Below are 72,089 nucleotides of genomic sequence, written 5' to 3'. Positions count from 1 at the left end.
CATCAAAGGAATACTATCAGCAAGGTGAAGACAGCCTCAGAATGGAGAAATTAATAGCAAACTGAAGCAAAATGACACAAACAACTAACTCAAATATAGAAGCAACTCCTACAGCTCAACTCCAGAAAAATAAACTGACCCAATCAAAAAACTGACAAAGAACTACAGTAGACTTTCTCCAAGAAGACATACAAGTGGCAAACAACACATGAAAAGATGCTCAACAATCACTCTTACAGAGAATGCAAATCAAGACCACTTATGAGGTCCATTTCACACCAGTCAGAATGGATAGTCATCCCAAAATTCTACCCGAATATAAATGCTGGAGAGGGTGGGAGAAAAGGGAACCCTCTATCACTGTGGTTGGTGGATGCAAACTAGTACAGCCACTATGGAGAACAGTGTGGGATTCCTTAAAAAACTGGAAACAAACTTGCCTTATGATCAGAATCCCACTGCTGGCAACACACTGAGAAACCAGAAGGGAAAGAACACGTGACCCCAATGTTCATCGCAGCAACTGTTTATAATAGCCAGACATGAAGCAACCTAGAGTCCATCAGCAGATGAATGGATAAGAAAGCAGTGGACATATACACAATGAGTATTACTCAGCCCATTAAACAGAAGACATATGGAATCAGTTCTAATGAGGGGGATGAACTGAGCTTATTATACAGAGTGAAGTAGCCAGAAGGAAAACACACCAATACACTATCTAAAATATATATGCGAATACAAAAGATGCTAACAATAAACCCTGTGTACGGGACAGCAAAGAACACTGATGTATAGAAACAGTCTATGAGACTTTGTGGGAGAGGAGAGGGTGGGAAGACTTTGGAATGAATGGCATTGAACATGTAAAATATATGTATGAAACAAGTTGTCCGTCCAGTTCGTGCACAATACTGGATGCTTGGGCTAGTGCACGGGACGACCGTAGGGCTGATCGGTATGGGAGGGGAGGGGGGAGGAGGGTCAGGATGCGAACATGTATACCTGTGCATGGATCCATTTTTCATATTTGGCAAACTAATACAATATGTAAAGTTTTAAAAATAAATTAAAAACAAATGGTAAGGAAAAAAAAGGAGGGAAAAAGAAGGAAAAATGGTGGGTTATTCCTACACTTAATTTCACCAATTAAAAGGCATTGGACGCAGGGAGCAAGCATGATGACAGTGATCAGAGATTTTGGTGGCCTCACTAAGCGTTTTTTTATTCATGTTGTAGAAAATGGGCTTTCCCAGGTTGGTGCTAGTGGTAAAAAACCATGGCCTGCCAATGGGGCAGGAGATGCAAGAGATGCAGGTTCAATGCCTGGCAGGAAAGATCCCCTGGAGAAGGGACATGGAACACCACTCTTATATTCTTGCCTGAAGAATTCGCATGGAAGAGGAAGTTGCTGGGTACAGTCAATGGGATCACAGAGAGATGGCTGTTAGGACGGCTACTAACACACAACAGACACACACACACACACCCACACACACAGAAACAGAAACACACACACTAAACACGTGAGTTTACCATAGTGAGTCAAACATCTGTCCTGCATCCTGATAAGTTGCTTCAGCCGTGTCCAATGTCTGTGCACCTCCATGGGACTATAGCGCTGCCAGACTCCACTGTCCATGGTTCCAGGACGTAACTGGATCGTATGCAGTCCTGTTCCAGGGGATCCTTGGAACCCAGGGATGGACCCAGGATCTTCCTCATTGTGAAGCGGATTCTTTTACAGTATCTGGCCACCTGGGAAGTTACTTCTGTTAACTGTTTCCAAAAGGCTCATATGATTTATTTTTGGAATGCCCATTAGGAAGGTGATTGAGAAAAGTCAATCCAAAGCAGAAGCTTGTTTTGGTTCAATGCGTCAAGGTTTAAATACTTGTTATCCTTTGCATGGATGTGTTCAGGAGTCAAGATGTTGCCAATGAAAAGGAAAATATCATAATTATGGGGCTTATAACATTTGCGTACCTTCCTTCAGTCTTTGGCTTTGTGAAGTGTTTCATTCACTTTCAGCTCCTATCTCTTTCTTATGCCTATTAGGGTTTCTTGCGGCATCGTAATGAAGATCAGTCATTATTTACCTTCAGATTTACCGTGCGTGGATAATCGGTCAAACTTCTACCTTTAAGCGGAGGCAGATAACAAGAATTGGTCCTCTTCAAGTACTGTGTCTCCACAGTTTTAGTTTTCTTTTAGGCTCTGCATGATTTTATATGGGGTGATTTCCGAGCATGCCCTTCGGGAATGGCCCTTTTTGATGACTAAAGATAATAAAGGCATATGCCTTAGGGAAGGAAAGAAAAGAAAACTGTGGGTATCTCATGCTAGAAGCCCAGAGCACAAGCTTGCTCCGTTTTGACAGAGCTGTGGATATGAGGACAGTTCAGAACAGCACCGAAGTCAATTTGAAATTTTTTTCCTTCAGTTGTCTCTAAAAATATTTTCGACCCAAACAATTGGATTCTGACATCAACACTGAACCTGTAAACATTCGGTAATCAGATTTTCTGTTTCAGTGAATTTACTGTGTTAAACGTCTTCTGCTTTGAGGCTATTTGTCAGATTCACCGCTCTCTCCTTCACTGTCCTTTCGCTTTATGCTATTATAGATGCTCTCCCTAGTTCGCGAAAATCTTTTGCCATATTCATGCTCATTGCTTTCTTCCCCTCCAGGGGACTGTCCACCCATTCAGTCCGTTTCCTGTACTATCCCTGGCCCTCAAAAATCAGGCTCAATACGCCTCTCCTCCTTCTCCAGATGACATTCCTGTTCATCAGGCTTTCTAGTTCTTTTCCTTATTTCAGTCCTTGCTGTACTGCAGAGTTAGAGAGGATAACCAGATTATTGGAGCAGGTGTTCAAGGAATGGTGGGATCGTCTTGCAACTGAAAATTTAGATACATTGCAACTTGACACCTGTGGGATAGAATATGCAGATATCAGCTTCCTAAGTGGAAGCCTGAAAACTTTATCCTGATGACCAAGTCTTAATATCATAGAATGGGGCCTATAAAAAGAGATGAGGTTGTAAACTGTTGTGCAAACTTGCCTTGCCAGTTTCAAAGGCACAACTTGCTTCTACTGGTCTTAATATACAGCCTGCTACTGCTACTGCTAAGTCGTGTCAGTTGTGTCCGACTCTGTGTGACCCCACAGACGACAGCCCACCAGGCTTCCCCTTCCCTGGGATTCTTCAAGCAAGAACACTGGACTGGGTTGCCATTTCCTTCTCCAATGCATGAAAGTGAAAGTGAAAGTGAAGTCGCTCAGTCGTGTCCAACTCTAGCGACCACATGGACTACAGCCTACTAGGGCTCCTCTCTCCATGGGATTTTCCAGGCAAAAGTACTGGAGAGGGATGCCATTGCCTTCTCCGAATATACAGCCTGACTTCTCTTACTAGTATCTTCTATAGGCAGTGTTTCTAAGGTAACTATCATGATTGTAATCCTGTTAGTGTTCGCTTGTTTCAGTACTTATTGGAGCTGCCTGTTTGGCGTCAGGCACTCTCTTGAGTACTGGAGGAATAAGGAGTATGAAGGTAATGTACAAAAGTCTCAGTCCTCTCATACTTTTTCTTGGAATTGGTATACAGTACCCAATGCTGTCATCAGGGTTTCACTATGCTTCTTATGGCAGTGTCGCGCGCAGTACATTTGGAAGGAGGAAACACTCCATTTCAGTTTCAGCCATTCAGTCCTGTCCTACTCTTTGTGACCCCAATGGACTGCACACCAGGCTTTCCTGTCCATCACCAACACCTGGGTCTTGTTAAAAATTCATGTCCCTGGAGTTGGTGATGCCATTCAACCATGTCATCTGCCTTTGGCTTCTGGGAGTCTGGGAGTGTGCAGCAGGGCCTTTGCCTTGTGTACCAAACTACCATGCACTTGGAGTGTGTCTCCTTCTCTCTCCTGAACCCTGTGCTGTAGAATCGATTGGTGAGACTGAGTATGGTTAAGCCAGGACATGACTCATGCAGAATATGCCATGGTATTTGCTATTGGACCACTGTTTATACACAGTTTAATGACAAACTCAATGTGGTTCTGACTATATATTCATTTCTGATTTACACCAACTCCATGGTTGCTTTGACATATGGTATTCTCAAGGCCAAAGTTGCAAGGTTTGATTCCCCACCAAGATCAATCAACTTTAGGAAGAGAAAACTTTGGGACTGTCAAAGACCTGTACCCATAAGTAGCCACCCACTTACTAGTCTGTGCTTATAGCATGGAAACAGGCAAGAGCCTAGTAACACTTGCTCAAAAGTGAAATCAGTTCCAAGTGTGCACCTTTTAGAGGGTAGCACTCTACTTGCTGTTTGCATATCTAGTGTGTATTATTATGGGTCAAGTGTCAAGGGGTCAACTCTAAATCATACCTGCACTGTTGGTATTACCATACAATCAAACATTAATAGGGGACAAGGAAACACCATATGTTATTTGATTTCTAAGATAATTTTAATAACCTGTCTGTAGTTATTACTACATCAATATATTTTGTTCATAGCTGCTAACAAGTACCAAGATGGACTGATTAATTTTTTCTTTCTGTTGTATTATCGCCCTGGTAGAAATTTAACTACACACTGGTGATTTAGCTGTATCATTTCAAACTCAGTCTATTTTTTGTATAAACCTATTGAATTTTGCAAAATTCCAAACAGATTTTGATTGTTGCACTCCCTTTAAAAATAAGATTTATAAGATTAGGCATGTAGTAAAACTGGTTACCATGTAACTGTAACCTTGGGTGGTGGGTTAAACTTACAAATGTTAACAAAGCCCATTAAAGATGGTAAGGGAGATAAAAGGAGGAAAAAGAAGGAACAAATGGTGGCATCATCCCTACACTAATTTTCAAGTAAAAGGCATTGAGACACAGGGGAAGCAAGGATGATGAAGTGATCAGAGATTTTGGTGGCCTCACTAAGGGTTTTTTGATTCATTATAAGACAAATGGGCTTCCCAGGTGGTGCTAGTGGTAAAAAACCTGCCTGCCAATGCAGGAGATGCAAGAGATGCAGGTTCGATCCCTGGCAGGAAGATCCCTGGAGAAGGGCATGGCAAACCACTCTAGTATTCTTGCCTGGAAGATTCCATGGACAGAGGAGTCTGCTGGGCTACAGTCAATGGGATCACAGAGAGTCGGCTGCGACTAGGCGACTAACACACACAGACACACACACACACACTAAACACACGAGTTTACCATAGTGAGTAAACATCTGTCCTGCATCCATGTTAAGTTGCTTCAGCCGTGTCCAATTCTGTGCCACCTCATGGACTATAGCCTGCCAGACTCCACTGTCCATGGGATTCTCCAGGCAACCATACTGGAGTCGTATGCCAGTCCCTGTTCCAGGGGATCCTGGCAACCCAGGGATGGAACCCAGGTTTCCTGCATTGAAGGCGGATTCTTTACTGTCTGAGCCACCTGGGAAGTTACTTCTGTTAACTGTTTCCAAAAGCTTCATATGAATTTTATTTTGGAAATGTGGCCTTCATTAGGAAGGTGATGAGGAAGTCATCCAAAGCAGGAAGCTTGTTTTGGTAAACACTCAATGTGTAAGTGGGTATTTTGACATATCTTGTTATTCCTTTGCATGGAGTGTTCAGGAGTCAAGATGTGCAATGAAAAAGGAAAATATCTAATGTATGGGGCTTATAACATCTGCGGTACCTTCCTTCAGTTTTGGCTTTGTGAAGTGTTTTTCACTTTTCAGCTCCTTCCTCTCTTATGCCTATTAGGTTTCTTGGGCATTCATAATGAAGGATCAGTCATATACCTTCAGATTTACCGTGCGTGGATAATGGTCAAACTTTCCTTACCTTTAAGACGGAGGCAATAACAAGAATTGGTTCCTCATTCAAGTTCACTGTGTCTCCACAGTTTAGTTTCTTCTTTAGGGCTCTGCATGATTTTATACTGGGTGATTTTCTGAAGATGCCTTCTGTGAACGGCCCTTTTTGATTGATAAAGTAAAGCATATCCTATAGGGAAGGAAAGAAAAGAAAACTGTGGGACATTTCATGTCTAGAAGCCCAGAGCACAAGCTTGCTCCTGTTTTGACAGACCTGTGGTATATGAGGGTACAGTTAAAGAACAGCACCGAAGTCAATTTGAAATTTTTTCTTCAGTGTCTCTAAATATATTTTCGACCCAACAATCGATTTGACATTCATACACTGAAACATTGTAGACACTTGTGTAATCAGATTTTCCGTTTCAGTGAATTTACTGTGTTAAACGCCTCTGCTTTGAGGCCTTTGTAGATTTCACACTCTCTTCGTTCACCGCTCCTTTCTCTTTATTCACTATTATACATGGTCTTCCCTAAGTGTGGAAATCTTTTTGCCATATTCATGCTCCATGTGTTTCTTCCCCTTCCAGGGACTGTCCACCCCATTCAGTCCTGTTTCCTGTATTCCCTCCCCTCAAAATCAGGCTCAATACGCCTCTCCTCCTTCTCCGATGACATTCCTGTCTCATCAGCCTTTCTAGTTCCTTTTCCTGTATTTTCATGTCCTCTGCTGTCTGCAGATTTAGAGACATAAGAGATATTGGAGCCAGGTTTTCCAAGGAATGTGGAATCTGTTATGCCAGTCATCCACTGTGTGACTTTGGGCATAGCACATACTTGGGTGAGGCTCTTTTGTTTATCATTTATGAAGTGGGGGTGATGATAGTCATGGCTACCTCCTAAATTTTCTGTGAAAGATGCAAGGTCTGGGGTAGTAGCTAGCACGTAGCTAGTATGATAAATTCCTTCATATATACCATAAAATTCCCTGCATCTAGTGTAGTGCTTGGAGAGATAGTGGACAGTGAACAAGAGTTAATGCTTACAGTTCAGTACACTAATTTGATATAGCACAGTCCGAACTCTGTGACTCTCTTTTGACACCTTCTGTCAGGAGCAAATGATTCATCTTTGCCAGAGGATGCGTACTTTCTGCTTAAACACTTGAGTTCCCTATCAAATCCGTGTGAGACATTTTGCATCATAAGGGGGAGAAGACTCAGCTGAAGGAGACTTGAGGAGACGAGGAGACATATGAGGATGAGGTGGACTCGCAGAGATTCTTACACACAGAGTCTGAAGGAAAGCTACGCGGTCAAAATAGCCTGGAGTTAAAACTCGCCTCCAGGACCTCCCCACCATTCTATGCAAAACAAGCACTCTGTCACCCGAAGGAAAAAATGGACATTGGGTTGATTTTGCCCAGCTCCCAGCCTGTCCCAGCCTCTGGCTGATCTCCACAATTCCTTGCCGCAGCTGTTTAAGAGATAACTACTCTGAACAACCTTGCAGAAGAACAGGCCCCCTTAAGACAGGAGCTTTCCACATACGTGCCTCTATATACTTCCTCTTTTCTTGGGTAAGGGCAGCAGCTCACTAATCTGACTGATGCCCCTTCTTGCCTCATAAAGGTGATCTGTAAAAGACTGCTCTCATTCTTTTCTCAACCTCGCCTTCTCTAACTGCCTTAACTTACAGAGTCCATGTTAACTGGTCTGAGCTGGTATAGATGGGTCTTTGTTGAAATCAGCGGAATGGATGAGAGTATCTTTTCATCTTGTACTTGCCTTCTGACTCTGCAGTACCTAAATCAGATCTTATTCTTTGAAGTAATGTTATGAATCTTATCGGACAAAGCCAGACTTCTTCATTTGGGAGTAGATTTGGAAGAGAACACTTGGTCTCTCAGCACTCCCCTTCTCAGGAAGGTTACAGAAACCAAAATAAGACCTACCAGAATTGGGGTGGGCAGGGTGTCATTATCACATACATCCTCAAGAGGAGCTCCAAAGAGCTGTTTTGGCTTTGTGGGTGGTAGACATGGGTGTTGGTTCTCCTTGCAGGTCCTGGAGATACAGCCAAAGGCCCAGTTTTTGAGAGAACTCTTCCTAACTGTCTTCTTGTCTGAAACTAATGTAGAAGAGAGATTTTCACTAGTAGTAGTTTAGCTTATTTAGCCTGATTTCCACCACTTACATTCAGCAGCATGTTCATGGCAGAGGCTGAAAGAGAGAAACCAAACCATTTGTTACATAGCATTCCCCTCATTCTGAAGCAGGCTAATTGCATCCTTGTGGTGTTACCATGTTCTTCTTGCCCATATTCTGCAAACCAGTAGTTAAACCTAGAGGCGTGGTCAGACTCAGGGTAGATTCTCCCTGTGACAGTATTCCCCAGACAGTGCTCTCTATTCCCTTTGCCCTGTGTCATGAGGCACTTAACCTATAGTTATACAGGTTTCCTAATGTTGAGTATTATCAGTGGATTCTGGTTTCAGATCTCATTTTAAAGGCCAAAATTCTTTAATATTCAAATCAAGCAGCATTTGTAGGAAGTTTCCTTCCTCTGTTCAGTTACCTGTTTGGTTTTCTGAGTACCCAGTCATGCACAATTTTCTCCCTTGAAAAGAATCGCCTTTCACGAGACATCCTACCTGACAGTGCTTGTCAGCCTCTGGACCTCTCCTCTGGGAGGCCACACACCTCAGTCAGCTCCAAGAACGACTTCCTGCCCTCAGGGTCCTTGAGAAGTAGTCATTAATTGCAGACCATATGGTAGGATTACAGGGGGCCATTTTTTGTGTGTGTGACACTTTACTCAGCTAACCCAAAGATGAATTTTAACTACCAACAGCCCCTGTCAAAGGAATATTTTTCAAAAAAGAGTGATCAGCAGTGAAGAATTGAGTTCAAAGTGTCTCGTGCCCAGCTATGAATGTTTTCCTGATATTTCCTCAATAAACCTGCTTAATATTTCCTTAAATAACCAGCTAAAGAAGTCAATTAGAGGAGCCCAGTTGTAGAAAAATAAACAGAAGAATTTAACCAAATCTTTTAAAATGCCCATTCACTTGTCTTTCGGAGACATAGTGAGTGCGTCACCATGTCCATTCAAATGAGTGAACCACTTGTGCTGGGTGAGAGAACCAGAAGGCTCCTATTCTGCCTCTTAATTGGATGAGTTACCTAAAACTCTTTGAGCCTCAGTTTGCTCAAATGTAACATAAATGAGGCTACTTACACCTGACTGGACTACATAACATAATGTACTACCCAGCACAAGACATGGCACATAGCAGCCTTAGTAAAGGTAATTTCCCTCCTTCAGAAGGCCTAAGGCAGCCTAGACATCAGTCGCCTCCCCCTAAGCAGACCGCACCCCCATTCTCCATTTGACTGTGTAGCCTCCAGAAGGTGTGCATTCCTGAAGGAATGCCATCACTTTGCCTTAGGCTCTTCCTGCCCTGACAGTCACACTACCATCATTTTAAAAGGAGATAATGAAGAAAGCAAATGCATTCTTAAATTCAGGAACAGATTCTCCTAATTAATATGTACAAACGTGAAAAGATACATGTTTATATGGGTTGAGTTGCTTTATGCACCCTGGTTTCCCTACTCTTAACCTGATTCTTTTATTTCTAAACTACCCACAGGTATTCATGTATTTTAAATGTATTCATTCATTGTTCAGCTTTAATAAAAATACTCTTAGGAAGAAAGCTCTATCAGTTGGTACAAAGCTATATGGCCAGCTAGCCTATAAGCATAGATGGAAAGCAAAATAGACATTAAGGCCTACGCTTTTATTTTCGGGCCTAGATTGGCCTTTCATAATGTACATTGGTTGGTGTTAGAGTTCTTGTGGGCTCTGTGACCAATAAAACTGTATACTATATCCACGAAAAGTATGGTGCTCAATTATTCAGTCGTGCCCACCTCTTGAGACCCCATGGACTATAGCCTGTCAGGCTCCTGTCCGTTGGTCTTCCTGGATATTAATACTGGAGTGGGTTGCCAGGGACTGTGAAACAGGTTAACTTTACAACCTCATCTTTCTTAAACAATCCTGGCAAGATTTAGGTTAGTGTTTTTCCTCATGCTCAAATTAGGGTTTGAATGTTAAAAACTGAAATTGTGTAGCTTTGTGGGTATAGAATAACTATTATAGGAATACAAATACATTAAGTAGAAATTCTATTCTGGCCCCCGTACTTGCTAAATTAGTAAGACATTTTCTTCAGAGAAAGAAATGTCAATGGGACAATACTGGAATGGTAGTAGGGATAATTGCAAGAGGAAAGACTTAAAAACAAACAGACATATAAACATTCAGTCCAGTTCCATTTGCAACCTAGGTCTGAAGCAGAATGGAAAGAGAGCTTGCTGTGGAGGTAGAATCCAGAGTTCACGTCTCAGAGGCAGTCCTAAGGTGGTGGAGGAATAGAACAGAAAGACGACTTTCTCCTCACAAATTCATCAAAAGAACATTGAATGCTGAGCAAATTCCACAAAACAATTTCTGAATGCTGCCAGAGCACATCAGGCACCCAGAAAGGCAGCCCATTGTCTTTAAAAGGCGGTGGGACAAAATATAAAAGAGAAAAAGAGAGACAAATGAGGTAGGGACAGAGATCTGTCCTGGGACGGTAGTCTTAAAAGAGGAGAAGTTTCCCAACACTAGGAAACACTCTCATTGGCAGGTCAGTGGGGAGTTTTGGAATCTCAGAGGGTAACATAACGGGGAGGAAAAAGAAAGAAAGAAAGAAACCCCACAGATTGCATGCCTAACATCAACTTCCAGCAGGGAACTAGTCCAGACACTCACAGTTGCCACCAGCAAACTGGGGGCCTGAACATGGAGGTGCGGGCTGCATTGCTTAGGGTAAGGGCCAGGCCTGAGTGCCCTGAGGGCAATCTGAGGGAGCTAATGTGAGATAGCAACCCAAATTGTGGGATAGCCAGCGAGAGAGAAAAAAAAAAAAACTGTCCTGTGAAAAGCCCTAATCTAAGGCACTTCCTGGCCCACTCACAGAGCAGAGGACTGAGAGAATACCAGAGCAGAGCTAGCTGGCTGTGCACTGACTCATCTCCCACCAGAGACAGGGAGGCAGGCGGGGGCAGCCAGAGCCTGAAAGGGGCAATCTCAGCCCCAGAGAGGCATCCTCTACAAAACTGCAAGCAGGCTCCCATTTGCTAACCAAGACTTGTTGGGATTCTGGGCGGTTGACATCTGCTGGGACGGTCGCAGCCAGAGATCAGCTCCCCAGAAGAGACACACGGCCCACCTGAGACAGGCAGGCCTGCTGCCACCCAGCAAATCAAGCGGCTGGGATGGGGGAGGTGATAAGACACAACACACCTGGGGGTCGCTAAGCACCTGGTCGCCTGAGCTGCTCGGACATGGGAAGGGCACAAAACGCAGGTCCGACTGAGTCTGTGCCTTTGTGGAGTACCTGAGAACCTGAACCTGAACCTGAACGGCTTAGACCTGGGAAGTGCACGCAACCCAGGGCCTGCCTCAGACAGTTGCAGGCAGAGCAACCTGGAGCCTGAGCAGTGTAGACTGGGAAAGGATACACACCGTGAGCGGGGGCAAACCCAGTGCGGCCAGGACACTGTGAGCACATGCCAGGGATATTTGTTTGCAGTGCTCCTCCGTCCCCACAGCACCAATGAATAAGGGAGCCTAAATAAGTGACCACCTTCACCCCCATGAGTCAGGGCGGAAATTAGACACCAGCAAATAGAAGAAGTTAAAATAAACAGAGGGAACCGCTCTGGATAAGACAGGTGCAACAGATTAAAACCTTGTAGTTAGCACTGACTACATTGGAAGGAGCCTATAGATCTTGAGAACTATAAGCTGGATCACGGAACTATCTGAAACTGAACTAACCCCACACTGCCCACAACAACCAAAGAGAAATTCCTAGATATATTTTTAGTATTATCATTAAAAAAATATTTTTTTAATTTTTAAGTCCTCTATTACTTCTTTAATTTTAATTTTTATAACCTACTATTACCTGCAAACTTCATATATATGTTTTGTTATTTTTTGTGACTTTGTTTTGTTTTTCTAATACTGTATTTGGGAGACTCTAACCTTTACTGTACACTTTTAATATTTGCTTTTTGGTATTTGTTGTCAATTTTGTACGTTTAAGAACCCAATCTTCACTACCCATTTTTACTTGGGAGTTTGATCACTGCCTTGATTGTGCTCTCCCCCTTTTGACTCTCCTTTTTCTCCACCAGGTCGCCTCTATCTCCTCCCTCACCCTTTTCTTCCCTACCCACTCTGTGAATCTCTTTGTGTATTCCGGGCTATGGAGAACATTTTGGGAACTGATTACTGGCTGGATCTGTCTCTCTCCTTTTGATTCCCTCTTTTCTTATCCTGATCACCTCTCTCTGCTTCTTCCTTCTCTTCTCTGGGTAAGTGCATGAGCCTCTCTGAGGGGCCCAGACTGTGGAGAGCACATAGCGAATTGATTACTGGCTAGCTTGCTCTCTCCCCTTTTAATTCCCCCTCTTCTTCTCCTGGTCAACTCTATCTCCCTCCTCCTTATTCTCTTCAACATCTAACTTGGTGAAACTCTCAGGGTGTCCCTCACAGTGGAGAAGCTTTTCATCATTAACCTAGATGTTTTATCATCGGTGCTGTACAGATAGAGAAGTCTTGAGGCTACTCTAAGAATAAGACTGAAAACCAGAGACAGGAGGCTTAAGTTCAAAACCTGAGAACACCAGAGAACTCCTGCCTCCAGGGAACATTAATGGACAAGACCTCATCCAAAAGCCTCCATACCTACACTGAAACCAAGCACCACCCAAGAGCCAACAAGTTCCAGAGCACGACTTACAACACAAATTCTCCAACAACGCAGGAACATAGCCCTGAGCTTCAATATACAGGCTGCCCAAATTCACAGCAAACCCATAGACATCTCAAAACTCACTACTGGACACTTCATTGCACTCTGGAGAGAAGTCCAGCTCCACCCACCAGAACAGGGACGCAGGCTTCCCTAAGCAGGAAACCTTGACAAGCCACTCATACAATCCCACACAGAGTGAGGAATCTCCACAATAAAAAAGAACCACAAGCTGCCAGAATACAGAAAGGCCACCCCAAACACAGCAATCTAACTGATGCTGAAGCTAAAACTCCAATGCTTTGGTCACCTGATGTGAAGAACTGACTCATTGGAAAAGACCCTGATGCTGGGAAAGATTGAAGGCAGGAGGACAAGGGGACGAGAGAGGATGAGATGGTTGGACGGCATCACCAATTCAAAGGACGTGAGTTTGAGTAAGCTCTGGGAGTTGGTGATGGACAGGGAGGCCTGGCGTGCTGCCGTCCTCGACCCCAAGGACTTGGGGTCACTGTAGTCCTTGGGGTAGCAAAGAGTTGGACACGACTGAGCAGCTGAACTGAACTCAATGAATCGTGATGTCTCCTAAAGCTGTACTAGTTGCTTCTTGAAATCAGAACAGTCTTATCCTTGCTTTGATCTCACAAGTGGGAATCTTCCCATGTCTTGGAGCAGATGGAAATTACTGCCCTTAGAATGTGCTTTGGGCTCTAGGATCTCCCACTGACCCCTGGCAGCCTTGCTGTCTTTGGCATCAAAGCCAGTTACATTATTCACATACCTGCAACCTTCTCACTGTTATCGGTAATATCAGTGATATCACTGTTATCAGAACTCACTGACGTCTCTCCAAAGAGACAAGTGATATCTTCTCCAAATATCTTGAGACAGTTTTCAATGAGAAATTGTATGAAAGAAATCTGTAACACGAAGGGGCAAAAAATGGGGTATTACTCTACATATGGTGTAATAGTAAATCACATTTCATCCATGAATCTTGGCTCTAACCAAAAATGCAAAAGAAATCTGAGAAAAAATCAGACTTGATTAAAAAATATATAAATATATATACATCAGCTTTTTCTAAGACATAACTGATACTTTTAAGAGTAGTTTGGGCTCAAATTTTAAAATTCTTTTAGTCAGTGTGCTAAAGTTTTATTATGTACCCTGCTTTAATAGCTAAAATTTTGTAATGATGGTTAACATGCTTAAAACTAGGATGATTATTAAGTATCCCGCATAGGATTTTTGGGACAAAAATATATATTCTCTTATTAAGTTTTATTTATTTTTAATAAATTTGTTTCTAGTTTTATTGAGATAGATTTTTTATATCTCATATTATTAAAATTTATACAGTATCAAATACAACACCAATTGTGAATTTCACTTCAGTGAAGAAATATCTGAAACTTGGGTAGCAGAGGTTTCTGTGTTGGCCGGGGGGCTTTGTGAAGGAAGAAAGCATCTGGAGAGAAAACATGTCTGTCTGTCTTACCACATTCCCTTGCCTCACACTTGCTGTCCGGGGGAGCTTGGAGAAGAGCTGTGATCTTATTAGGCATGTTGTGGCTCTCTTAGGATGTTCTGAAATATTTACTAGCTTCCTCATCCTCAGGCAGAGACACAATAGAAGCCAAGTATTTTCCTGAATGACCCACCGGTGGCAGAGTGCGGCCAGTATGTGTGGAGCCTCAGGTGCTCATATTGCCCAGGCCGCTAAGATGTGCCGAAAGTGACCAGATGTATTGGGTGTCATCATTGTGTAATGATGAAATCATAGTTTGGAGGCTTGTACACCCTCAGTGATTAGGCTGAGAGTTGAACCTTGGCTCTCTGATTCCAAAGCCAGGTTCTTTTCTATCATATCATCCTACTCTTACCTCTCTATCGTTTAGTCTCTTGGATGGCAAAGGGGAAGTGAGTCAACTGTTCTCAGTTATAATACACCTTCCCATGCCCAACCAGAGTAGGACTCTGCCACTCCAAAGCAGTGTAATTAAAATGTGCACTTAAAAACTGGTTCATCAGAGTTAATACTACAGACTTCAGGTTCAAGATGGGGACTCTGCTCCGCAAGGCATAAAAATGAGAGATCTCATTACCTGTTTTGGTGAAGTTTTCTGAGCTGCCAGAATTAGACAGACAAGCATGCTTGGGGTTATACACACTGATAAATTATAAGCTGTCATCTGATTGGATGAGGAATGTTGCTCAATATTGTATAAAACTGCAAAAAGATATCGCAGAAAAACTACATTGGCTCTCGGCAGCTGGTCTAGAAGCCTAAGGACAGAGAAAACACTTATAAATAAAGCGAGTCATTTTGCTTAGTAAGTGGAAATACAGAGAACAAAGTACTTCTTTTTATACCATGTACACAGTCCATTCTCACAGTTCCAGGCATGAATGCATACAAAAATGTTTCACTGAATTTAATTCCTGAACCAGGTAAGACCTACTCTGGTTAGTTTATGTGTTTGTATTTAAGATCATACCACTGGCGGATTGGTTCTTTATCATCTCAATTTAGACCAGTGGATTTCATCTCCAACAGTTTCATGTATTCAGAAGGTGTAAAATGGTCAAGCAGTCCATGATAATGAGATTAGGAGAAAAAACACCAATTACAGTGTCACCAGTAGGCATGCATCTCTCTCAAACTGGCTTCCATGGGCATGATCAAGTGAAACCCCGTGATACTGATCATTATTTTAGAGGACACAGCTGTAAACTATAAGCTAATATTTTCCTAAGAGTATGTTGGTTGTATTTTCTCAGAGTTGAGTAATTATGGCATCATTACCTCTGGGTTGCGTTATTTTGTCCTCTCGTTCCCTTGATCAATAACATCAAGCCATTTTCATGAGACTGGCTGAAAATATGCTTCCCTTGGATATTTCGAAGAAAATCCTTATATAGATCAAAAAGTAAGTATTATTCTTAGGAGAAATTCAATGGAGAAATTGCAAAGAAAATCACTTTAGTCAGAAAACTTCAAATCAGTCCACAATTCCTTCACACCAGCAGACTGCTTCACACAGAGTTTGGCTGTCATTCTCCACAGCCTTGCACACCCAGAAGTACTGGTTGGATTTTCCCCAACTAAAATAAGAAGACATAAAAGCAGACCTAGGCTGTAGTGAGAATGCATGCTAAAGCTCCTTCTATACACACTGGAATTATCACTGTGTACATGTTAACACATTGAACAAACTGGCAAGGCCTGGTGAAACTGAGCCTAAATCCTAGCAGTTTCCAGAAAAGAAAAACATGCCAATGGAGTATTACTTACATTCAGATACATGAATTTGCTTGTGCTTCAAGAAAGAGAAGTACTGAAATAAACAAAATTACACCAATACATATCTTATACACATATTAAGAGAAAGACCTGAAGTATGTGTACTCTTGGCGAAAAAGCTAGTATCGAAATTGCTTCAATGTTTTTTTTTTTTTCGAAAAACATATGGAAGTTTGTTCTAAGACTTTGAAAGCAGGTGTTAGAAGTAAAGGGAAGGGTTCAGGATGGGGAACACATGTATATCTGTGATGGATTCATTTTCATATTTGGCAAAAACTAATACATTCATGTAAAGTTTAAAAATTAAAATTTAAAAAAATGGTAAAGGGAGATAAAGGAGGAAAAAGAAGGAACAAATGGTGGCGTTATCCCTACACTAATTTACAAGTAAAAGGCATTGAGACGCAGGGGAAGCAAGCATGATGCAGTGATCAGAGATTTTGGTGGCCTCACTAAGCGTTTTTTGATTCATTGTAAGACAAATGGGCTTCCCAGGTGGTGCTAGTGGTAAAAAACCTGCCTGCCAATGCAGGAGATGCAAGAGATGCAGGTTCAATGCCTGGCAGGAAGATCCCCTGGAGAAGGGCATGGCAACCCACTCTAGTATTCTTGCCTGAAGGATTGCATGGACAGAGGAGTCTGCTGGGCTACAGTCAATGGGATCACAGAGAGATGGCTGTTAGGAGGCTACTAACACACACAGACACACACACACACACACACACAGAAACAGAAACACACACACTAAACACGTGAGTTTACCATAGTGAGTAAACATCTGTCCTGCATCCATGCTAAGTTGCTTCAGCCGTGTCCAATTCTGTGCCACCTCATGGACTATAGCCTGCCAGACTCCACTGTCCATGGGATTCTCCAGGCAACCGTACTGGAGTCGTATGCCAGTCCCTGTTCCAGGGGATCCTGGAAACCCAGGGATGGAACCCAGGTTTCCTGCATTGAAGGCGGATTCTTTACAGTCTGAGCCACCTGGGAAGTTACTTCTGTTAACTGTTTCCAAAAGCTTCATATGAATTTTATTTTGGAAATGTGGCCTTCATTAGGAAGGTGATGAGGAAGTCATCCAAAGCAGGAAGCTTGTTTTGGTAAACACTCAATGTGTAAGTGGGTATTTTGAAATATCTTGTTATTCCTTTGCATGGAGTGTTCAGGAGTCAAGATGTGCAATGAAAAAGGAAAATATCTAATGTATGGGGCTTATAACATTTGCGGTACCTTCCTTCAGTTTTGGCTTTGTGAAGTGTTTTTCACTTTTCAGCTCCTTCCTCTCTTATGCCTATTAGGTTTCTTGGGCATTCATAATGAAGGATCAGTCATATACCTTCAGATTTACCGTGCGTGGATAATGGTCAAACTTTCCTTACCTTTAAGACGGAGGCAATAACAAGAATTGGTTCCTCATTCAAGTTCACTGTGTCTCCACAGTTTAGTTTCTTCTTTAGGGCTCTGCATGATTTTATACTGGGTGATTTTCCGAAGATGCCTTCTGTGAATGGCCCTTTTTGATTGATAAAGTAAAGCATATCCTATAGGGAAGGAAAGAAAAGAAAACTGTGGGATATTTCATGTCTAGAAGCCCAGAGCACAAGCTTGCTCCTGTTTTGACAGAGCTGTGGTATATGAGGGTACAGTTCTAGAACAGCACCGAAGTCAATTTGAATTTTTTTCTTCAGTGTCTCTAAAAATATTTTCGACCCAACAATTGATCTGACATTCATACACTGAAACACTGTAAACACTTGGTAATCAGATTTTCTGTTTCAGTGAATTTACTGTGTTAAACGTCTCTGCTTTGAGGCTTTTGTAGATTCACCCTCTCCTCCTTCACTGCTCCTTTCTCTTTATTGCCTATTATAGATGCTCTTCCCTAAGTGTGGAAATCTTTTTGCCATATTCATGCTCCATTTGTTTCTTCCCCTTCCAGGGACTGTCCACCCCATTCAGTCCTGTTTCCTGTATTCCCTGCCCTCAAAATCAGGCTCAATACGCCTCTCCTCCTTCTCCGATGACATTCCTGTCTCATCAGCCTTTCTAGTTGCTTTTCCTGTATTTTCATGTCCTCTGCTGTCTGCAGAGTTAGAGAGATAACAGATATTGGAGCGAGGTTGTTCAAGGAATGTGGAATCTGTTATGCCAGTCATCCACTGTGTGACTTTGGGCATAGCACATACTTGGGTGAGGCTCTTTTGTTTTTCATTGATGAAGTGGGGGTGATGATAGTCATGCCTACCCTCTAAATTTTCTGTGAAAGACGCGAGGTCTGGGGTAGTAGCTAGCACGTAGCTAGTACGATAAATTTCTTCATATATACCATAAAGTTCCCTGCATCTAGTGTAGTGCTTGGAGAGACAGTGGACAGTGAACAAGAGTTAAAGCTTACAGTTCAGTACACTAATTTGATATAGCACAGTCCGAACTCTGTGACTCTCTTTTGACACATTCTGTCAGGAGCAAATGATTCATCTTTGCCAGAGGATGTGTACTTTCTGCTTAAACACTTGAGTTCCATATCAAATCCCTGTGAGACATTTTGCATCATAAGGGGGAGTAGACTCAGCTGAAGGAGACTTGAGGAGACGAGGAGACATATGAGGATGAGGTGGACTCTCAGAGATTCTTACACACAGAGTCTGAAGGAAAGCTACGCGGTCAAAATAGCCTGGAGTTAAAACTCGCCTCCAGGACCTCCCCACCATTCTATGCAAAACAAGTACTCTGTCACCCGAAGGAAAAAATGGACATTGGGTTGATTTTGCCCAGCTCCCAGCCTGTCCCAGCCTCTGGCTGATCTCCACAATTCCTTGCCACAGCTGTTTAAGAGATAACTACTCTGAACAACCTTGCAGAAGAACAGGCCCCCTTAAGACAGGAGCTTTCCACATACGTGCCTCTATATACTTCCTCTTTTCTTGGGTAAGGGCAGCAGCTCACTAATCTGACTGCTGCCCCTTCTCACCTCATAAAGGTGATCTGTAAAGGACTGCTCTCATTCTTTCCCTCAACCTCGCCTTCTCTAACTGCCTTAACTTACAGAGTCCATGTTAACTGGTTTGAGCTGGTATAGATGGGTCTTTGTTGAAATCAGCGGAATGGATGAGAGTATCTTTTCATCTTGTACTTGCCTTCTGACTCTGCAGTACCTAAATCAGATCTTATTCTTTGAAGTAATGTTATGAATCTTATCGGACAAAGCCAGACTTCTTCATTTGGGAGTAGATTTGGAAGAGAACACTTGGTCTCTCAGCACTCCCCTTCTCAGGAAGGTTACAGAAACCAAAATAAGACCTACCAGAATTGGGGTGGGCAGGGTGTCATTATCACATACATCCTCAAGAGGAGCTCCAAAGAGCTGTTTTGGCTTTGTGGGTGGTAGAGACGGGTGTTGGTTCTCCTTGCAGGTCCTGGAGATACAGCCAAAGGCCCAGTTTTTGAGAGAACTCTTCCTAACTGTCTTCTTGTCTGAAACTAATGTAGAAGAGAGATTTTCACTAGTAGTAGTTTAGCTTATTTAGCCTGATTTCCACCATTTACATTCAGCAGCATGTTCATGGCAGAGGCTGAAAGACAGAAACTGAACCATTTGTTATATAGCATTCCCCTTATTCTAAAGCAGGCTAATTGCATCCTTGTGGTGTTACCATGTTCTTCTTGCCCATATTCTGCAAACCAGTAGTTAAACCTAGAGGCGTGATCAGACACAGGGTTGATTCTCCCTGTGACAGTATTCCCCAGACAGTGCTCTCTATTCCCTTTGCCCTGTGGCATGAGACACTTAACCTATAGTTACACAAGTTTCCTAATATTAAGTGTTATCAGTGGATTCTGGGTTCAGATCTCATTTGAAAGGCAAAATTATTTAATATTCAAATCAAGCAGCATTTGTAGGAAGTTTCCGTCCTCTGTTCAGTTACCTGTTTGGCTTTCTGAGTACCCAGTCATGCACAATTTTCTCCCTTGAAAAGAATCGCCTTTCACGAGATATCCTGCCTGACAGTGCTTATCAGTCAGCCTCTCGACCTCTCCTCTGGGAGGCCACACACCACAGTCAGCTCCAAGGATGACTTCCTGCCCTCAGGGTCCTTGAGAAGTAGTCATTAATTGCAGACAATGTGGTAAGATTACAGGGGGCCAGTTTTTGTGTGTGTGACACCTTACTCAGCTAACCCAAAGATGAATTTTAACTACCAACAGCCCCTGTCAAAGGATTGTTTTTCAAAAAAGAGTGATCAGCAATGAAGAATTGAGTTCAAAGTGTCTCGTGTCCAGCTATGAATGTTTTCCTGATATTTCCTCAATAAACCTGCTTAATATTTCCTTAAATAACCTGCTTAAATAACCAGCTAAAGAAGTCAATTAGAGGAGCCCAGTTGTAGAAAAATAAACAGAAGAATTTAACCAAATCTTTTAAAATGCCCATCCACTTGTCTTTCGGAGACATAGTGAGTGCCGCACCATGTCCATTCAAGTGAGTGAACCACTTGTGGTGCTGGGTGAGAGAACCAGAAGGCTCCTATTCTGCCTCTTAATTGGATGAGTTACCTAAAAGTCTTTGAGCGTCAGTTTGCTCAAATGTAACATAAATGATGCTACTTACACCTGACTGGACTACATAACATAATGTACTACCCAGCACAAGACATGGCACATAGCAGCCTTAATAAAGGTAATTTCCCTCCTTCAGAAGGCCTAAGGCAGCCTAGACATCAGTCGCCTCCCCCTAAGCAGACCGCACCCCCATTCTCCATTTGACTGTGTAGCCTCCAGAAGGTGTGCATTCCTGAAGGAATGCCATCACTTTGCCTTAGGCTCTTCCTGCCCTGACAGTCACACTACCATCATTTTAAAAGGAGATAATGAAGAAAGCAAATGCATTCTTAAATTCAGGAACAGATTCTCCTAATTAATATGTACAAACGTGAAAAGATACATGTTTATATGGGTTGAGTTGCTTTATGCACCCTGGTTTCCCTACTCTTAACCTGATTCTTTTATTTCTAAACTACCCACAGGTATTCATGTATTTCAAATGTATTCCTTCATTGTTCAGCTTTAATAAGAATACTCTTAGGAAGAAAACTCTATCAGTTGGTACAAAGCTATATGGCCAGCTAGCCTATAAGCATAGATGGAAAGCAAAATAGACATTAAGGCCTACGCTTTTATTTTCAGGCCTAGATGGAGCTTTCGTAATGTACATTGGTTGGTGTTAGAGTTCTTGTGGGCTCTGTGACCAATAAGACTATATACTATAGCCACGAAAAGTATGGTGCTCAGTTGTTCAGTCGTGTCCAACTCTTGCGACCCCATGGACTATAGCCTGTCAGGCTCCTGTCCGTGGGACTTCCTGGATCATAATACTGGAGTGGGTTGCCAGGGACTGTGAAACAGGTTAACTTTACAACCTCATCTTTCTTAAACAATCCTGGCAAGATTTAGGTTAGTGTTTTTCCTCATGCTCAAATTAGGGTTTGAATGTTAAAAAATGAAATTGTGTAACTTTGTGGGTATAGAATAACAATTCTAAGAATACAAATACTTTAAGTAGAAATTCTATTCTGGCCCCAGTACTTGCTAAATTAGGAAGACATTTTATTCAGAGAAAGAAATGTCAATGGGACAATACTGGAATGGTAGCAGGGATGATTGCAAGAGGAAAGACTTAAAAACAAACAGACACATAAGCATTCAGTCCAGTTCCATTTGCAACCTAGGTCTGAAACAGAATGGAAAGAGAGCTTGCTGTGGAGGTAGAATCCAGAGTTCACGTCTCAGAGGCGGTCCTAAGGTGGCGGAGAAATAGAACAGAAAGACGACTTTCTCCCCACAAATTCATCGAAAGAACATTGAATGCTGAGCAAATTCCAGAAAACAATTTCTGAATGCTGGCAGAGGACATCAGGGACCCAGAAAGGCAGCCCATTGTCTTTGAAAGGCGGTGGGACAAAATATAAAAGAGAAAAAGAGAGACAAATGAGGTAGGGACAGAGATCTGTCCTGGGACGGTAGTCTTAAAAGAGGAGAAGTTTCCCAACACTAGGAAACACTCTCATTGGCAGGTCAGTGGGGAGTTTTGGAATCTCAGAGGGTAACATAACGGGGAGGAAAAAGAAAGAAAGAAAGAAAGAAAGAAACCCCACAGATTGCGTGCCTAACAACAACTTCCAGCAGGGAACTAGTCCAGACACTCACGATTGCCACCAGCAAGCGGGGGGCCTGAACAGGAAGGTGCGGGCTGCATTGCTTAGGGTAAGGGCCAGGCCTGAGTGCCCTGAGGGCAATCTGAGGGAGCTAATGTGAGATAGCAACCCAAATTGTGGGATAGCCAGACAGAGAGAAAAAAAACTATCCTGTGAAAAGCCCTAATCTAAGGCACTTCCTGGCCCACTCACAGAGCAGAGGACTGAGAGAATACCAGAGCAGAGCTAGCTGGCTGTGCACTGACCCATCTCCCACCAGAGACAGGGAGGCAGGCGGGGGCAGCCAGAGCCTGAAAGGGGCAATCTCAGCCCCAGAGAGGCATCCTCTACAAAACTGCAAGCAGGCTCCCATTTGCTAACCAAGACTTGTTGGGATACTGGGCGGTTGACATCCGCTGGGACGGTCGCGGCCAGAGATCAGCTCCCCAGAAGAGACACACGGCCCACCTGAGACGGGCAGGCCTGCTGCCAACCAGCAAATTGAGCGGCTGGGATGGGGGAGGTATAAGACACACCACACCTGGGGGTCACTGTGCTCGTTAAGCACCTGGTCGCCTGAGCTGCTCGGACATGGGAAGGGCACAAAACGCAGGTCCAACTGAGCCTGTGCCTTTGTGGAGTACCTGAGAACCTGAACCTGAACCTGAACGGCTTAGACCTGGGAAGTACACGCAACCCAGGGCCCACCTCAGACAGTTGCAGGCAGAGCAACCTGAGCCTGAGCAGTGTAAACTGGGAAAGCACACACACCGTGAGCGGGGGCAAACCCAGTGCGGCCAGGACACTGTGAGCACACGCCAGGGATATTTGTTTGCAGTGCTCCTCCGTCACCACAGTACCACTGAGTAAGTGGGCCTAAATAAGTGACCACCTTCGCCCCCATGACTCAGGGCGGAAATTAGACACTGAAAAGACCAGCAAACAGAAGAAGTTAAAATAAACAGAGGGAAGCGCTCTGGAAAAGACAGGTGCAACAGATTAAAACGTTGGAGTTAGCACTGACTACAATGGAAGGGGCCTATAGATCTTGAGAAGTATAAGCTGGATAACGGAACTATCTGAAACTGAACTAACCCCACACTGCCCACAACCACTCCAGAGAAATTCCTAGATATATTTTTACTATTATCATTAAAAAAAAATTTTTTTATGTCCTCTATTGCTTCTTTAATTTTAATTTTTATAACCTACTATTACCTTTCAAAAAAATACCCTATTTTTAATGCAAACTTCATATATATATTTTATCATTTTTTGTTACTTTGTTTTTTTAATACTGTATTTGGGAGTCTCTAACCTTTACTGTAGACTTTTAATGTTTGCTTTTTGGTATTTGTTGTCAATTTTGTACATTTAAGAACCCAATCTTCACTGCCCATTTCTACTTGGGAGTTTGATCACTGCCTCGATTGCTCTCTCCCCCTTTTGACTCTCCTTTTTCTCCACCAGGTCGCCTCTATCTCCTCCCTCACCCTTTTCTTCCCTACCCACTCTGTGAATCTCTTTGTGTATTCCAGGCTGTGGAGAACACTTTGGGAACTGATTACTGGCTGGATCTGTCTCTCTCCTTTTGATTGCCTCTTTTCTTGTCCTGGTCACCTCTGTCTCCTTCTTCCTTCTCTTCTCTGTGTAACTGCATGAACCTCTCTGAGGGGTCCAAACTGTGGATAGCACATAGGGAATTGGTTACTGGCTAGCTTGCTCTCTTCCGTTTTGATTCCCCCTCTTCTTCTCCTGGTCAACTCTATCTCCCTCCTCCTTATTCTCTTCTCCATCTAACTTGGTGAACCTCTCTGGGTTCCCTCACTGTGGAGAAGCTTTTCATCATTAACCTAGATGTTTTATCATCGATGCTGTACAGATAGAGAAGTCTTGAGGCTACTCTAAGAATAAGACGGAAAACCAGAGACAGGAGGCTTAAGTTCAAAACCTGAGAACACCAGAGAACTCCTGACTCCAGGGAACATTAATGGACAAGAGCTCATCCAAAAGCCTCCATACCTACACTGAAACCAAGCACCACCCAAGAGCCAACAAGTTCCAGAGCAAGACATACAACGCAAATTCTCCAACAACGCAGGAACATAGCCCTGAGCTTCAATATACAGGCTGCCCAAATTCACACCAAACCCATAGACATCTCAAAACTCACTACTGGACACTTCACTGCACTCTGGAGAGAAGTCCAGCTCCACCCACCAGAACAGGGACGCAAGGTTCCCTAAACAGGAAACCTTGACAAGCCACTCATACAACCCCACCCACAGTGAGGAACCTCCACAATAAAGAGGAACCACAAGCTGCCAGAATACAGAAAGGCCACCCCAAATACAGCAATCTAACTGATGCTGAAGCTGAAACTCCAATGTCTTGGTCACCTGATGTAAAGAACTGACTCATTGGAAAAGACCCTGATGCTGGGAAAGATTGAAGGCAGGAGGAGAAGGGGACGAGAGAGGATGAGATGGTTGGATGGCATCACCAATTCAAAGGACGTGAGTTTGAGTAAGCTCTGGGAGTTGGTGATGGACAGGGAGGCCTGGCACACTGCAGTCCTCGACCCCAAGGACTTGGGGTCACTGTAGTCCTTGGGGTCACAAAGAGTCGGACACGACTGAGCAACTGAACTGAACTCAACGAATCGTGATGTCTCCTAAAGCTGTACTAGTTGCTTCTTGAAATCAGAACAGTCTTATCCTTGCTTTGATCTCACAAGTGGGAAACTTCCCATGTCTTGGAGCAGATGGAAATTACTGCCCTTAGAATGTGCTTTGGGCTCTAGGATCTCCCACTGACCCCTGGCAGCCTTGCTGTCTTTGGCATCAAAGCCAGTTACATTATTCACGTACCTGCAACCTTCTCACTGTTATCGGTAATATCAGTGATATCACTGTTATCAGAACTCACTGACGTCTCTCCAAAGAGACAAGTGATATCTTCTCCAAATATCTTGAGACAGTTTTCAATGAGAAATTGTATGAAAGAAATCTGTAACACGAGGGGGCAAAAAATGGGGTATTACTCTACATATGGTGTAATAGTAAATCACATTTCATCCATGAATCTTGGCTCTAACCAAAAATGCAAATGAAATCTGAGAAAAATTCAGACTTGACTAAAAAATATATAAATATATTATATATACATCAGCTTTTTCTAAGACATAACTCCTACTTTAAAGAGTAGTTTGGGCTCAAATTTTAAAATTCTTTTAGTCAGTGGGCTAAAGTTATAATACGAAGCCTGGTTTAATAGCTAAAATTTTGTAATGATGGTTAACATGCTTAAAACTAGGATGATTTTTAAGTATCCCGCATAGGATATGTGGGACAAAAATGTATATTCTCTTATTAAGTTTTATTTATTTTTAAGAAAATTTTTTTTAGTTTTCTTGAGATAGATATTATATATCTCATATTATTAAAATTTATAAAGTATCGAATACAACACCAATTGTGAATTTCACTTCAGTGAAGAAATATCTGAAACTTGGGTAGCAGAGGTTTCTGTGTTGGCCGGGGGGGGGGGGGGTGTTTGTGAAGGAACAAAGCATCTGGAGAGAAAACATGTCTGTCTGTTTTACCACATTCCCTTGCCTCACACTTGCTGTCCAGGGGAGCTTGGAGAAGAGCTGTGATCTTATTAGGCATGTTGCGGCTCTCTTAGGATGTTCTGAAATATTTTACTAGCTTCCTCATCCTCAGGCAGAGACACAAGAGAAGCCAAGTATTTTCCTGAATGATCCACAGCTGGCAGAGTGCGGCCAGTAAGTGTGGAGCCTCAGGTGCTCATATTGCCCAGGCCGCTAAGATGTGCAGACAGTGACCAGATGTATTGGGTGTCATCATTGTGTAATGACGAAATCATAGTTTGGGGCCTGTACACCCTCAGTGATTAGGCTGAGAGTTGAACCTTGGCTCTCTGATTCCAAAGCCAGGTTCTTTTCTATCATATCATCCTACTCTTACCTCTCTATCGTTTAGTCTCTTGGATGGCAAAGGGGAAGTGAGTCAACTGTTCTCAGTTATAATACACCTTCCCATGCCCAACCAGAGTAGGACTCTGCCACTCCAAGGCAGTGTAATTAAAATGTGCACTTAAAAACTGGTTCATCAGAGTTAATACTACAGACTTCAGGTTCAAGATGGGGACTCTGCTCCGCAAGGCATAAAAATGAGAGATCTCGTTACCTGTTTGGTGAAGTTTTCTGAGCTGCCAGAATTAGACAGACAAAGCATGCTTGGGGTTATACACACTGATAAATTATAAGCTGTCATCTGATTGGATGAGGATGGTTGCTCAATGTTGTAAAAAAGTCCAAAATGGTATTGCGGAAAAATTACATTGGCTCTCGGCAGCTGGACTAGTTGCCTAAGGACAGAAAACACACTTATAAATACAGCGAGTCATTTTGCTTAGTAAGTGGAAATACAGAGAACAAAGTACTTCTTTTTATACCATGTACACAGTCCATTCTCACAGTTCCAGGCATGAAAGCATACAAAAATGGTTCACTGAATTTAATTCCTGAACCAGGTAAGACCTACTCTGGTTAGTTATGTGTTTGTATTTAAGATCATACCACTGGCGGATTGGTTCTTTATCATCTCATTTTAGAACAGCGGATTCATCTCCAACAGTTTCAGGTGTTCAGAAGGTGTAAAATGGTCATGCATTCCATGTTAATAAGATTAGGAGAAAAACACCAATTACAGTGTCACCAAAAGGCATGCATCTCTCTTCAAACTGGCTTCCATGGGCATGATCAAGTGAAACCCCGTGATACTGATCATTATTTTAGAGGACACAGCTGTAAACTATAAGCTAATATTTTCCTAAGAGTATGTTGGTTGTATTTTCTCTGAGTTGAGTAATTATGGCATCATTACCTCTGGGTTGCGGTTGTTGTGTCCTCTTCGTTCCCTTGATCAATAACATCAAGCCATTTATCGTAGGGACTGGATGAAAATATGCTTCCTTGGATATTTTGAAGAAAATCCTTATATAGATCAAAAAGTATATATTATTCTTAGGATAAATTCAATGAAGAAATTGCAAAGAAAATATTTAGTGGAAAAATTCAATTCAGTCCACAATTCCTTCGCAGCCACGCAGACTGATTCACACAGAGTTTGGCTGTCATTCTCCACAGCCTTGCACACCCAGAAGTACTGGTTGGATTTTCCCCAACTAAAATTAGAAGCATAAAAGCAGGGTCTGGGCTGTAGTGAGAATGAAGCTAAAGCTCCTTCTATTGCCTGGAACTTGTCTCTGTGTACATGTTAACACATTAGTACAAACTGGCAAGGCCTGGTGATAACTGATCCTAAATCCTATTAGTTTCTTGAAAAGAAATGCACATGCCCATTTTGTTTGTTTACTTCAGACACATGCTTGCTTGTGATTCAAGAAAGAGAAGTTCTGAAATAAAACAAACAAAATTACACCCCTACATGCTCTTATACACATATTAAGAGAAAACCTGAAGTATGTGTGCTCTTTGGGAAAAAGCTAGTATCGAAATAGCTTCAATCTTTTTCTTAAAAAAAAAAAAAATCATATAAAAGTTCAGTTCTACAGACTTTTAAGCAGCAGGTGTTAGAAATAAATCAAAAGCCCCAAAGGTAAACTACATGTTACCCTTACAACTCTTTGAATTCAATATATCCACCCAGAGAGAAAACTGAAAATTTAGATACATTGCAACTTGACACCTGTGGGATAGAATATGCAAATGTCAGCTTCCTAAGTGGAGGCCTGCAAACTTTATCCTGATGACCAAGTCTTAATATCGGAGAATGGGGCCTATTAAAATGGATGAAATTGTAACCTGTTGTGCAAACTGAGGGGAAATGATGGCATTGCCTTGCCAGTTTCAAAGGCACAACTTGCTTCCACTGGTCTTAATATACAGCCTGACTTCTCTTAATAGTATCTTCTTTACGCAGTGTTTCTAAGGCAACTATCATGATTACAATCCTGTTAGTGTTCGCTTGTTTCAGTACTTATTGAGCTGCTGTTTGTGTCAGGCACTCTCTTGAGTACTGAGGATAGAGTATGAAGATAATGTACAAAGTCTCAGTCCTCTCATACTTTTTCTTGGAATTGGTATAGAGTACCCAATGCTGGTCATCAGGGTTTCACTATGCTTCTTATGGAGTGTCCGCAGTACATTTGGAAGGAGGAAGCACTCCATTTGAGTTCAGCCATTCAGTCCTGTCCTACTCTTTCCTACCCCATGGACTGCACACCAGGCTTTCCTGTCCATCAGCAACACCTGGGTCTTGTTCAAATTCACATCCATGGAGTTGGTGATGCCATTCAACCACGTCATCTGGCTTTGGCTTCTGGGAGTCTGGGAGTGTGCAGCAGGGCCTTTGCCTTGTGTACCAAACTACATGCACTTGGAGTGTGTCTCTTCTCTCTCCTGAACCCTGTGCTGTAGAATCGATTGGTGAGACTGAGTATGGTTAAGCCAGGACATGACTCATGCAGAATATGCCATGGTATTTGCTATTGGACCACTGTTTATACACAGTTTAATGACAAACTCAATGTGGTTCTGACTATATATTCATTTCTGATTTAGACCAACTCCATGGTTGCTTTGACATATGGTATTCTCAAGGCCAAAGTTGCAAGGTTTGATTCCCCACCAAGATCAATCAACTTTAGGAAGAGAAAACTTTGGGACTGCTTAAGACCTGTACCCATAAGTTGCCACCCTCTTACTAGTCTTACTAGCTTATAGCATGGAAACAGGCAAGAGCCTAGTAACACTTGCTCAAAAGTGAAATCAGTTCCAAGTGTGCACCTTTTAGAGGGTAGCACTCTACTTGCTATTTGCATACCTAGTGTGTATTATTATGGGTCAAGTGTAGTAGGGGTCAACTCTAAATCATACCTGCACTGTTGCTATTTTCATACAATCGAACATTAATAGGGGACAAGGAAACCCCATATGTTATTTGGTTTCTAAGATAATTTTAATAACCTGTCTGTAGTTATTACTACATCAATATATTTTTGTTCATAGCTGCTAACAAGTACCAAGATGGACTGATTAATTTTTTCTTTCTGTTGTACTATCGCCCTGGTAAAAATTTAACTACACACTTGTGATTTAGCTGTATCAGTTCAAACTCAGTCTATTTTTTGTATAAATCTATTGAATTTTGCAAAATTCAAAACAGATTTTGATTGTTGCACTCCCTTTAAAACTAAGATTTATAAGATTAGGCATGTAGTAAAACTGGTTACCATGTAACTGTAACCTTGGGTGGTGGGCTAAACTGACAAGTGTTAACAAAGCCCATTAAAGATGGTAAGGGAGATAAAAGGAGGAAAAAGGAGGAGTAACTGGTGGCATCATCCCTACACTAATTTTCAAGTAAAAGGCATTGAGACACGGGGGAAGCAAGGATGATGCAGTGATCAGAGATTTTGGTGGCCTCACTAAGCGTTTTTTGATTCATTGTAAGACAAATGGGCTTCCCAGGTGGTGCTAGTGGGAAAAAACCTGCCTGCCAATGCAGGAGATGCAAGAGATGCAGGTTCGATGCCTGGCAGGAAGATCCCCCGGAGAAGGGCATGGCAACCCACTCTAGTATTCTTGCGTGGAGGATTCCATGGACAGAGGAGTCTGCTGGGCTACAGTCAATGGGATCACAGAGAGTCGGCTGTTACGAGGCGACTAACACACACAGACACACAAACACACACACTAAACACACGAATTTACCATAGTGAGTAAACATCTGTCCTGCATCCATGCTAAGTTGCTTCAGCCGTGTCCAATTCTGTGCCACCTCATGGACTATAGCCTGCCAGACTCCACTGTCCATGGGATTCTCCAGGCAACCATACTGGAGTCGTATGCCAGTCCCTGTTCCAGGGGATCCTGGAAACCCAGGGATGGAACCCAGGTTTCCTGCATTGAAGGCGGATTCTTTACTGTCTGAGCCACCTGGGAAGTTACTTCTGTTAACTGTTTCCAAAAGCTTCATATGAATTTTATTTTGGAAATTGGCCTTCATTAGGAAGGTGATGAGGAAGTCATCCAAAGCAGGAAGCTTGTTTTGGTAAACACTCAATGTGTAGGTGGGTCTTTTGACGTATATTGTTATTCTTTTGCATGGAGTGTGCCAGAGTCAAGATGTGCAATGAAAAAGGAAAATATCTAATGTATGGGGCGTATAACATTTGCGGTACCTTCCTTCAGTTTTGCGTTGTGAAGTGTTTTTCACTTTTCAGATCCTTCCTCTCTTATGCCTATTAGGTTTCTTGGGCATTCATAATGAAGACCAGTCATATAGCTTCAGATTTACTGTGTGTGGATGATGCTCAAACTATCCTTACCTTTAAGACCGACGATATCACAAGCATTGGTTCCTCATTCAAGTTCACTGTGTCTCCACAGTTTAGTTTCTTCTGTAGGGCTCTGCATGATTTTATACTGGCTGATTTTCTGAAGATGCCTTCTGTGAACGACCGTTTTTGATTGACAAAGGAAAGCATATCCTATAGGGAAGGAAAGAAAAGAAAACTGTGGGACATTTCATGTCTAGAAGCCCAGAGCACAAGCTTGCTCCTGTTTTGACAGAGCTGTGGTATATGAGGGTACAGTTCTAGAACAGCACCAAAGTCAATTTGAAATTTTTTCTTCAGTGTCTCTAAATATATTTTCGACCCAACAATCGATCTGACTTTCATACACTGAAACATTGTAAACACTTGTGTAATCAGATTTTCCGTTTCAGTGAATTTACTGTGTTAAACGTCTCTGCTTTGAGGCCTTTGTAGATTCACCCTCTCCTTCTTCACCGCTCCTTTCTCTTTATTCCCTATTATAGATGCTCTTCCCTAAGTGTGGAAATCTTTTTGCCATATGCATGCTCCATTTGTTTCTTCCCCTTCCAGGCACTGTCCACCCCATTCAGTCCTGTTTCCTGTATTCCCTCCCCTCAAAATCAGGCTCAATACGTCTCTCCTCCTTCTCCGATGACATTCCTGTCTCATCAGCCTTTCTAGTTCCTTTTCCTGTATTTTCATGTCCTCTGCTGTCTGCAGAGTTAGAGAGATAACAGATATTGGAGCCAGGTTTTTCAAGGAATGTGGAATCTGTTATGCCAGTCATCCACTGTGTGACTTTGGGCATAGCACATACTTGGGTGAGGCTCTTTTGTTTTCATTGATGAAGTGGGGGTGATGATAGTCATGGCTACCCCCTAAATGTTCTGTGAAAGACGCAAGGCCTGGGGTAGTAGCTAGCACGTAGCTAGTATGATGAATTTCTTCATATATACCATAAAATTCCCTGCATCTAGTGTAGTGCTTGGAGAGATAGTGGACAGTGGACAAGAGTTAATGCTTACAGTTCAATACACTAATTTGATATAGCAGAGTCCGAACTCTGTGACTCTCTTTTGACACCTTCTGTCAGGAGCAAATGATTCATCTTTGCCAGAGGATGCGTACTTTATGCTTAAACACTTGAGTTGCAAATCAAATCCCTGTGAGACATTTTGCATCATAAGGGGGAGTAGACTCAGCTGAAGGAGACTTGAGACTCGTGTGGACTTCAAGGGAGGAGACGACGAGACATAAGAGGATGAGGTGGACTCTCAGAGATTCTTACACACAGAGTCTGAAGGAAAGCTACGCGGTCAAAATAGCCTGGAGTTAAAACTCGCCTCCAGGACCTCCCCACCATTCTATGCAAAACAAGCACTCTGTCACCCGAAGGAAAAAATGGACATTGGGTTGATTTTGCCCAGCTCCCAGCCTGTCCCAGCCTCTGGCTGATCTCCACAATTCCTTGCCACAGCTGTTTAAGAGATAACTACTCTGAACAACCTTGCAGAAGAACAGGTCCCCTTAAGACTGGAGCTTTCCACATACGTGCCTCTATATACTTCCTCTTTTCTTGGGTAAGGGCAGCAGCTCACTAATCTGACTGCTGCCCCTTCTCACCTCATAAAGGTGATCTGTAAAGGACTGCTCTCACTCTTTTCCTCAACCTCGCCTTCTCTAACTGCCTTAACTTACAGGGTCCATGTTAACTGGTCTGAGCTGGTATAGATGGGTCTTTGTTGAAATCAGCGGAATGGAGGAGAGTATCTTTTCATCTTGTACTTGCCTTCTGACTCTGCAGTACCTAAATCAGATCTTATTCTTTGAAGTAATGTTATGAATCTTATCGGACAAAGCCAGACTTCTTCATTTGGGAGTAGATTTGGAAGAGAACACTTGGTCTCTCAGCACTCCCCTTCTCAGGAAGGTTACAGAAACCAAAATAAGACCTACCAGAATTGGGGTGGGCAGGGTGTCATTATCACATACATCCTCAAGAGGCGCTCCAAAGAGCTGTTTTGGCTTTGTGGGTGGTAGACATGGGTGTTGGTTCTCCTCGCGGGTCCTGGAGATACAGCCAAAGGCCCAGTTTTTGAGAGAACTCTTCCTAACTGTCTTCTTGTCTGAAACTAATGTAGAAGAGAGATTTTCACTAGTAGTAGTTTAGCTTATTTAGCCTGATTTCCACCACTTACATTCAGCAGCATGTTCATGGCAGAGGCTGAAAGAGAGAAACTGAACCATTTGTTATATAGCATTCCCCTTATTCTAAAGCAGGCTAATTGCATCCTTGTGGTGTTACCATGTTCTTCTTGCCCATATTCTGCAAACCAGTAGTTAAACCTAGAGGCGTGATCAGACACAGGGTTGATTCTCCCTGTGACAGTATTCCCCAGACAGTGCTCTCTATTCCCTTTGCCCTGTGGCATGAGACACTTAACCTATAGTTACACAAGTTTCCTAATATTAAGTGTTATCAGTGGATTCTGGGTTCAGATCTCATTTGAAAGGCAACATTATTTAATATTCAAATCAAGCAGCATTTGTAGGAAGTTTCCGTCCTCTGTTCAGTTACCTGTTTGGCTTTCTGAGTACCCCGTCATGCACAATTTTCTCCCTTGAAAAGAATCGCCTTTCACGAGATATCCTGCCTGACAGTGCTTATCAGTCAGCCTCTCGACCTCTCCTCTGGGAGGCCACACACCACAGTCAGCTCCAAGGATGACTTCCTGCCCTCAGGGTCCTTGAGAAGTAGTCATTAATTGCAGACAATGTGGTAAGATTACAGGGGGCCAGTTTTTGTGTGTGTGACACCTTACTCAGCTAACCCAAAGATGAATTTTAACTACCAACAGCCCCTGTCAAAGGATTGTTTTTCAAAAAAGAGTGATCAGCAATGAAGAATTGAGTTCAAAGTGTCTCGTGTCCAGCTATGAATGTTTTCCTGATATTTCCTCAATAAACCTGCTTAATATTTCCTTAAATAACCTGCTTAAATAACCAGCTAAAGAAGTCAATTAGAGGAGCCCAGTTGTAGAAAAATAAACAGAAGAATTTAACCAAATCTTTTAAAATGCCCATCCACTTGTCTTTCGGAGACATAGTGAGTGCCGCACCATGTCCATTCAAGTGAGTGAACCACTTGTGGTGCTGGGTGAGAGAACCAGAAGGCTCCTATTCTGCCTCTTAATTGGATGAGTTACCTAAAAGTCTTTGAGCGTCAGTTTGCTCAAATGTAACATAAATGATGCTACTTACACCTGACTGGACTACATAACATAATGTACTACCCAGCACAAGACATGGCACATAGCAGCCTTAATAAAGGTAATTTCCCTCCTTCAGAAGGCCTAAGGCAGCCTAGACATCAGTCGCCTCCCCCTAAGCAGACCGCACCCCCATTCTCCATTTGACTGTGTAGCCTCCAGAAGGTGTGCATTCCTGAAGGAATGCCATCACTTTGCCTTAGGCTCTTCCTGCCCTGACAGTCATACTACCATCATTTTAAAAGGAGATAATGAAGAAAGCAAATGCATTCTTAAATTCAGGAACAGATTCTCCTAATTAATATGTACAAACGTGAAAAGATACATGTTTATATGGGTTGAGTTGCTTTATGCACCCTGGTTTCCCTACTCTTAACCTGATTCTTTTATTTCTAAACTACCCACAGGTATTCATGTATTTCAAATGTATTCCTTCATTGTTCAGCTTTAATAAGAATACTCTTAGGAAGAAAACTCTATCAGTTGGTACAAAGCTATATGGCCAGCTAGCCTATAAGCATAGATGGAAAGCAAAATAGACATTAAGGCCTACGCTTTTATTTTCAGGCCTAGATGGAGCTTTCGTAATGTACATTGGTTGGTGTTAGAGTTCTTGTGGGCTCTGTGACCAATAAGACTATATACTATAGCCACGAAAAGTATGGTGCTCAGTTGTTCAGTCGTGTCCAACTCTTGCGACCCCATGGACTATAGCCTGTCAGGCTCCTGTCCGTGGGACTTCCTGGATCATAATACTGGAGTGGGTTGCCAGGGACTGTGAAACAGGTTAACTTTACAACCTCATCTTTCTTAAACAATCCTGGCAAGATTTAGGTTAGTGTTTTTCCTCATGCTCAAATTAGGGTTTGAATGTTAAAAAATGAAATTGTGTAACTTTGTGGGTATAGAATAACAATTCTAAGAATACAAATACTTTAAGTAGAAATTCTATTCTGGCCCCAGTACTTGCTAAATTAGGAAGACATTTTATTCAGAGAAAGAAATGTCAATGGGACAATACTGGAATGGTAGCAGGGATGATTGCAAGAGGAAAGACTTAAAAACAAACAGACACATAAGCATTCAGTCCAGTTCCATTTGCAACCTAGGTCTGAAACAGAATGGAAAGAGAGCTTGCTGTGGAGGTAGAATCCAGAGTTCACGTCTCAGAGGCGGTCCTAAGGTGGCGGAGAAATAGAACAGAAAGACGACTTTCTTCCCACAAATTCATCGAAAGAACATTGAATGCTGAGCAAATTCCAGAAAACAATTTCTGATGCTGGCAGAGGACATCAGGGACCCAGAAAGGCAGCCCATTGTCTTTGAAAGGCGGTGGGACAAAATATAAAAGAGAAAAAGAGAGACAAATGAGGTAGGGACAGAGATCTGTCCTGGGACGGTAGTCTTAAAAGAGGAGAAGTTTCCCAACACTAGGAAACACTCTCATTGGCAGGTCAGTGGGGAGTTTTGGAATCTCAGAGGGTAACATAACGGGGAGGAAAAAGAAAGAAAGAAAGAAAGAAAGAAACCCCACAGATTGCGTGCCTAACAACAACTTCCAGCAGGGAACTAGTCCAGACACTCACGATTGCCACCAGCAAGCGGGGGGCCTGAACAGGAAGGTGCGGGCTGCATTGCTTAGGGTAAGGGCCAGGCCTGAGTGCCCTGAGGGCAATCTGAGGGAGCTAATGTGAGATAGCAACCCAAATTGTGGGATAGCCAGACAGAGAGAAAAAAAACTATCCTGTGAAAAGCCCTAATCTAAGGCACTTCCTGGCCCACTCACAGAGCAGAGGACTGAGAGAATACCAGAGCAGAGCTAGCTGGCTGTGCACTGACTCATCTCCCACCAGAGACAGGGAGGCAGGCGGGGGCAGCCAGAGCCTGAAAGGGGCAATCTCAGCCCCAGAGAGGCATCCTCTACAAAACTGCAAGCAGGCTCCCATTTGCTAACCAAGACTTGTTGGGATACTGGGCGGTTGACATCCGCTGGGACGGTCGCGGCCAGAGATCAGCTCCCCAGAAGAGACACACGGCCCACCTGAGACGGGCAGGCCTGCTGCCAACCAGCAAATTGAGCGGCTGGGATGGGGGAGGTATAAGACACACCACACCTGGGGGTCACTGTGCTCGTTAAGCACCTGGTCGCCTGAGCTGCTCGGACATGGGAAGGGCACAAAACGCAGGTCCAACTGAGCCTGTGCCTTTGTGGAGTACCTGAGAACCTGAACCTGAACCTGAACGGCTTAGACCTGGGAAGTACACGCAACCCAGGGCCCACCTCAGACAGTTGCAGGCAGAGCAACCTGAGCCTGAGCAGTGTAAACTGGGAAAGCACACACACCGTGAGCGGGGGCAAACCCAGTGCGGCCAGGACACTGTGAGCACACGCCAGGGATATTTGTTTGCAGTGCTCCTCCGTCACCACAGTACCACTGAGTAAGTGGGCCTAAATAAGTGACCACCTTCGCCCCCATGACTCAGGGCGGAAATTAGACACTGAAAAGACCAGCAAACAGAAGAAGTTAAAATAAACAGAGGGAAGCGCTCTGGAAAAGACAGGTGCAACAGATTAAAACGTTGGAGTTAGCACTGACTACAATGGAAGGGGCCTATAGATCTTGAGAAGTATAAGCTGGATAACGGAACTATCTGAAACTGAACTAACCCCACACTGCCCACAACCACTCCAGAGAAATTCCTATGTATATTTTTACTATTATCATTAAAAAAAAATTTTTTTATGTCCTCTATTGCTTCTTTAATTTTAATTTTTATAACCTACTATTACCTTTCAAAAAAAGACCCTATTTTTAATGCAAACTTCATATATATATTTTACCATTTTTTGTTACTTTGTTTTTTTAATACTGTATTTGGGAGTCTCTAACCTTTACTGTAGACTTTTAATGTTTGCTTTTTGGTATTTGTTGTCAATTTTGTACATTTAAGAACCCAATCTTCACTGCCCATTTCTACTTGGGAGTTTGATCACTGCCTCGATTGCTCTCTCCCCCTTTTGACTCTCCTTTTTCTCCACCAGGTCGCCTCTATCTCCTCCCTCACCCTTTTCTTCCCTACCCACTCTGTGAATCTCTTTGTGTATTCCAGGCTGTGGAGAACACTTTGGGAACTGATTACTGGCTGGATCTGTCTCTCTCCTTTTGATTGCCTCTTTTCTTGTCCTGGTCACCTCTGTCTCCTTCTTCCTTCTCTTCTCTGTGTAACTGCATGAACCTCTCTGAGGGGTCCAAACTGTGGATAGCACATAGGGAATTGGTTACTGGCTAGCTTGCTCTCTTCCGGTTTGATTCCCCCTCTTCTTCTCCTGGTCAACTCTATCTCCCTCCTCCTTATTCTCTTCTCCATCTAACTTGGTGAACCTCTCTGGGTTCCCTCACTGTGGAGAAGCTTGTCATCATTAACCTAGATTTTTTATCATCGATGCTGTACAGATAGAGAAGTCTTGAGGCTACTCTAAGAATAAGACGGAAAACCAGAGACAGGAGGCTTAAGTTCAAAACCCGAGAACACCAGAGAACTACTGACTCCAGGGAACATTAATGGATACGAGCTCATCCAAAAGCCTCCATACCTACACTGAAACCAAGCACCACCCAAGAGCCAACAAGATCCAGAGCAAGACATACAATGCAAATTCTCCAACAATGCAGGAACATAGCCCTGAGCTTCAATATACAGGCTGCCCAAATTCACACCAAACCCATAAACATCTCAAAACTCACTACTGGAAACTTCATTGCACTCTGGAGAGAAGTCCAGCTCCATCCACCAGAACAGGGACACAAGCTTCCCTAAGCAGGAAACCTTGACAAGCCACTCACACAACCCCACCCACAGTGAGGAATCTCCACAATAAAAAAGAACCACAAGCTGCCAGAATACAGAAAGGCCACCCCAAATACAGCAATCTAACTGATGCTGAAGCTGAAAGTCCAATGTTTTGGTCACCTGATGTAAAGAACTGACTCATGGGAAAAGACCTTGATGCTGGGAAAGATTGAAGGCAGGAGAAGGGGACGATAGAGGATGAGATGGTTGGATGGCATCACCAATTCAAAGGACGTGAGTCAGAGTAAGCTCTGGGAGTTGGTGATGGACATGGAGGCCTGGGGTGCTATAGTCCTCAAGCCCAAGGACTTGGGGTCACTGTAGTCCTTGGGGTCACAAAGAGTTGGACACGAATGAGCAACTGAACTGAACTCAACGAATCGTTATGTCTCCTAAAGCTGTACTAGTTGCTTCTTGAAATCAGAACAGTTTTATCCTTGCTTTGATCTCACAAGTGGGAATCTTCCCATGTCTTGGAGCAGATGGAAATTACTGCCCTTAGAATGTGCTTTGGGCTCTAGGATCTCCCACTGACCCCTGGAAGCCTTGCTGTCTTTGGCATCAAAGCCAGTTACATTATTCACGTACCTGCAACCTTCTCACTGTTATCGGTAATATCAGTGATATCACTGTTATCAGAACTCACTGACGTCTCTCCAAAGAGACAAGTGATATCTTCTCCAAATATCTTGAGACAGTTTTCAATGAGAAATTGTATGAAAGAAATCTGTAACACGAAGGGGCAAAAAATGGGGTATTACTCTACATATGGTGTAATAGTAAATCACATTTCATCCACGAATCTTGGCTCTAACCAAAAATGCAAAAGAAATCTGAGAAAAATTCAGACTTGACTAAAAAATATATAAATATATTATATATACATCAGCTTTTTCTAAGAAATAACTCCTACTTTCAAGAGTAGTTTGGGCTCAAATTTTAAAATTCTTTTAGTCAGTGGGCTAACGTTATACTATGTAGCTTGGTTTAATAGCTAAAATTTTGTAATGATGGTTAACATGCTTAAAACTAGGATGATTTTTAAGTAGCCCGCATAGGATATTTGGGACAAAAATGTATATTCTCTTATTAAGTTTTATTTATTTTTAATAAATTTGTTTCTAGTTTTATTGAGATAGATTTTTTATATCTCATATTATTAACATTTATAAAGTATCGAATACAACACCAACTGTGAATTTCACTTGAGTGAAGAAATATCTGAAACTTGGGTAGCAGAGGTTTCAGTGTGGGCCGGGCGGGGGGTTGTGAAGGAACAAATCATCTGGAGAGAAAACATGTCTGTCTGTCTTACCACATTCCCTTGTCTCACACTTGCTGTCCGGGGGAGCTTGGAGAAGAGGTGTGATCTTATTAGGCATGTTGTGGCTCTCTTAGAATGTTCTGAAATATTTTACTAGCTTCCTCATCCTCAGGCAGAGACACAAGAGAAGCCAAATACTTTCCTGAATGAGCCACAGCTGGCAGAGTGTGGCCAGTACGTGTGGCGCCTCAGGTGCTCATATTGCCCAGGCTGCTAAGATGTGCCGACAGTGACCAGATGTATTGGGTGTTATCATTGTGTAATGATGAAATCATAGTTTGGAGGCTTGTACACCCTCAGTGATTAGGCTGAGAGTTGAACCTTGGCTCTCTGATTCCAAAGCCAGGTTCTTTTCTATCATATCATCCTACTCTTACCTCTCTATCGTTTAATCTCTTGGATGGCAAAGGGGAAGTGAGTCAACTGTTCTCAGTTATAATACACCTTCCCATGCCCAACCAGAGTAGGACTCTGCCACTCCAAGGCAGTGTAATTAAAATGTGCACTTTAAAAACTGGTTCATCAGAGTTAATACTACAGACTTCAGGTTCAAGATGGGGACTCTGCTCTGCAAGGCAAAAAATGAGAGATCTCATTACCTGTTTGGTGAAGTTTTCTGAGCTGCCAGAATTAGACAGACAAAGCATGCTTGGGGTTATACACACTGATAAATTATAAGCTGTCATCTGATTGGATGAGGAATGTTGCTCAATATTGCGTAAAACTGCAAAAAGATATCGCAGAAAAACTACATTGGCTCTCGGCAGCTGGTCTAGAAGCCTAAGGACAGAGAAAACACTTATAAATAAAGCGAGTCATTTTGCTTAGTAAGTGGAAATACAGAGAACAAAGTACTTCTTTTTATACCATGTACACAGTCCATTCTCACAGTTCCAGGCATGAATGCATACAAAAATGTTTCACTGAATTTAATTCCTGAACCAGGTAAGACCTACTCTGGTTAGTTATGTGTTTGTATTTAAGATCATACCACTGGCGGGTTGGTTCTTTATCATCTCAATTTAGACCAGTGGATTTCATCTCCAACAGTTTCATGTATTCAGAAGGTGTAAAATGGTCAAGCAGTCCATGTTAATGAGATTAGGAGAAAAACACCAATTACAGTGTCACCAATAAGGCATGCATCTCTCTTCAAACTGACTTCCATGGGCATGATCAAGTCAAACCCCGTGATACCGGTCATTATTTTAGAGGACACAGCTGTAAAGTATAAGCTAATATTTTCCTAAGAGTATGTTGGTTGTATTTTCTCAGAGTTGAGTAATTATGGCATCATTACCTCTGGGTCGCCTTTATTTTGTCGTCCTCGTTCCCTTGATCAATAACATCAAGCCATTTATCATAGAGACTGGCTGAAAATATGCTTCCTTGGATATTTCGAAGAAAATCCTTATATAGATCAAAAAGTATGTATTATTCTTAGGATAAATTCAATGGAGAAATTACAAAGAAAATATTTAGTGGAAAAATTCAATTCAGTCCACAATTCCTTCACAGCCACGCACACTGATTCACACAGAGCTTGGCTGTCATTCTCCACAGCCTTGCACACCCAGAAGTACTGGTTGGATTTTCCCCAACTAAAATTAGAAGCATAAAAGCAGAGTCTGGGCTGTAGTGAGAATGAAGCTAAAGCTCCTTCTATTGCCTGGAACTTATCTCTGTGTACATGTTAACACATTAGTACAAACTGGCAAGGCCTGCTGATAACTGATCCTAAATCCTATTAGTTTCTTGAAAAGAAACACACATGCCCATTTTGTTTGTTTACTTCAAACACATGCTTGCTTGTGATTCAAGAAAGAGAAGTTCTGAAATAAACAAAATTACACCCCTACATGCTCTTATACACATATTAAGAGAAAACCTGAAGTATGAGTGCTCTTTGGGAAAAAGCTGGTATCGAAATAGCTTTAATCTTGTTTTAAAAAAATAATCATATAAAAGGTCAGTTCTACAGACTTTTAAGCAGCAGGTGTTAGAAATAAATCAAAAGCCCCAATGGTAAACTACATGTTACCCTTACAACTCTTTGAATTCAATATATCCACCCAAAGAGGAAACTGAAAATTTAGATACATTGCAACTTGACACCTGTGGGATAGAATATGCAAATATCAGCTTCCTAAGTGGAGGCCTGGAAACTTTATCCTGATGACCAAGTCTTAATATCAGAGAATGGGGCCTATTAAAATGGATGAAGTTGTAACCTGTTGTGCAAGACTGAGGGGAAATGATTGCATTGCCTTGCCAGTTTCAAAGGCACAACTTGCTTCCACTGGTCTTAATATACAGCCTGACTTCTCTTAATAGTATCTTCTTTACGCAGTGTTTCTAAGGCAACTATCATGATTACAATCCTGTTAGTGTTCGCTTGTTTCAGTACTTATTGAGCTGCTGTTTGTGTCAGGCACTCTCTTGAGTACTGAGGATAGAGTATGAAGATAATGCACAAAGTCTCAGTCCTCTCATACTTTTTCTTGGAATTGGTATAGAGTACCCAATGCTGGTCATCAGGGTTTCACTATGCTTTTTATGGAGTGTCCGCAGTACATTTGGAAGGAGGAAGCACTCCATTTGAGTTCAGCCATTCAGTCCTGTCCTACTCTTTGTGACCCCATGGACTGCACACCAGGCTTTCCTGTCCATCAGCAACACCTGGGTCTTGTTCAAATTCATGTCCATGGAGTTGGTGATGCCATTCAACCATGTCATCTGGCTTTGAATTCTGGGAGTCTGGGAGTGTGCAGCAGGGCCTTTGACTTGTGTACCAAACTACATGCACTTGGAGTGTGTCTCTTCTCTCTCCTGAAACCTGTGCTGTAGAATCGATTGGTGAGACTGAGTATGGTTAAGCCAGGACATGACTCATGCAGAATATGCCATGGGTATTTGCTACTGGACTACTGTTTATAGACAGTTTAATGACAAACTCAATGTGGTTCTGACTATATATTCATTTCTGATTTAGACCAACTCCATGGTTGCTTTGACATATGGTATTCTCAAGGCCAAAGTTGCAAGGTTTGATTCCCCACCAAGATCAATCAACTTTAGGTAGAGAAAACTTTGGGAGTGTCAAAGACCTGTACCCATAAGTAGCCACCCTCTTACTAGACTGTGCTTACAGCATGGAAACAGGCAAGAGCCTAGTAACACTTGCTCAAAAGTGAAATCAGTTCCAAGTGTGCACCTTTTAGAGGGTAGCACTCTACTTGCTATTTGCATACCTAGTGTGTATTATTATGGGTCAAGTGTAGTAGGGGTCAACTGTAAATCATACCTGCACTGTTGCTATTTTCATACAATTGAACATTAATAGGGGAAAAGGAAACACCATATGTTATTTGGTTTCTAAGATAATTTTAATAACCTGACTGTAGTTATTACTACATCAATATATTTTTGTTCATAACTGCTAACAAGTACCAAGATGAATTGATTAATTTTTTCTTTCTGTTGTATTATTGCCCTGGTACAAATTTAACTACACACTTGTGATTTAGCTGTATCATTTCAAACTCAGTCTATTTTTTGTATAAACCTATTGAATTTTGCAAAATTCCAAACAGATTTTGATTGTTGCACTCACTTTAAAACTAAGATTTATAAGATTAGGCATGTAGTAAAACAGGTTACCATGTAGCTGTAACCTTGGGTGGTGGGCTAAACTTACAAATGTTAACAAAGCCATTAATCATGGTAAGGGAGATAAAAGGAGGAAAAAGAAGGAACAAATGGTGGCGTCATCCCTACACTAATTTACAAGTAAAAGGCATTGAGACACAGGGGAAGCAAGGATGATGCACTGATCAGAGATTTTGGTGGCCTCACTAAGCGTTTTTTGATTCATTGTAAGACAAATGGGCTTCCCAGGTGGTGCTAGTGGGAAAAAACCTGCCTGCCAATGCAGGAGATGCAAGAGATGCAGGTTCGATGCCTGGCAGGAAGATCCCCTGGAGAAGGGCATGGCAACCCACTCTAGTATTCTTGCGTGGAGGATTCCATGGACAGAGGAGTCTGCTGGGCTACAGTTAATGCGATCACAGAGAGTCGGCTGTTACGAGGCGACTAACACACACAGACACACAAACACACACACTAAACACACGAATTTACCATAGTGAGTAAACATCTGTCCTGCATCCATGCTAAGTTGCTTCAGCCGTGTCCAATTCTGTGCCACTTCATGGACTATAGCCTGCCAGACTCCACTGTCCATGGGATTCTCCAGGCAACCATACTGGAGTCGTATGCCAGTCCCTGTTCCAGGGGATCCTGGAAACCCAGGGATGGAACCCAGGTTTCCTGCATTGAAGGCGGATTCTTTACTGTCTGAGTCACCTGGGAAGTTACTTCTGTTAACTGTTTCCAAAGGCTTATTATGAATTTTATTTTGGAAATGTGGCCTTCATTAGGAAGGTGATGAGGAAGTCATCCAAAGCAGGAAGCTTGTTTTGGTAAACACTCAATGTGTAAGTGGGTATTTTGACATATCTTGTTATTCCTTTGCATGGACTGTTCAGGAGTCAAGATGTGCAATGAAAAAGGAAAATATCTAATGTATGGGGCTTATAACATCTGCAGTACCTTCCTTCAGTTTTGGCTTTGTGAAGTGTTTTTCACTTTTCAGCTCCTTCCTCTCTTATGCCTATTAGGTTTCTTGGGCATTCATAATGAAGCACCAGTCATATAGCTTCAGATTTACCGTGTGTGGATAATGCTCAGACTTTCCTTACCTTTAAGACGCAGGCTATCACAAGTATTGGTTCCTCATTCAAGTTCACTGTGTCTCCACAGTTTAGTTTCTTCTTTAGGGCTCTGCATGATTTTATACTGGCTGATTTTCCGAAGATGCATTCTGTGAACAGCCCTTTTTGATTGATAAAGGAAAGCATATCCTATCGGGAAGGAAAGAAAAGAAAACTGTGGGATGTTTCATGTCTAGAAGCCCAGAGCGCAAGCTTGTTCCAGTTTTGACAGATCTGTGGTATATGAGGGTACAGTTCTAGAACAGCACCGAAGTCAATTTGAAATTTTTTCTTCAGTGTCTCTGAATATATTTTTGACCCAACAATCGATTCATACACTGAAACATTGTAAACACTTGTGTAATCAGATTTTCCGTTTCAGTGAATTACTGTGTTAAACGCCTCTGCTTTGAGGCCTTTGTAGATTCACCCTCTCCTCCTTCACTGCTCCTTTCTCTTTATTCCCTATTATAGATGCTCTTCCCTAAGTGTGGAAATCTTTTTGCCATATGCATGCTCCATTTGTTTATTCCCCTTCCAGGGACTGTCCACCCCATTCACTCCTGTTTCCTGTATTCCCTCCCCTCAAAATCAGGCTCAATACGCCTCTCCTCCTTCTCCGATGACATTCTTGTCTCATCAGCCTTTGTAGTTCCTTTTCCTGTATTTTCATATCCTCTGCTGTCTGCAGAGTTAGAGAGATAACAGCTATTGGAGCCAGGTTTTTCAAGGAATGTGGAATCTGTTATGCCAGTCATCCACTGTGTGACTTTGGGCATAGCACATACTTGGGTGAGGCTCTTTTGTTTTTCATTGATGAAGTGGGGGTGATGATAGTCATGGCTACCCCCTAAACTTTCTGTGAAAGACGCAAGGTCTGGGGTAGTGGCTAGCACGTAGCTAGTATGATAAATTTCTTCATATATACCATAAAGTTCTCTGCATCTAGTGTAGTGCTTGGAGAGATAGTGGACAGTGAACAAGAGTTAATGCTTAGAGTTCAGTACACTAATTTGATATAGCACAGTCCGAACTCTGTGACTCTCTTTTGACACATTCTGTCAGGAGCAAATGATTCATCTTTGCCAGAGGATGCGTACTTTATGCTTAAACACTTGAGTTCCATATCAAATCCGTGTGAGACATTTTGCATCTTAAGGGGGAGTAGACTCAGCTGAAGGAGACTTGTGGAGACGAGGAGACATATGAGGATGAGGTGGACTCGCAGAGATTCTTACACACAGAATCTGAAGGAAAGCTACACGGTCAAAATAGCCTGGAGTTAAAACTGGCCTCCAGGACCTCCCCACCATTCTATGCAAAACAAGCACTCTGTCACCCGAAGGAAAAAATGGACATTGGGTTGATTTTGCCCAGCTCCCAGCCTGTCCCAGCCTCTGGCTGATCTCCAAAATTCCTTGCCGCAGCTGTTTAAGAGATAACTACTCTGAACAACCTTGCAGAAGAACAGGTCCCCTTAAGACTGGAGCTTTCCACATACGTGCCTCTATATACTTCCTCTTTTCTTGGGTAAGGGCAGTAGCTCACTAATCTGACTGCTGCCCCTTCTCACCTCATAAAGGTGATCTGTAAAGGACTGCTCTCATTCTTTCCCTCAACCTCGCCTTCTCTAACTGCCTTAACTTACAGGGTCCATGTTAACTGGTCTGAGCTGGTATAGATGGGTCTTTGTTGAAATCAGCGGAATGGATGAGAGTATCTTTTCATCTTGTACTTGCCTTCTGACTCTGCAGTACCTAAATCAGATCTTATTCTTTGAAGTAATGTTATGAATCTTATCGGACAAAGCCAGACTTCTTCATTTGGGAGTAGATTTGGAAGAGAACACTTGATCTCTCAGCACTCCCCTTCTCAGGAAGGTTACAGAAACCAAAATAAGACCTACCAGAATTGGGGTGGGCAGGGTGTCATTATCACATACATCCTCAAGAGGAGCTCCAAAGAGCTGTTTTGGCTTTGTGGGTGGTAGAGACGGGTGTTGGTTCTCCTCGCGGGTCCTACAGATACAGCCAAAGGCCCAGTTTTTGAGAGAACTCTTCCTAACTGTCTTCTTGTCTGAAACTAATATAGAAGAGAGATTTTCACTAGTAGTAGTTGAGCTTATTTAGCCTGATTTCCACCACTTACATTCAGCAGCATGTTCATGGCAGAGGCTGAAAGAGAGAAACTGAACCATTTGTTATATAGCATTCCCCTCATTCTGAAGCAGGCTAATTGCATCCTTGTGGTGTTAACATGTTCTTCTTGCCCATATTCTGCAAACCAGTAGTTAAACCTAGAGGCGTGATCAGACACAGGGTTGATTCTCCCTGTGACAGTATTCCCCAGACAGTGCTCTCTATTCCCTTTGCTCTGTGGCATGAGACACTTAACCTATAGTTACACAAGTTTCCTAATATTAAGTGTTATCAGTGGATTCTGGGTTCAGATCTCATTTGAAGGGCAAAATTATTTAATATTCAAATCAAGCAGCATTTGTAGGAAGTTTCCTTCCTCTGTTGAGTTACCTGTTTGGCTTTCTGAGTACCCCGTCATGCGCAATTTTCTCCCTTGAAAAGAATCGCCTTTCACGAGATATCCTGCCTGACAGTGCTTATCAGTCAGCCTCTAGACCTCTCCTCTGGGAGGCCACACACCTCAGTCAGCTCCAAGGATGACTTCCTGCCCTCAGGGTCCTTGAGAAGTAGTCATTAATTGCAGACAATGTGGTAAGATTACAGGGGGCCAGTTTTTGTGTGTGTGACACCTTACTCAGCTAACCCAAAGATGAATTTTAACTACCAACAGCCCCTGTCAAAGGATTGTTTTTCAAAAAAGAGTGATCAGCAATGAAGAATTGAGTTCAAAGTGTCTCGTGTCCAGCTATGAATGTTTTCCTGATATTTCCTCAATAAACCTGCTTAATATTTCCTTAAATAACCTGCTTAAATAACCAGCTAAAGAAGTCAATTAGAGGAGCCCAGTTGTAGAAAAATAAACAGAAGAATTTAACCAAATCTTTTAAAATGCCCATCCACTTGTCTTTCGGAGACATAGTGAGTGCCGCACCATGTCCATTCAAGTGAGTGAACCACTTGTGGTGCTGGGTGAGAGAACCAGAAGGCTCCTATTCTGCCTCTTAATTGGATGAGTTACCTAAAAGTCTTTGAGCGTCAGTTTGCTCAAATGTAACATAAATGATGCTACTTACACCTGACTGGACTACATAACATAATGTACTACCCAGCACAAGACATGGCACATAGCAGCCTTAATAAAGGTAATTTCCCTCCTTCAGAAGGCCTAAGGCAGCCTAGACATCAGTCGCCTCCCCCTAAGCAGACCGCACCCCCATTCTCCATTTGACTGTGTAGCCTCCAGAAGGTGTGCATTCCTGAAGGAATGCCATCACTTTGCCTTAGGCTCTTCCTGCCCTGACAGTCATACTACCATCATTTTAAAAGGAGATAATGAAGAAAGCAAATGCATTCTTAAATTCAGGAACAGATTCTCCTAATTAATATGTACAAACGTGAAAAGATACATGTTTATATGGGTTGAGTTGCTTTATGCACCCTGGTTTCCCTACTCTTAACCTGATTCTTTTATTTCTAAACTACCCACAGGTATTCATGTATTTCAAATGTATTCCTTCATTGTTCAGCTTTAATAAGAATACTCTTAGGAAGAAAACTCTATCAGTTGGTACAAAGCTATATGGCCAGCTAGCCTATAAGCATAGATGGAAAGCAAATTAGACATTAAGGCCTATGCTTTTATTTTCAGGCCTAGATGGACCTTTCGTAATGTACATTGGTTGGTGTTAGAGTTCTTGTGGGCTCTGTGACCAATAAAACTATATACTATAGCCACAAAAAGTATGGTGCTCAGTTCTTCAGTCATGTCCAACTCTTGCGACCCCATGGACTGTAGCCTGTCAGGCTCCTGGCTGTGGGACTTCCTGGATCATAATACTGGAGTGGGTTGCCAGGGACTGTTAAACATGTTAACTTTACAACGTCATCTTTCTTAAACAATCCTGACAAGATTTAGGTTAGTGTTTTTCCTCATGCTCAAATTAGGGTTTGAATGTTAAAAAATGAAATTGTGTAACTTTGTGGGTATAGAATAACAATTATAAGAATACAAATACTTTAAGTAGAAATTCTATTCTGCCCCAGTAATTGCTAAATTAGTAAGACATTTTATTCAGAGAAAGAATGTCAATGGGACAATACTGGAATGGTAGCAGGGGTGATTGCAAGAGGAAGACTTAAAAACAAACAGACATATAAACATTCAGTCCAGTTCCATTTGCAACCTAGGTCTGAAGCAGAATGGAAAGAGAGCTTGCTGTGGCGGTAGAATGCAGAGTTCAATTCAGAGGCGGTCCTAAGGTGGCGGAGAAATAGAACAGAAAGACGACTTTCTCCCCACAAATTCATCGAAAGAACATTGAATGCTGAGCAAATTCCACAAAACAACTTCTGATTGCTGGCAGAGGACATCAGGCACCCGGAAAGGCAGCCCGTTGTCTTTGAAAGGAGGTAGGACAAAATATAAAAGAGAAAAAGAGAGACAAATGAGGTAGGGACAGAGATCTGTCCTGGGACGGTAGTCTTAAAAGAGGAGAGGTTTCCAAACACTAGGAAACAGTCTCATTGACAGGTCAGTGGGGAGTTTTAGTATCTCAGAGGGTAACATACGGGGAGGAAAAATAAAGAAAGAAAGAAAGAAACCCCACAGATTGTGTGCCTAACATCAACTTCCAGCAGAGAACTAGTCCAGACACTCACAGTTGCCACCAGCAAGTGGGGGACCTGTACAGGGAGGTGCGGTCTGCATTGCTTAGGGTAAGGACCAGGCCTGAGTGCCCTGAGGGCAATCTGAAGGAGCTAATGTGAGATAGCAATCCAAATTGTGGGATAGCCAGCGAGAGAGAAAAAAAACTATCCTGTGAAAAGCCCTAATCTAATGCACTTCCTGGCCCACTCACAGAGCAGAGGACTGAGAGAATACCAGAGCAGAGCTAGCTGGCTGTGCACTGACTCATCTCCCACCAGAGACAGGGAGGCAGGCAGGGGCAGCCAGAGCCTGAAAGGGGCAATCTCAGCCCCAGAGAGGCATCCTCTACAAAACTGCAAGCAGGCTCCCATTTGCTAACCAAGACTTGTTGGGATACTGGCCGGTTGACATCCGCTGGGACGGTCGCGGCCAGAGATCAGCTCCCCAGAAGAGACACACGGCCCACCTGAGACGGGCAGGCCTGCTGCCACCAAGGAAATCGAGCAGCTGGGATGGGGGAAGTATAAGACACACCACACCTGGGGGTCACTGTGCTCGCTAAGCACCTGGTCGCCTCAGCTGCTCAGACATGGAAAGGGCACAAAACGCAGGTCCGACTGAGTCTGCGCCTTTCTGGAGTACCTGAGAACCTGAACCTGAACCTGAACGGCTTAGACCTGGGAAGTGCACACAACCCAGGGCCTGCCTCAGACAGTTGCAGGCAGAGCAACCTGGAGCCTGAGCAGTGTAGGCTGGGAAAGCACACACACCGTGAGCAGGTCAAACCCAGTGTGGTCAGGACACTGTGAGCACACGCCAGGGATATTTGTTTGCAGTGCTCCTCCGTCCCCACAGCACCACTGAATAAGTGAACCTAAATAAGTGACCACATTTGCCCCCATGAGTCAGGGCGGAAATTGGACACTGAAAAGACCAGCAAACAAAAGAAGTTAAAATAAACAGAGGGAAGCGCTCTGGAAAAGACAGGTGCAACAGATTAAAACCTTGTAGTTAGCACTGACTACAATGGAAGGGGCCTATAGACTTTGAGAAGTATAAGCTGGATAACGGAACTATCTGAAACTGAACTAACCCCGCACTGCCCACAACAACTTCAGAGAAATTCCTAGATATATTTTTAGTATTATCTTTAAAAAATTTTTTTTAAATTTTTAAGTCCTCTATTACTTCTTTAATTTTAATTTTTATAATCTACTACTACCTTTCAAAAAAAAGATCCTATTTTTAATGCAAACTTCATATATATATTTTATCATTTTTTGTGACTTTGTTTTGTTTTTCTAATACTGTGTTTGGGAGACTCTCACCTTTACTGTAGACTTTTAATATTTGCTTTTTGGTATTTGTTATCAATTTTGAACGTTTAAGACCCCAATCTTCACTACCCATTTTTACTTGGGAGTTTGATCACTGCCTCGATTGCTCTCTCCCCCTTTTGACTCTCCTTTTTCTCCACCAGGTCGCCTCTATCTCCTCCCTCACCCTTTTCTTCCCTACCCACTCTGTGAATCTCTTTGTGTATTCCAGGCTGTGGAGAACACTTTGGGAACTGATTACTGGCTGGATCTGTCTCTCTCCTTTTGATTGCCTCTTTTCTTGTCCTGGTCACCTCTGTCTCCTTCTTCCTTCTCTTCTCTGGGTAACTGCATGAGCCTCTCTGAGGGGCCCAGACTGTGGAGAGCACATAGCGAATTGATTACTGGCTAGCTTGCTCTCTCCCCTTTTGATTCCCCCTCTTCTTCTCCTGGTCAACTCTATCTCCCTCCTCCTTATTCTCTTCTCCATCTAACTTGGTGAACCTCTCTGGGTTCCCTCACTGTGGAGAAGCTTTTCATCATTAACCTAGATGTTTTATCATCGGTGCTGTACAGATAGAGAAGTCTTGAGGCTACTCTAAGAATAAGACGGAAAACCAGAGACAGGAGGCTTAAGTTCAAAACCTGAGAACACCAGAGAACTCCTGACTCCAGGGAACATTAATGGATACGAGCTCATCCAAAAGCCTCCATACCTACACTGAAACCAAGCACCACCCAAGAGCCAACAAGTTCCAGAGCAAGACATACAACGCAAATTCTCCAACAATGCAGGAACATAGCCCTGAGCTTCAATATACAGGCTGCCCAATTTCACACCAAACCCATAGACATCTCAAAACTCACTACTGGACACTTCATTGCACTCTGGAGAGAAGTCCAGCTCCACCCACCAGAACAGGGACGCAAGCTTCCCTAAGCAGGAAACCTTGACAAGCCACTCACACAACCCCACCCACAGTGAGGAATCTCCACAATAAAGAGGAACCACAAGCTGCCAGAATACAGAAAGGCCACCCCAAATACAGCAATCTAACTGATGCTGAAGCTGAAACTCCAATGTTTTGGTCACCTGATGTAAAGAACTGACTCATGGGAAAAGACCCTGATGCTGGGAAAGATTGAAGGCAGGAGAAGGGGACGAGAGAGGATGTGATGGTTGGACGGCATCGCCAATTCAAAGGACGTGAGTTTGAGTAAGCTCTGGGAGTTGGTGATGGACAGGAAGGCCTGGCGTGCTGCAGTCCTCAAGCCCAAGGACTTGGGGTCACTGTAGTCCTTGGGATCACAAAGAGCCGGACACGACTGAGCAGCTGAACTGAACTCAATGAATCGTGATGTCTCCTAAAGCTGTACTAGTTGCTTCTTGAAATCAGAACAGTTTTATCCTTGCTTTGATCTCACAAGTGGGAATCTTCCCATGTCTTGGAGCAGATGGAAATTACTGCCCTTAGAATGTGCTTTGGGCTCTAGGATCTCCCACTGACCCCTGGCAGCCTTGCTGTCTTTGGCATCAAAGCCAGTTACATTATTCACATACCTGCAACCTTCTCACTGTTATCGATAATATCAGTGATATTACTGTTATCAGAACTCACTGACGTCTCTCCAAAGAGACAAGTGATATCTTCTCCAAATATCTTGAGACAGTTTTCAATGAGAAATTGTATGAAAGAAATCTGTAACACGAAGGGGCAAAAAATGGGGTATTACTGTACATATGGTGTAATAGTAAATCATATTTCATCCATGAATCTTGGCTCTAACCAAAAATGCAAAAGAAATCTGAGAAAAATTCAGACTTGACTAAAAAATATATAAATATATTATATATACATCAGCTTTTTCTAAGAAATAACTCCTACTTTCAAGAGTAGTTTGGGCTCAAATTTTAAAATTCTTTTAGTCAGTGGGCTAATGTTATACTATGTAGCCTGGTTTAATAGCTAAAATTTTGTAATGATGGTTAACATGCTTAAAACTAGGATGATTTTTAAGTAGCCCGCATAGGATATTTGGGACAAAAATGTATATTCTCTTATTAAGTTTTATTTATTTTTAATAAATTTGTTTCTAGTTTTATTGAGATAGATTTTTTATATCTCATATTATTAACATTTATAAAGTATCGAATACAACACCAATTGTGAATTTCACTTGAGTGAAGAAATATCTGAAACTTGGGTAGCAGAGGTTTCAGTGTGGGCCGGTGGGGTTTGTGAAGGAACAAATCATCTGGAGAGAAAACATGTCTGTCTATCTTACCACATTACCTTGCCTCACACTTGCTGTGCGGGGGAGCTTGGAGAAGAGCTGTGATCTTATTAGGCATGTTGTGGCTCTCTTAGGATGTTCTGAAATATTTTACTAGCTTCCTCATCCTCAGGCAGAGACACAATAGAAGCCAAATACTTTCCTGAATGAGCCACAGCTGGCAGAGTGCGGCCAGCATGTGTGGAGCCTCAGGTGCTCATATTGCCCAGGCCGCTAAGATGTGCCGACAGTGACCAGATGTATTGGGTGTCATCATTGTGTAATGATGAAATCATAATTTGGAGGCTTGTACACCCTCAGTGATTAGGCTGAGAGTTGAACCTTGGCTCTCTGATTCCAAAGCCAGGTTCTTTTCTATCATATCATCCTACTCTTACCTCTCTATCGTTTAATCTCTTGGATGGCAAAGGGGAAGTGAGTCAACTGTTCTCAGTTATAATACACCTTCCCATGCCCAACCAGAGTAGGACTCTGCCACTCCAAGGCAGTGTAATTAAAATGTGCACTTAAAAACTGGTTCATCAGAGTTAATACTACAGACTTCAGGTTCAAGATGGGGACTCTGCTCCGCAAGGCATAAAAATGAGAGATCTCATTACCTGTTTGGTGAAGTTTTCTGAGCTGCCAGAATTAGACAGACAAAGCATGCTTGGGGTTATACACACTGATAAATTATAAGCTGTCATCTGATTGGATGAGGAATGTTGCTCAATATTGCGTAAAACTGCAAAAAGATATCGCAGAAAAACTACATTGGCTCTCGGCAGCTGGTCTAGAAGCCTAAGGACAGAGAAAACACTTATAAATAAAGCGAGTCATTTTGCTTAGTAAGTGGAAATACAGAGAACAAAGTACTTCTTTTTATACCATGTACACAGTCCATTCTCACAGTTCCAGGCATGAATGCATACAAAAATGTTTCACTGAATTTAATTCCTGAACCAGGTAAGACCTACTCTGGTTAGTTATGTGTTTGTATTTAAGATCATACCACTGGCGGATTGGTTCTTTATCATCTCATTTTAGACCAGTGGATTTCATCTCCAACAGTTTCATGTATTCAGAAGGTGTAAAATGGTCAAGCAGTCCATGTTAATGAGATTAGGAGAAAAACACCAATTACAGTGTCACCAATAAGGCATGCATCTCTCTTCAAACTAGCTTCCATGGGCATGATCAAGTGAAACCCCGTGATACCGGTCATTATTTTAGAGGACAGAGCTGTAAAGTATAAGCTAATATTTTCCTAAGAGTATGTTGGTTGTATTTTCTCAGAGTTGAGTAATTATGGCATCATTACCTCTGGATCGCCTTTATTTTGTCATCCTCGTTCCTTTGATCAATAACATCAAGCCATTTATCATAGAGACTGGCTGAAAATATGCTTCCTTGGATATTTCGAAGAAAATCCTTATATAGATCAAAAAGTATATATTATTCTTAGGATAAATTCAATGGAGAAATTGCAAAGAAAATATTTAGTGGAAAAATTCAATTCAGTCCACAATTCCTTCACAGCCACGCACACTGATTCACACAGAGCTTGGCTGTCATTCTCCACAGCCTTGCACACCCAGAAGTACTGGTTGGATTTTCCCCAACTAAAATTAGAAGCATAAAAGCAGAGTCTGGGCTGTAGTGAGAATGAAGCTAAAGCTCCTTCTATCGCCTGGAACTTACTCTTTGTGTACATGTTAACACATTAGTACAAACTGGCAAGGCCTGGTGATAACTGATCCTAAATCCTATTAGGTTCTTGAAAAGAAACCCACATGCCCATTTTGTTAGTTTACTTCAGACACATGCTTGCTTGTGATTCAAGAAAGAGAAGTTCTGAAATAAAACAAACAAAATTACACCCCTACATGCTCTTCTACACATATTAAGAGAATACCTGAAGTATGTGTGTTCTTTGGGAAAAAGCTAGTATCGAAATAGCTTCAATCTTATTTAAAAAAAAAATCATATAAAAGTACAGTTCTACAGACTTTTAAGCAGCAGGTGTTAGAAATAAATCAAAAGCCCCAATGGTAAACTACAAGTTACCCTTACAACTCTTTGAATTCAATATATCCACCCAAAGAGAAAACTGAAAATTTAGATACATTGCAACTTGACACCTGTGGGATAGAATATGCAAATGTCAGCTTCCTAAGTGGAGGCCTGAAAACTTTATCCTGATGACCAAGTCTTAATATCAGAGAATGGGGCCTATTAAAATGGATGAAGTTGTAACCTGTTGTGCAAGACTGAGGGGAAATGATTGCATTGCCTTGCCAGTTTCAAAGGCACAACTTGCTTCCACTGGTCTTAATATACAGCCTGACTTCTCTTAATAGTATCTTCTTTACGCAGTGTTTCTAAGGCAACTATCATGATTACAATCCTATTAGTGTTCGCTTGTTTCAGTACTTATTGAGCTGCTGTTTGTGTCAGGCACTCTCTTGAGTACTGAGGATAGAGTATGAAGATAATGCACAAAGTCTCAGTCCTCTCATACTTTTTCTTGGAATTGGTATAGAGTACTCAATGATGGTCATCAGTGTTTCACTATGCTTCTTATGGAGTGTCCGCAGTACATTTGGAAGGAGGAAGCACTCCATGTGAGTTCAGCCATTCAGTTCTGTCCTACTGTTTCCTACCCCATGGACTGCACATCAGGCTATCCTGTACATCAGCAACACCTGGGTCTGTTCAAATTCATGTCCATGGAGTTGGTGATGCCATTCAACCATGTCATCTGGCTTTGACTTTTGGAGTCTGGGAGTGTGCAGCAGGGCCTTTGCCTTGTGTACCAAACTACATGCACTTGGAGTATGTCTCTTCTCTCTCCTGAACCCTGTGCTGTAGAATCGATTGGTGAGACTGAGTATGGTTAAGCCAGGACATGACTCATGCAGAATATGCCATGGTATTTGCTATTGGACTACTGTTTATAGGCAGTTTAATGACAAACTCAATGTGGTTCTGACTATATATTTATTTCTGATTTAGACCAACTCCATGGCTGCTTTGACATATGGTATTCTCAAGGCCAAAGTTGCAAGGTTTGATTCCCCACCAAGATCAATCAACTTTAGGAAGAGAAAACTTTTGGACTGTCTAAGATCTGTATCCATAAGTAGCCACCCTCTTACTACTCTGTGCTTATAGCATGGAAACAGGCAAGAGCCCAGTAACACTTGCTCAAAAGTGAAATCAGTTCCAAGTGTGCACCTTTTAGAGGGTAGCACTCTAGTGTGTATTATTATGGGTCAAGTGTAGTAGGGGTCAACTCTAAATCATACCTGCACTGTTGCTATTATCATACAATCGAACATTAATAGGGGACAAGGAAACCCCATATGTTATTTGGTTTCTAAGATAATTTTAATAACCTTTCTGTACTTATTACTACATCAATATATTTTTGTTCATAGCTGCTAACAAGTACCAAGATGGATTGATTAATTTTTTCTTTCTGTTGTATTATCGCCCTGGTAGAAATTTAACTACACACTTGTGATTTAGCTGTATCATTTCAAACTCAGTCTATTTTTTGTATAAACCTATTGAATTTTGCAAAATTCCAAACAGATTTTGATTGTTGCACTCACTTTAAAAATAAGATTTATAAGATTAGGCATGTAGTAAAACTGGTTACCATGTAACTGTAACCTTGGGTGGTGGGCTAAACTTACAAATGTTAACAAAGCCATTAATCATGGTAAGGGAGATAAAAGGAGGAAAAAGAAGGAACAAATAGTGGCGTCATCCCTACACTAATTTTCAAGTAAAAGGCATTGAGACACAGGGGAAGCAAGGATGATGCACTGATCAGAGATTTTGGTGGCCTCACTAAGCATTTTTTGATTCATTGTAAGACAAATGGGCTTCCCAGGTGGTGCTAATGGGAAAAAACCTGCCTGCCAATGCAGGAGATGCAAGAGATGCAGGTTCGATGCCTGGCAGGAAGATCCCCCGGAGAAGGGCATGGCAACCCACTCTAGTATTCTTGCGTGGAGGATTCCATGGACAGAGGAGTCTGCTGGGCTACAGTTAATGCGATCACAGAGAGTCGGCTGTTACGAGGCGACTAACACACACAGACACACAAACACACACACTAAACACACGAATTTACCATAGTGAGTAAACATCTGTCCTGCATCCATGCTAAGTTGCTTCAGCCGTGTCCAATTCTGTGCCACCTCATGGACTATAGCCTGCCAGACTCCACTGTCCATGGGATTCTCCAGGCAACCATACTGGAGTCGTATGCCAGTCCCTGTTCCAGGGGATCCTGGAAACCCAGGGATGGAACCCAGGTTTCCTGCATTGAAGGCGGATTCTTTACTGTCTGAGTCACCTGGGAAGTTACTTCTGTTAACTGTTTCCAAAGGCTTATTATGAATTTTATTTTGGAAATGTGGCCTTCATTAGGAAGGTGATGAGGAAGTCATCCAAAGCAGGAAGCTTGTTTTGGTAAACACTCAATGTGTAAGTGGGTATTTTGACATATCTTGTTATTCCTTTGCATGGACTGTTCAGGAGTCAAGATGTGCAATGAAAAAGGAAAATATCTAATGTATGGGGCTTATAACATCTGCAGTACCTTCCTTCAGTTTTGGCTTTGTGAAGTGTTTTTCACTTTTCAGCTCCTTCCTCTCTTATGCCTATTAGGTTTCTTGGGCATTCATAATGAAGCACCAGTCATATAGCTTCAGATTTACCGTGTGTGGATAATGCTCAGACTTTCCTTACCTTTAAGACGCAGGCTATCACAAGTATTGGTTCCTCATTCAAGTTCACTGTGTCTCCACAGTTTAGTTTCTTCTTTAAGGCTCTGCATGATTTTATACTGGCTGATTTTCTGAAGATGCCTTCTGTGAGCAGCCCTTTTTGATTGATAAAGGAAAGCATATCCTATCGGGAAGGAAAGAAAAGAAAACTGTTGGACGTTTCATGTCTAGAAGCCCAGAGCGCAAGCTTGTTCCAGTTTTGACAGATCTGTGGTATATGAGGGTACAGTTCTAGAACAGCACCGAAGTCAATTTGAAATTTTTTCTTCAGTGTCTCTAAATATATTTTTGACCCAACAATCGATCTGACATTCATACACTGAAACATTGTAAACACTCGTGTAATCAGATTTTCCGTTTCAGTGAATTTACTGTGTTAAACGTCTCTGCTTTGAGGCCTTTGTAGATTCACCCACTTCTCCTTCACCACTCCTTTCTCATTATTCCCTATTATATATGCTCTTCTCTAAGTGTGGAAATCCTTTTGCCATATTCATGCCCCATTTGTTTCTTCCCCTTCCAGGGACTGTCCACCCCATTCAGTCCTGTTTCCTGTATTCCCTCCCCTCAAAATCAGGCTCAATAAGCCTCTCCTCCTTCTCCGATGACATTCTTGTCTCATCAGTCTTTGTAGTTCCTTTTCCTGTATTTTCATATCCTCTGCTGTCTGCAGAGTTAGACAGATAACAGATATTGGAGCCAGGTTTTTCAAGGAATGTGGAATCTGTTATGCCAGTCATCCACTGTGTGACTTTGGGCATAGCACATACTTGGGTGAGGCTCTTTTGTTTTTCATTGATGAAGTGAGGGTGATGATAGTCATGGCTACCCCCTAAATGTTCTGTGAAAGACGCAAGGTCTGGGGTAGTAGCTAGCACGTAGCTAGTATGACAAATTCCTTCATATATACCATAAAATTCCCTGCATCTAGTGTAGTGCTTGGAGAGATAGTGGACAGTGAACAAGAGTTAATGCTTACAGTTCAGTACACTAATTTGATATAGCACAGTTCGAACTCTGTGACTCTCTTTTGACACATTCTGTCAGGAGCAAATGATTCATCTTTGCCAGAGGATGCGTACTTTATGCTTAAACACTTGAGTTGCAAATCAAATCCCTGTGAGACATTTTGCATCTTAAGTGGGAGTAGACTCAGCTGAAGGAGACTTGAGACTCGTGTGGACTTCAAGGGAGGACACGGGGAGACATATGAGGATGAGGTGGGCTCGCAGAGATTCTTACACACAGAGTCTGAAGGAAAGCTACGCGGTCAAAATAGCCTGGAGTTAAAACTCGCCTCCAGGACCTCCCCACCATTCTATGCAAAACAAGCACTCTGTCACCCGAAGGAAAAAATGGACATTGGGTTGATTTTGCCCAGCTCCCAGCCTGTCCCAGCCTCTGGCTGATCTCCACAATTCCTTGCCACAGCTGTTTAAGAGATAACTACTCTGAACAACCTTGCAGAAGAACAGGCCCCCTTAAGACAGGAGCTTTCCACATACGTGCCTCTATATACTTCCTCTTTTCTTGGGTAAGAGCAGTAGCTCACTAATCTGACTGCTGCCCCTTCTCACCTCATAAAGGTGATCTGTAAAGGACTGCTCTCATTCTTTTCCTCAACCTCGCCTTCTCTAACTGCCTTAACTTACAGAGTCCATGTTAACTGGTCTGAGCTGGTATAGATGGGTCTTTGTTGAAATCAGCGGAATGGAGGAGAGTATCTTTTCATCTTGTACTTGCCTTCTGACTCTGCAGTACCTAAATCAGATGTTGTTCTTTGAAGTAATGTTATGAATCTTATCGGACAAAGCCAGACTTCTTCATTTGGAGTAGATTTGGAAGAGAACACTTGATGTCTCAGCACTCCCCTTTTAAGGAAGGTTACAGAAACCAAAATAAGACCTACCAGAATTGGGATGGGCAGGGTGTCATTATCACATACATCCTCAAGAGGAGCTCCAAAGAGCTGTTTTGGCTTTGTGGGTGGTAGAGACGTGTGTTGGTTCTCCTTGCGGGTCCTGGAGATACAGCCAAATGCCCAGTTTTTGAGAGAACTCTTCCTAACTGTCTTCTTGTCTGAAACTAATGTAGAAGAGAGATTTTCACTAGTAGTAGTTGAGCTTATTTAGCCTGATTTTCACCACTTACATTCAGCAGCATGTTCATGGCAGAGGCTGAAAGAGAGAAACTGAACCATTTGTTATATAGCATTCCCCTCATTCTGAAGCAGGCTAATTGTATCCTTGTGGTGTTAACATGTTCTTCTTGCCCATATTCTGCAAACCAGTAGTTAAACCTAGAGGCGTGATCAGACTCAGGGTTGATTCTCCCTGTGACAGTATTCCCCAGACAGTGCTCTCTATTCCCTTTGCCCTGTGGCATGAGACACTTACCCTATAGTTACACAAGTTTCCTAATATTAAGTGTTATCAGTGGATTCTGGGTTCAGATCTCATTTGAAGGGCAACATTATTTAATATTCAAATCAAGCAGCATTTGTAGGAAGTTTCCGTCCTCTGTTGAGTTACCTGTTTGGCTTTCTGAGTACCCCGTCATGCGCAATTTTCTCCCTTGAAAAGGATCAACTTTCACGAGATATCCTGCCTGACAGTGCTTATCAGTCAGCCTCTCGACCTCTCCTCTGGGAGGCCACACACCTCAGTCAGCTCCAAGGATGACTTCCTGCCCTCAGGGTCCTTGAGAAGTAGTCATTAATTGCAGACAATGTGGTAAGATTACAGGGGGCCAGTTTTTGTGTGACACCTTACTCAGTTAACGCAAAGATGAATTTTAACAACCAACAGTCTTATGGACTCCATGGGAGAGGGAGAGGGTGGAAAGATTTGGAAGAATGGCATTGAAACATGTATAATATCATGTATGAAACAAGTTGCCAGTCCAGGTTCGACGCACGATACTGGATGCTTGGGGCTAGTGCACTTGGATGACCCAGAGGGATGGTATGCGGAGGGAGGATGGAGGAGGATTCAGGATGGGGAACACATGTATACCTGTGGCAGATTCATTTTGATATTTGGCAAAACTAATACAATGTGTAAAGTTTAAAAATTAAATTAAATTAAAAAAAAAAACTTAGCTACCAACAGCCCCTGCCAAAGGAATGCTTTTCAAAAAAGAGTGATCAGCAATGAAGAATTGAGTTCAAAGTGTCTCGTGTCCAGCTATGAATGTTTTCCTGATATTTCCTCAATAAACCTGCTTAATATTTCCTTAAATAACCTGCTTAAATAACCAGCTAAAGAAGTCAATTAGAGGAGCCCAGTTGTAGAAAAATAAACAGAAGAATTTAACCAAATCTTTTAAAATGCCCATCCACTTTTCTTTCGGAGACATAGTGAGTTTGTCACCATTTCCATTCAAGTGAGTGAACCACTTGTGGTGCTGGGTGAGAGAATCAGAAGGCTCCTATTCTCCCTCTTAATTGGATGACTTACCTAAAACTCTTTGAGCATGAGTTTGCTCAAATGTAACATAAATGATGCTACTTACACCTGACTGGACTACATAACATAATGTACTACCCAGCACAAGACATGGCACATAGCAGCCTTAATAAAGGTAATTTCCCTCCTTCAGAAGGCCTAAGGCAGCCTAGACATCAGTCACCTCCCGCTAAGCAGACACCACCCCTATTCTCCATTTGATTGTGCAGCCTCCAGAAGGTGTGCATTCCTGAAGGAATGCCATCACATTGCCTTAGGCTCTTCCTGCCCTGACATTCATACTACCATCATTTTAAAAGGAGATAATGAAGAAAGCAAATGCATTCTTAAATTCAGGAACAGATTCTCCTAATTAATATGTACAAATGTGAAAAGATACATGTTTATATGGGTTGAGTTGCTTTATGCACCCTGGTTTCCCTACTCTTAACCTGATTCTTTTATTTCTAAACTACCCACAGGTATTCATGTATTTCAAATGTATTCATTCATTGTTCAGCTTTAATAAGAATACTCTTAGGAAGAAAACTCTAACAGTTGGTACAAAGCTATATGGCCAGCTAGCCTATAAGCATAGATGGAAAGCAAATTAGACATTAAGGCCTATGCTTTTATTTTCAGGCCTAGATGGACCTTTCGTAATGTACATTGGTTGGTGTTAGAGTTCTTGTGGGCTCTGTGACCAATAAAACTATATACTATAGCCACGAAAAGTATGGTGCTCAGTTGTTCAGTCATGTCCACCTCTTGCGACCGTATGGACTATAGCCTGTCAGGCTCCTGTCTGTGGGACTTCCTGGATAATAATACTGGAGTGGGTTGCCAGGGACTGAGAAACAGGTTAACTTTACAACCTCATCTTTCTTAAACAATCCTGGCAAGATTTAGGTTAGTGTTTTTCCTCATGCTCAAATTAGGGTTTGAATGTTAAAAAATGAAATTGTGTAACTTTGTGGGTATAGAATAACAATTCTAAGAATACAAATACTTTAAGTAGAAATTCTATTCTGGCCCCAGTAGTTGCTATATTAGTAAGACATTTTATTCAGAGAAAGAAATGTCAATGGGACAATACTGGAATGGTAGCAGGGGTGATTGCAAGAGGAAGACTTAAAAACAAACAGACATATAAACATTCAGTCCAGTTCATTTGCAACCTAGGTCTGAAGCAGAATGGAAAGAGAGCTTGCTGTGGAGGTACAATGCAGAGCTCAAGTCAGAGGCGGTCCTAAGGTGGCGGAGAAATAGAACAGAAAGACCACTTTCTCCCCACAAATTCATCGAAAGAACATTGAATGCTGAGCAAATTCCACAAAACAATTTCTGATTGCTGGCAGAGGACATCAGGCACCCAGAAAGTCAGCCCATTGTCTTTGAAAGGAGGTAGGACAAGATATAAAAGAGAAAAAGAGAGACAAATGAGGTAGGGACAGAGATCTGTCCTGGGACGGTAGTCTTAAAAGAGGAGAAGTTTCCAAACACTAGGAAACACTCTCATTGGCAGGTCAGTGGAGACTTTTGGAATCTCAGAGGGTAACATACGGGGAGGAAAAATAAAGAAAGAAAGAAAGAAAACCCACAGATTGCGTGCGTAACATCAACTTCCAGCAGGGAACTAGTCCAGACACTCACAATTGCCACCAGCAAGCGGGGGGCCTGTACAGGGAGGTGCGGGCCGCATTGCTTAGGGTAAAGACCAGGCCTGAGTGCCCTGAGGGCAATCTGAGGGAGCTAATGTGAGATAGCAACCCAAAACGTGGGATAGCCAGCGGGAGAGAAAAAAACCTATCCTGTGAAAAGCCCTAATCTAAGGCACTTCCTGGCCCACTCACAGAGCAGAGGACTGAGAGAATACCAGAGCAGAGCTAGCTGGCTGTGCACTGACTCATCTCCCACCAGAGACAGGGAGGCAGGCGGGGGCAGCCAGAGCCTGAAAGGGGCAATCTCAGCCCCAGAGAGACATCCTCTACAAAATTGCAATCAGGCTCCCATTTGCTAACCAAGACTTGTTGGGATTCTGGGTGGTTGACATCCTCTGGGATGGTCGCAGCCAGAGATCAGCTCCCCAGAAGAGACACACGGCCCACCTAAGACGGGCAGGCCTGCTGCCACCCAGCAAATTGAGTGGCTGGTATGGGGTAGGTGATAAGACACATTACACCTGGGGGTCACTGTGCTCGCTAAGCACCTGGTCGCCTGAGCTGCTCAGACCTGGGAAGGGCACAAAACGCAGGTCTGACTGAGTGTGCGCCTTTGTGGAGTACCTGAGAACCTGAACCTGAACCTGAAGGGCTTAGATCTGGGAAGTGCACGCAACCCAGGGCCCGCCTCAGACAGTTGCAGGCAGAGCAACCTGGAGCCTGAACAGTGTAGACTGGGAAAGCACACACACCGTGAGCGGGTCAAACCCAGTGCGGTCAGGACACTGTCAGCACACGCCAGGGATATTTGTTTGCAGTGCTCCTCCGTCCCCACAGCGCCACTGAATAAGTGAACCTAAATAAGTGACCACCTTCGCCCCTGTGAGTCAGGGCGGAAATTGGACACTGAAAAGACCAGCAAACAGAAGAAGTTAAAATAAACAGAGGGAAGCGCTCTGGAAAAGACAGGTGCAACAGATTAAAACGTTGTAGTTAGCACTGACTACATTGGAAGGGGCCTATAGATCTTGAGAAGCATAAGCAGGATCACAGAACTATCTGAAACTGAACTAACGCTGCACTGCCCACAACAACTCCAGAGAAATTTCTAGATATATTTTTAGTATTATCTTTAAAAAATTTTTTTTAAATTTTTAAGTCCTCTATTACTTCTTTAATTTTAATTTTTATAACCTACTATTACCTTTCAAAAAAAGACCCTATTTTTAATGCAAACTTCATATATATATTTTATCATTTTTTGTGACTTTGTTTTGTTTTTCTAATACTGTATTTGGGGGTCTCTAACCTTTACTGTAGACTTTTAGTGTTTGCTTTTTGGTTATTTGTTATCAATTTTGTACGTTTAAGAACCCAATCTTCACTGCCCATTTCTACTTGGGAGTTTGATCACTGCCTTGATTGCTCTCTCCCCCTTTTGACTCTCCTTTTTCTCCACGAGGTCCCCTCTATCTCCTCCCTCACCCTTTTCTTCCCTACCCACTCTGTGAATCTCTTTGTGTATTCCAGGCTGTGGAGAACACTTTGGGAACTGATTACTGGCTGGATCTGTCTCTCTCCTTTTGATTGCCTCTTTCCTTGTCCTGGTCACCTCTATCTCCTTCTTGATTCTCTTCTCTGGGTAACTGCATGAGCCTCTCTGAGGGGCCCAGACTGTGGAGAGCACATAGCGAATTGATTACTGGCTAGCTTGCTCTCTCCCCTTTTGATTCCCCCTCTTCTTCTCCTGGTCAACTCTATCTCCCTCCTCCTTATTCTCTTCTCCATCTAACTTGGTGAACCTCTCTGGGTTCCCTCACTGTGGAGAAGCTTTTCATCATTAACCTAGATGTTTTATCATCGATGCTGTACAGATAGAGAAGTCTTGAGGCTACTCTAAGAATAAGACGGAAAACCAGAGACAGGAGGCTTAAGTTCAAAACCTGAGAACACCAGAGAACTCCTGACTCCAGGGAACATTAATGGACAAGAGCTCATCCAAAAGCCTCCATACCTACACTGAAACCAAGCACCACCCAAGAGCCAACAAGTTCCAGAGCAAGACATACAACGCAAATTCTCCAACAACGCAGGAACATAGCCCTGAGCTTCAATATACAGGCTGCCCAAAATCACACCAAACCCATAGACATCTCAAAACTCACTACTGGACACTTCATTGCACTCTGGAGAGAAGTCCAGCTCCACCCACCAGAACAGGGACGCAAGGTTCCCTAAGCAGGAAACCTTGACAAGCCACCCACACAACCCCACCCACAGTGAGGAATCTCCACAATAAAAAAGAACCACAAGCTGCCAGAATACAGAAAGGCCACCCCAAATACAGCAATCTAACTGATGCTGAAGCTGAAACTCCAATGCTTTGGTCACCTGATATAAAGAACTGACTCATTGGAAAAGACCCTGATGCTGGGAAAGATTGAAGGCAGGAGGAGAAGGGGACGAGAGAGGATGTGATGGTTGGACGGCATCACCAGTTCAAAGGACGTGAGTTTGAGTAAGCTCTTGGAGTTGGTGATGGACAGGAAAGCCTGGCGTGCTGCAGTCCTCAAGCCCAAGGACTTGGGGTCACTGTAGTCCTTGGGATCACAAAGAGCCGGACACGACTGAGCAGCTGAACTGAACTCAATGAATCGTGATGTCTCCTAAAGCTGTACTAGTTGCTTCTTGAAATCAGAAGAGTCTTATCCTTGCTTTGATCTCACAAGTGGGAATCTTCCCATGTCTTGGAGCAGATGGAAATTACTGCCCTTAGAATGTGCTTTGGGCTCTAGGATCTCCCACTGACCCCTGGCAGCCTTGCTGTCTTTGGCATCAAAGCCAGTTACATTATTCACATACCTGCAACCTTCTCACTGTTATCGGTAATATCAGTGATATTACTGTTATCAGAACTCACTGACGTCTCTCCAAAGAGACAAGTGATATCTTCTCCAAATATCTTGAGACAGTTTTCAATGAGAAATTGTATGAAAGAAATCTGTAACACAAAGGGGAAAAAAATGGGGTATTACTCTACATATGGTGTAATAGTAAATCACATTTCATCCACGAATCTTGGCTCTAACCAAAAATGCAAAAGAAATCTGAGAAAAATTCAGACTTGACTAAAAAATATATAAATATATTATATATACATCAGCTTTTTCTAAGAAATAACTCCTACTTTCAAGAGTAGTTTGGGCTCAAATTTTAAAATTCTTTTAGTCAGTGGGCTAATGTTATACTATGTAGCCTGGTTTAATAGCTAAAATTTTGTAAAGATGGTTAACATGCTTAAAACTAGGATGATTTTTAAGTAGCCCGCATAGGATATGTGGGACAAAAATGTATATTCTCTTATTAAGTTTTATTTATTTTTAATAAATTTGTTTCTAGTTTTATTGAGATAAATTTTTTATATGTCATATTATTAACATTTATAAACTATCGAATACAACACCAATTGTGAATTTCACTTGAGTGAAGAAATATCTGAAATTTGGGTAGCAGAGGTTTCAGTGTGGGCCGGGGGGGTTTGTGAAGGAACAAAGCATCTGGAGAGAAAACATGTCGGTCTGTCTTACCACATTCCCTTGCCTCATACTTGCTGTCCGGGGGAGCTTGGAGAAGAGCTGTGATCTTATTAGGCATGTTGTGGCTCTCTTAGGATGTTCTGAAATATTTTACTAGCTTCCTCATCCTCAGGCAGAGACACAATAGAAGCCAAGTATTTTCCTGAATGAGCCACAGGTGGCAGAGTGCGGCCAGTATGTGTGGAGCCTCAGGTGCTCATATTGCCCAGGCCACTAAGATGTGCCGACAGTGACCAGATGTATTGGGTGTTATCATTGTGTAATGATGAAATCATAGTTTGGAGGCTTGTACACCCTCAGTGATTAGGCTGAGAGTTGAACCTTGGCTCTCTGATTCCAAAGCCAGGTTCTTTTCTATCATATCATCCTACTCTTACCTCTCTATCGTTTAATCTCTTGGGTGGCAAAGGGGAAGTGAGTCAACTGTTCTCAGTTATAGTACACCTTCCCATGCCCAACCAGAGTAGGACTCTGCCACTCCAAGGCAGTGTAATTAAAATGTGCACTTAAAAACTGGTTCATCAGAGTTAATACTACAGACTTCAGGTTCAAGATGGGGACTCTGCTCCGCAAGGCATAAAAATGAGAGATCTCATTACCTGTTTGGTGAAGTTTTCTGAGCTGCCAGAATTAGACAGACAAAGCATGCTTGGGGTTATACACACTGATAAATTATAAGCTGTCATCTGATTGGATGAGGAATGTTGCTCAATATTGCGTAAAACTGCAAAAAGATATCGCAGAAAAACTACATTGGCTCTCGGCAGCTGGTCTAGAAGCCTAAGGACAGAGAAAACACTTATAAATAAAGCGAGTCATTTTGCTTAGTAAGTGGAAATACAGAGAACAAAGTACTTCTTTTTATACCATGTACACAGTCCATTCTCACAGTTCCAGGCATGAATGCATACAAAAATATTTCACTGAATTTAATTCCTGAACCAGGTAAGACCTACTCTGGTTAGTTATGTGTTTGTATTTAAGATCATACCACTGGCGGATTGGTTCTTTATCATCTCAATTTAGACCAGTGGATTTCATCTCCAAGAGTTTCATGTATTCAGAAGGTGTAAAATGGTCAAGCAGTCCATGTTAATGAGATTAGGAGAAAAACACCAATTACAGTGTCACCAATAAGGCATGCATCTCTCTTCAAACTGGCTTCCATGGGCATGATCAAGTGAAACTCCGTGATACTGGTCATTATTTTAGAGGACACAGCTGTAAAGTATAAGCTAATATTTTCCTAAGAGTATGTTGGTTGTATTTTCTCAGAGTTGAGTAATTATGGCATCATTACCTCTGGGTCGCCTTTATTTTGTCCTCGTCGTTCCCTTGATCAATAACATCAAGCCATTTATCATAGAGACTGGCTGAAAATATGCTTCCTTGGATATTTCGAAGAAAATCCTTATATAGATCAAAAAGTATATATTATTCTTAGGATAAATTCAATGGAGAAATTGCAAAGAAAATATTTAGTGGAAAAATTCAATTCAGTCCACAATTCCTTCACAGCCACGCACACTGATTCACACAGAGCTTGGCTGTCATTCTCCACAGCCTTGCACACCCAGAAGTACTGGTTGGATTTTCCCCAACTAAAATTAGAAGCATAAAAGCAGAGTCTGGGCTGTAGTGAGAATGAAGCTAAAGCTCCTTCTATCGCCTGGAACTTACTCTTTGTGTACATGTTAACACATTAGTACAAACTGGCAAGGCCTGGTGATAACTGATCCTAAATCCTATTAGTTTCTTGAAAAGAAACCCACATGCCCATTTTGTTTGTTTACTTCAGACACATGCTTGCTTGTGATTCAAGAAAGAGAAGTTCTGAAATAAAACAAAGAAAATTACACTCCTACATGGTCTTCTACACATATTAAGAGAAAACCTGAAGTATATGTGCTCTTTGGGAAAAAGCTAGTATCAAAATTGCTTTAATCTTTTTCTTTAAAAAAAAATCATATAAAAGTTCAGTTCTTTCAATATCCACAAATCAGTCAATGTAATACACCACATTAACAAATTAAAAAATAAAAACCATATGATTATCTCAATAGATGCAGAGAAAGCCTTTGACAAAATTCAACACCCATTTATGATAAAAACTCTCCAGAAAGCAGGAATAGAAGGAACATACCTCAACATAATAAAAGCAATATATGACAAACCCACAGCAAACATTATCCTCAATGCTGAAAAATTGAAAGCATTTCCTCTAAAGTCAGGAACAAGACAACGGTGCCCACTTTCACCATTACTATTCAACATAGTTTTGGAAGTTTTGGCCACAGCAATCAGAGCAGAAAAAGAAATAAAAGGAATCCAGATTGGAAAAGAAGAAGTAAAACTCTCACTGTTTGCAGATGACATGATCCTCTACATAGAAAACCCTAAAGACTCCACTAGAAAATTACTAGAACTAATCAATGACATTAGTAAAGTTGCAGGATGTAAAGTCAACACACAGAAATCCCTTCCATTCCTATACACTAATAATGAGAAAACAGAAAGAGAAATTAAGGAAACAATTCCATTCACCATTGTAACGGAAAGAATAAAATACTTAGGAATGTATCTACCTAAAGAAACTAAAGACCTATATATAGAAAACTATAAAACACTGGTGAAAGAAATCAAAGAGGACACGAACAGATGGAGAAATATACCATGTTCATGGATTGGAAGAATCAATATAGTGAAAATGAGTATACTACCCAAAGCAATTTATAGATTCAATGCAATCCCTATCAAGCTACCAACAGTATTTTCACAGAGCTAGACCAAATAATTTCACAATTTGTATGGAAATACAAAAAACCTCGAACAGCCAAAGCGATCTTGAGAAAGAAGAATAGAACTGGAGGAATCAACCTACCTGACTTCAGGCTCTACTACAAAGCCACAGTTACCAAGACAGTATGGTACTGGCACACAGACAGAAATATAGAACAATGGAAAAAAATAGAAAGCCCAGAGATAGATCCACACACATATGGACACCTTATCTTTGACAAAGGAGGCAAGAATATACAATGGATTAAAGACAATCTCTTTAACAAGTGGTGCTGGGAAATCTGGTCACCCACTTGTAAAAGAAGGAAACTAGAACACTTTCTAACACCATACACAAAAATAAACTCAAAATGGATTAAAGATCTAAACGTAAGACCAGAAACTACAAAACTCCTAGAGGAGAACATAGGCAAAACACTCTCTGACATACATCACAGCAGGATCCTCTATGACCCACCTCCCAGAATATTGGAAATAAAAGCAAAAATAAACAAATGGGACCTAATTAACCTTAAAAGCTTCTGCACATCAAAGGAAACTATTAGCAAGGTGAAAAGACAGCCTTCAGAATGGGAGAAAATAATAGCAAATGAAGCAACTGACAAACAACTAATCTCAAAAATATACAAGCAACTCCTACAGCTCAACTCCAGAAAAATAAATGACCCAATCAAAAAATGGGCCAAAGAGCTAAATAGACATTTCTCCAAAGAAGACATACAGATGGCTAACAAACATATGAAGAGATGCTCAACATCACTCATTATCAGAGAAATGCAAATCAAGACCACTATGAGGTACCATTTCACACCAGTCAGAATGGCTGCGATCCAAAGGTCTACAAATAATAAATGCTGGAGAGGGTGTGGAGAAAAGGGAACCCTCTTACACTGTTGGTGGGAATGCAAACTAGTACAGCCACTATGGAGAACAGTGTGGAGATTCCTTAAAAAACTGGAAACAGAACTGCCTTATGATCCAGCAATCCCACTGCTGGGCACACACACTGAGGAAACCAGAAGGGAAACAGACACATGTACCCCAATGTTCATCGCAGCACTGTTTATAATAGCCAGGACATGGAAGCAACCTAGATGTCCATCAGCAGATGAATGGATAAGAAAGCAGTGGTACATATACACAATGGAGTATTACTCAGCCATTAAAAGAATACATTTGAATCAGTTGTAATGAGGTGGATGAAACTGGAGCCTATTATACAGAGTGAAGTAAGCCAGAAGGAAAAACACCAATACAGTATGCTAACGCATATATATGGAATTTAGAAAGATGGTAACAATAACCCTGTGTACGAGACAGCAAAAGAGACACTGATGTATAGAACAGTCTTATGGACTCTATGGGAGAGGGAGAGGGTGGGAGATTTGGGCGAATGCCATTGAGACATGTAAAATATCATGTTTGAAACAAGTTGTCAGTCCCGGTTCGATGCACGATACTGGATGCTTGGGGCTAGTGCACTGGGACGACCCAGAGGGATGGTATGGGGACAGAGGAGGGAGGAGGTTTCAGGATGGGGAACACATGTATACCTGTGGTGGATTCATTTTGATATTTGGGAAAACTAATACAATTATGTAAAATTTAAAAATAAAATAAAAAGCAAAATAAATAAATAAATAAAAATAAATAAATAAAAGTTCAGTTCTACAGACTTTTAAGCAGCAGGTGTTAGAAATAAATCATAAGCCCCAATGGTAAACTACATGTTACCCTTACAACTCTTTGAATTCAATATATCCACCCAAAGAGGAAACTGAAAATTTAGATACATTGCAACTTGACACCTGTGGGATAGAATATGCAAATGTCAGCTTCCTAAGTGGAGGCCTGAAAACTTTATCCTGATGACCAAGTCTTAATATCAGAGAATGGGGCCTATTAAAATGGATAAAGTTGTAACCTGTTGTGCAAGACTGAGGGGAAATGATGGCATTGCCTTGCCAGTTTCAAAGGCACAACTTGCTTCCACTGGTCTTAATATACAGCCTGACTTCTCTTAATAGTATCTTCTTTACGCAGTGTTTCTAAGGCAACTATCATGATTACAATCCTGTTAGTGTTCGCTTGTTTCAGTACTTATTGAGCTGCTGTTTGTGTCAGGCACTCTCTTGAGTACTGAGGATAGAGTATGAAGATAATGCACAAAGTCTCAGGCCTCTCATACTTTTTCTTGGAATTGGTATAGAGTACCCAATGCTGGTCATCAGGGTTTCACTATGCTTCTTATGGAGTGTCCGCAGTACATTTGGAAGGAGGAAGCACTCCATGTGAGTTCAGCCATTCAGTCCTGTCCTACTCTTTCCTACCCCATGGACTGCACACCAGGCTTTCCTGTCCATCAGCAACACCTGGGTCTTGTTCAAATTCATGTCCATGGAGTTGGTGATGCCATTCAACCACATCATCTGGCTTTGGCTTCTGGGAGTCTGGGAGTGTGCAGCAGGGCCTTTGCCTTGTGTACCAAACTACATGCACTTGGAGTGTGTCTCTTCTCTCTCCTGAACCCTGTGCTGTAGAATCGATTGGTGAGACTGAGTATGGTTAAGCCAGGACATGACTCATGCAGAATATGCCATGGTATTTGCTATTGGACCACTGTTTATACACAGTTTAATGACAAACTCAATGTGGTTCTGACTATATATTCATTTCTGATTTAGACCAACTCCATGGTTGCTTTGACATATGGTATTCTCAAGGCCAAAGTTGCAAGGTTTGATTCCCCACCAAGATCAATCAACTTTAGGAAGAGAAAACTTTGGGACTGTCAAACACCAGTACCCATAAGTAGCCACCCTCTTACTACTCTGTGCTTATAGCATGGAAACAGGCAAGAGCCTAGTAACACTTGCTCAAAAGTGAAATCAGTTCCAAGTGTGCACCTTTTAGAGGGTAGCACTCTACTTGCTATTTGCATACCTAGTGTGTATTATTATGGGTCAAGTGTAGTAGGGGTCAACTCTAAATCATACCTGCACTGTTGCTATTTTCATACAATCGAACATTAATAGGGGAAAAGGAAACACCATATGTTATTTGGTTTCTAAGATAATTTTAATAACCTGTCTGTAGTTAATACTACATCAAAATACTTTTGTTCATAGCTGCTAACAAGTACCAAGATGGATTGATTAATTTTTTCTTTCTGTTGTATTATCGCCCTGATAGAAATTTAACTACATACTTGTGATTTAGCTGTATTATTTCAAACTCAGTCTATTTTTTGTATAAATCTATTGAATTTTGCAAAATTCCAAACAGATTTTGATTGTTGCACTCCCTTTAAAAATAAGATTTATAAGATTAGGCATATAGTAAAACTGGTTACCATGTAACTCTAACCTTGGGTGGTGGGCTAAACTTACAAATTTTAACAAAGCCATTAAAGATGGTAAGGCAGATAAAAGGAGGAACAAATGGTGGCATCTTCCCTACACTAATTTTCAAGTAAAAGGCATTGAGACACAGGGGAAGCAAGGATAATACAGTGATCAGAGATTTTGGTGGCCTCACTAAGCGTTTTTTGATTCATTGTAAGACAAATGGGCTTCCCAGGTGGTGCTAGTGGGAAAAACACCTGCCTGCCAA

General features: G+C 42.1%; 2 long non-coding RNA genes across 2 annotated transcripts; both read right to left on the bottom strand.

Moving 5' to 3' along the window:
• Window positions 1-17,381: 17,381 nt before the first annotated feature.
• LOC113894687 lies at window positions 17,382-25,334 on the bottom strand. The gene is made up of 3 exons (XR_003511636.1): window positions 25,082-25,334; window positions 19,325-19,500; window positions 17,382-17,561 (listed from the first exon to the last, which is right to left on the bottom strand). It is a non-coding gene; the product is annotated as an uncharacterized LOC113894687 (long non-coding RNA).
• Window positions 25,335-25,856: 522 nt separating this feature from the next.
• LOC113894686 lies at window positions 25,857-30,841 on the bottom strand. The gene is made up of 3 exons (XR_003511635.1): window positions 30,591-30,841; window positions 27,122-27,231; window positions 25,857-26,603 (listed from the first exon to the last, which is right to left on the bottom strand). It is a non-coding gene; the product is annotated as an uncharacterized LOC113894686 (long non-coding RNA).
• Between the last annotated feature and the right edge of the window lie 41,248 nt (window positions 30,842-72,089).

This window comes from Bos indicus x Bos taurus, chromosome 6, assembly GCF_003369695.1.
Source record: "Bos indicus x Bos taurus breed Angus x Brahman F1 hybrid chromosome 6, Bos_hybrid_MaternalHap_v2.0, whole genome shotgun sequence".
Classification (NCBI taxonomy): Eukaryota; Metazoa; Chordata; class Mammalia; order Artiodactyla; family Bovidae; genus Bos; species Bos indicus x Bos taurus.
This window is presented reverse-complemented; position numbering and strand designations above follow the sequence as displayed.